The sequence below is a fragment of the Nicotiana tabacum genome, chromosome 16 (assembly GCF_000715075.1).
Source record: "Nicotiana tabacum cultivar K326 chromosome 16, ASM71507v2, whole genome shotgun sequence".
Lineage (NCBI taxonomy): Eukaryota > Viridiplantae > Streptophyta > Magnoliopsida > Solanales > Solanaceae > Nicotiana > Nicotiana tabacum.
In genome coordinates this window covers 141,557,776-141,629,864 of record NC_134095.1, presented here as the reverse complement: position 1 = coordinate 141,629,864, position 72,089 = coordinate 141,557,776, and the positions used below count along the sequence as shown (strand labels likewise).

Genomic DNA, 72,089 nt, shown 5'->3' with positions numbered 1-72,089 from the left:
GTAGGCCTGTTGATGAAGCGCCCTTTACCTGGCAGCAGTTCTCCGTTCTCTTTTTGGAGAAGTATGTGCCACAGCCTCGTAGAAAGGAGCTGCGCAGGCAGTTCGAGTAGTTGCGTCAGGGAGATATCACAGTGACGCAATATCAAATAAGGTTCTTGGAGTTAGCTCGTCGTGTTTTTTGGTAGGTTCCTACAGATAGAGAGAGGATCAGGAGGTTCATTGATGGCCTCACATATCAGCTTCGGATTCTCATGACCAGAGAGAGGGTGTCAGGTGCTACTTTTGAGGAGGTTGTTGACATTGCTTGTGAGATTGAGTCAGTTCATCGCCCGGAACGAGATGAGAGGGAGGCCAAGAGGCCTCGATGATCTTGTAGTTTTGGTGGTGCTCCTTCAAAAGGTGAGCTTCAGCACGGTAGAGGCCGTCCATTTATACATGCTCAGTCAGCTCTCCCAGTTCATCATGGGGCATCATCGGGACATGGTTCTCACAGCTCACATTAGGTCTATTCATCACTCTGTGCCCTACCAGCCCAGAGTTCGTCCTGTGCTCCATCGGTTCAGGGTTCTTCCATGCCAGGTCCTTCTATTGGTCATTCCGGTGGTAGGGGTTCCCGTCAGTCCCTGTTCCCTACACCAGGGAGTTGTTACGAGTGTGGAGAGTTTGGACATATGAGGAGGCAGTGTCCTCGTCTTCTTGAGGGTCCGTCTCAGCAGAGGATTCAGCCCTCGACTTCAGCTCCAGTTACTTTACCACCCGCTCAGGTAGCTAGAGGTGGGGGTCAGTCATCTAGGGGTCGTCCTAGAGGGGGAGGTCGATCAGGTGGTAGTCAGGCCCATTTCTATGCACTCCTAGCCAGACCAAATGCTATTGCTTCAGATGCTGTGATTACAGGTATTGTCTCAGTCTGCCACAGAGATGTCTTTGTGTTATTTGATCCTGGTTCTACTTTTTCATATGTGTAATCATATTTTGCTTGTTATCTAGATATGCACCGTGAGTCTCTTGTTTCATCTATTCGTGTATCCACTCCACTGGGCGATACTATTATTGTGGACCGTGTGTACCGGTCGTGTGTGGTGACTATTGGGGGTCTGAAGACCTGGGTGGACCTTTTGTTGCTTTGTATAGTGGACTTTGATGTGATATTGGGCATGGATTGGCTATCTCCGTGTTGTACTATATTGGACTGTCATTTAAAGACAGTGACGTTGGCTATGCCGGGTGTGCCACGGATTGAGCGGCGAGGTTCGACTGATTTTGTTCCTAGTAGGGTGATTTCGTTCTTGAAGGCCTAGCATATGGTTGGGAAAGGTTGTCTTTCATACTTAGCCTTTGTCAAGGATGTCAGTACAGAGACTCCTAGTATTGATTCTATTCTTGTTGTGAGGGATTTTCTAGATGTGTTTCCTATAGACCTGCCAGGCATGCCACTGGACAGGAATATTGACTTTGGTATTGATTTGGTGCCGGGCACTCAGCCCATTTCTATTTCACTGTATCATATGGCACCGTTGGAGTTGAAAGAGTTGAATGGGCAGCTTTAGGAACTCCTTGATAAGGGGTTTATTCGGCCTAGTGTGTCATTGTGAGGTTGGATATTTTGGAGCCCGGTCGGGTCTTAGCTTGTGTGGTTTCTCGGTCTTCCGTGATTGATTGCATCATAGAGCGCCAGTATAATGATCCTCATCTGCTTGTCCTTAAGGACAGAGTTTAGAACGACGATGCTAGAGATATGACTATTGGTAATGATGGGGTATTGAGGATGCAGGGCCGGATATGTGTGCTACTGTAGATGGGCTTCGGGAGTTGATCTTAAAAGAGGTCCATAGCTCGTGGTATTCCATCCATCCGGGTGTTGCAAAGATATATCAGGATTTGAGATAGCATTATTGGTGGAGAAGAATGAAGAAAGATATTGTGGGATTTGTGGCTTGGTGTCTCAATTGTCAGCAAGTGAAATATGAGCATCAGAGACCGGGTAGCTTGCTTCAGCAGATAGATATTCTAGAGTGAAAGTGGGAGCGGATCATCATGGACTTTGTAGTTAGGCTCCCACAAACTTTGAAGAAGTTCGATGCTATTTGGGTGATTATGGATCGGTTGACCAAGTCTGCGCACTTCATTCCTGTATGTACTACCTATTCGTCAGAGCAGTTGGCAGAGATTTATATCCGAGAGGTTGTTCGCCTACATGCGTTTCCAGTTTCTATCACTTCAAATAGGGGTACTCAGTTTACTTCACAGTTTTGGAGGGTCGTGCAATGAGAATTGGGTACTTAGGTTGAGTTGAGCACAGCTTTTCACCCTCAAACGAACGGGCAGTTCGAGCGCACTATTCAGATATTAGAGGACATGTTGCACGCTTGTGTCATTGATTTTGGAGGGTTATGGGATCCGTTTCTACCGCTCGCAGAGTTTGCTTACAACAATAGTTATCAGTCGAGTATTCACATGGCTTTATATGAGGCTTTATATGGGAGACGGTGTAGATCTCTGGTTGGTTGGTTTGAGCCCGGCGAGGCTAGGATTTTGGGTACAGACTTGGTGTAGGATACTTTAGATAAGGTGAAGATGATTCAGGAGCGGCTTCGTACAATGCAGTCAAGACAAAAGAGTTATGTAGATAGAAAGGCTCGTGAAGTGTCTTACATGGTTGGGGAGAAGGTTCTACTGAAGGTTTTACCCATGAAGGGTGTTATGAGATTTGGGAAGAAGGGTAAATTGAGTCCTCAGTTCATTGGACCTTTTGAGGTGCTTTGGAGGATTGGGGAGGTGGCTTATGAGCTTGCTTTGCCACCCAGCTTATCGAGTGTGCATCAGGTATTTCATGTTTCTATGCTCCGAAAGTATATTGGCAATCCGTCTCATGTTTTGGATATCAGCACGGTTTAGTTAGAGGGAGATTTGACTTATGATGTGGAGCCAATAACTGTTTTGGAGCAACAGGTTCGAAAGTTGAGATCAAAGGATATAGCTTCAGTGAAAGTGTAGTGGAGAGGTTGGCACGTGGAGGAGGCTACCTAGGAGACCGAGCGGGAGATGCGGAGCAAATATCCTCACCTATTTGAGGCTTCAGATATGTTTCTTGACCCGTTCGAGGACGAATGTTTGTTTAAGAGGGGGAAAATGTAATGACCCGGCCGGTCGTTTCATGAATTACCGCTCTGTTTTCCCCATTTCTGGTTCTTTATGTCTTGTTCAATTGTATTATATGGTATCAGATTGGTTGGTTCGGGTTCGGAGTGGTTTTGTAAAGGAATGAGATACTTAGACTCTTAAGTTGGCCATCTAGTTGGAAAAGTCAATCAGAAGTTGACTTATGAGTAAACGATCTCGGAATTTGGTTTTTATGACTCGGATAGCTTCGTGAGGTGATTTAGGACTTGGGAGCATGATCGGAATGTGTTTTGGAGGTTCCAGAGTAGATTTAGGCTTGATATGGCGAAATTGGAATTTTGGCATTTTTCGATTGGTAGTGAAAATTTTGATATAGGGGTCGGAATGGAATTCTAGAAATTGGAGAAGGTCTGTTGTGTCATTTGGGACGTGTGTGCAAAATTTCAAGTCATTCGGACAAGGTTTGATAGACGTTTTGATCGAAAGCGGAATTTGGGAGTTTTGAAATCCTTAAGCTTGAATCCGAGGGTGTTTTGGTGATTCGATGTTGTTTCGAGTGTTCCGAAGGTTGGTATAAGTTTGAATAGTGTTATGTGACTTGTTCATATTGTTGGTTGAGGTCTCGGGGGCCTCGGGATGGATTCGGAAGATTGTTCGGAAAGTTTGGCTTTGGATATGAGCAGTTGAAGTTGCTGCCCCTATCATAACCGCACCTACGGATTGGGGACTGCAGGTGCGAGATCGCAGAAGCGGAAGGGCAGCCATAGATGCGGCCAGGAGCTAGAGGACCAGAAGTCACAGGTGCGAAATCTTGAGCGCACCTGCGAGACCGCAGGTGCGGAAGGTGAGGTGCAGGTGCGGTCCCTAGAACTTAAGTGAAAACTGCAGAAGCGGTTGGTTTGACCGCAGGAGCGGAAAGAGGACCGCATGTGCGAAATCCCTGGTTCAGAAAGTATATAAGGTTTCCTTCGCGAATTTTTGCTAAGTTCTCCATTTTTGAAGACGGGAAGTGAGCTAGGATAGTGATTTTCAAGGGGAAATCGAAGGTTATCAGTTGGGTAAGCCACTTAAGATTTATTACTTATGTTTATGACCATTTTTTCATTGTTTAATCATGGTATTGGTGGAAATTAGGGAAGAAAATTGAGGGATAGGGCTTGTAATTAGAGGGCTTTGGATGGGGATTTGAGGGGTAATTTGAGGTCCGATTTTGATGCTTTTGGTATGAATAAACTCGTGGGAGGATAAGGATTCTATTGGTGTGATTTTTATCGGATTCCGAGACGTGGGCTCGGGGGTCGGGTTTGACCAATTTAGGGATTTTTGATATAATATGATTATTTCGCATGGGCTTCATTCCCTTAGCATATATTGACGTCATGATTTTGATTTTGGATAGATTCGACGCGAGTTGAGGCCGAGTCAAGAGGCAAGGGCGTCGCGGAGTAGTATTTCATCCGGTTTGAGGTAAGTAACCATTGTAAATCTAGACTTGAGGGTATGAAACCCCGGAATTTTATATTGTTTTGATAAATAAGGTGACACACATGCTAGGTGACGGGCGTGTGGGCGTGCACCCGTAGGGATTGCGACTTGGTCCGTCCCGTGGCGATTATATAGTTGCATATTTTGATATATTGTATATGATATCCATGTGTTTAGAAATTTGGTTAGATAACTTGGGCTAAATGCCATGTTTCTGGCCTTTGTGCCGACCTGTTTAGAACCTTAAGGATATTTTTACTACTTTCCTCACTCTATTTGATTTAAAAGCATATCCTCAGTCATGCTTTACCTGCTTATTGTTTAAATCCGGTTTCATCACTCTACTTCTTAATATATGAAAACTGTTTGGGATGAGTTTCCCTGATTTTTACTAATATGCCCGAGTTGCCGTGAGGTTAATCACTAAGAGAGGTTGAGGACCTAGTAGTGAGGATTATGTATATATATGTTATGGATCGGGCTTCACGCTGCAGCAATATTATATATATGGATCGGACTACACGCTGCAGCGATATACATATGGATCGAGCTGCACGCCGCAGCAATATATATTGGATCGGGCTGTGCGCCACAGCGATATGACGCTTGGGCTGTACGAGCCCCTCCGGAGTCTGCACACCCCCAGTGAGCGTAGTCGACTATAAAATATGGATCGGGCTGCATGCCGCAGCGATTACTATTATTATTATTATGATACATCTATTGGGCCGGAGTGCTGAGTGTGAGTACTGGTTGATGAGAGCTGAGTCATGAGTGACTGAGAGGCTTGCCCGAGAGGCTATACTTATGAGTGATACCTTGCCCGAGAGGCTTATTTGTGACATTTTGATGTTTTCACTCTTCTTTTAAACTGAGCCTCTGTTGAGAAATGCTGAATAAATGTTTTCAAAGGTTTTGAATTGAAATTGGAGTTTTAAGAGATAACTGACTATTGAACTGCAGATTTTGACTTGATATTTGTGTTGAGATTTCTTATATGATTTTAAATGCTCGTCACAGCACTCAAACTTTATTTACTTTAGTTACTTACTGAGTTGGCGTACTCACGTTACTCCCCGCACATTGTGTGCAGATCCAGGTGCCCGGTTGGTAAGGGATTGAACACGGTTGTAGAAGAGTTGAGTTATCGGAACTCGAATTTGCATCATGCTTATGATGAGTAAATGTAAGGTCTCCAGTAGATAATGTGTGTACCAAGACGTGTGAGCTTCTAGAAAAGGATGGTAAAAAGCAACGAGAGATTCAGAAGGTAGATAAAAGCTTCAACAAGTAAAAGGAACAAGATGAGAAGGGTACGAGGTACCCAGTTAATGAAGATTATCTGTATTTACAACTAAGACAGAAAAATATAAGCATTGTGAGTTACCTTCAACAGTAATAGAGGTATATATAAGTGGCCACACCTATCTCATTTATGCCCTATGGGGGCTAACAGAAGTAGTATAAGAGAAGGACGGATATTAGGATCCGACTGGGGTTAGAGTTACCCAAAATGGTGGATGGATTGTTTGCGTTAGTTGACTTTTCCGAAGGATATTGCAAATGTGCTAATAAATCTCCTTGTGAGACACCCAAATGGTGCGCTCTAAAATAGTACAACTAGATATGAGCACTACTAATATAGGCACTGAAAGCCTTGAAGGGATAAATATTACCTTAGTGTGGCTCCCGTCCCTAGTAGAGAAAGAATGTTAGGCAACCCGAAGAGCTAATGGATGGAGCAAGGGGCACTAAAAGCAAAAGAATGTCTTGTTCGAGTTTTCAGAATAAAGTGATAAACATAAATGTTAGTGGAAAATAAGAAGAGAGTTAATGAAGCATTATGTGTAAGATATGATACATGGATGACAACGGTAGATCAAAATAAAAAGAGACGGTATTACAGAGTCTATAGTCAAGGGAAGGAAAAGACGAGAGGTGACAGGCCTTAAGACAACAAAAGAGTATAGGTCATACAATCACTCATTTCGAGAAATAAGTTCTCAACTCTAATGCGATTACCAAAAGGAAAAATTAGACCCTAGATTAGTAGAAATCAGTATGGACTGGTGAACAAGATAAACTAAACATGAATTATGGACTGAGTAATAGTCGGCATCATGAAAATTTCAGATTTCATTCTGGTGATAATAGAATGGACGACAGAAGAATAACCTTTTAAGGTCATTCAGGATTACGCTTCCCTAAAGCAAGCAATGTGAGTAAAAAATTAAGCTTAAAGGACTGTATGTGTCAGTTACACTAAGTGTCACCATCGCGAGTAAGGAATTTTGTTATCCTTAGTACAGAAGGATTACTGCAAGGTGAGTAAGGGTCATCGATGATGTGAAAGGACGCCAAAGATGAAGAGGCAAAACATCTATAGGTAGGTCGCCGTAGCTCCAACTCTTAGTACTCCCCTAAAGGGGGGAATATGGAGTGATGTGGAGTTAAGTCAGAATTAAGTGATTCTAGTAATTATGGAATGGTAAAGGAAGAATGCGATAAAAATGAGATTGCACTTATATAAATCCTACAGATATGCTATGATTTCAGAATATTATGCAAGTATTACGTCAAGGAGAGGAAGTAAGGGTTCTGGCCCGGGATATTATTGATTAAAAAAAGAGCCGGTGCGAGAGGTAAATTAAGACAAAGAAAATAACCCAAGAAAGTTTACGTGGAATATTGATATGAGAGTGGGCCAACGAGCAGTTAGCAGTTGATTTAGGAAGAGCCTAGTTATGGCTAGACATGTGGTTACAAACGAATCAGCAAATCGTGCAAGATAAACATAGTAAAACTCAATATAGTGAATTCAGCCTCGTAGTAATGTCATTATAATACTTGAGATATATTCATATAGGAGTTGGGGTAGTTAAAGGTACTGTATGAATGTTACGGGAATAAGAGAGAGTGCCACTAGGAAGACAATCAAAATATCAGTTCAGAAGCAGCCTTATAAGCATTAGGGCATGGAGGTAAGTAACTACGGATAATTATAGGCAATGAAGGACATCAAAAGGTCCGTCGAGTATACGATGTAATAAGCTCGCAGCTTTACAAGAGTCAGAGGGTCCTCCCTAAGCACTAAAACAAAATACTAGATGAGGGAATATGTAAAAAGGCTTCAGCCTAAGCACAGTGACCTAAAGAGGAAATGGTCTTGTAACAATAGTCTTACAACAACATTGTATGCACTCCATAAGAAAGAGGCACCTACCGAGGCTAATGAATGGGAAGTAAAATCAGAAGTGATATTCAAGATCATATGAGTTGTATGGAATTAAATATATGTTGGCAATAAGGTAAGCTAAGTATGCACGCAACAAAGGGGCAAGAAGACTAGGAAAAGTAATTGCTTGCATTTAATGAAAGCTGAGAAGGAATGGAAAGAATCATTCGATTAATAATCCAGAGTTAGTTACGTTATGAACGCACTTACGAATTCGGAGTTTAATACATGCAGCATATAAGTTGACAATCATACAGAGATAGAAGACTCCAGTATACGTTAAAAAGAAAGAATTAAGACCCGGGAATAGACAAAGGATTGAGTCGTTAGAAGATTATATCATGGATATTCCATAACACTCATAAAAGGCTAAAGTAATAACTAATACCAGGAGCCACAGATCGAAAAATAGCTTGAGCCTACATAAAGGTTGATCAGAAGGAAGAGAAACTAAAGAGTTAAATCAATCAAGTAAATTAGGAGTCTGATTATTGGAACCAGAAAATTATAGAAATCGTGATTGAGAACATTGCAGGATTACTCTTAATATCAGAGGTACAAGAGAGAAAGTACAACAACCATATTTTATAACAGCCCTACGATAAAGACAGTTGGAAAAGTACCAGCCTCATAAGAAGTCAGTACGAAGCTCCCACTGGATAGTATATGCACCAGAGGTGCAAGTATTATAATAGAGCTTCAAGTTATGGACGTGAATTATACTTATATGGAAGGGACTTCATGAAAGAGATAGAAGGTACGATGCAAGATTTTAAGGTAGTAAGGTAAAGGTGAACAATGTACGAAATACTCAAATGCAGAAGGTTGTGAATAGTCCATACTTTGGATAAAAGTCTATAAGCGTGGGGATTTAATATCCAGGAATGATAGCGGCATTGTCAGTATCATATCTTCTAGCCTGTGGTTTCTAGGTATCGAGAGGTCTAGTTAAGAGAGTAAAAGAAGCATTTGGGACCATGTGATATCTTGCTTAATGTTCCAGAATAACATAATGAAATCTATGGTACAAGCAAGTTGAAGAAAGGTTGCGAGTAGTATAAATGGATATGTGTAGATCTCAAGCTAAAGCATGGTAGAGCGACAAGGTTTAGGAAGACATGAGTAAGGATAAGAAAAGGCGAGTGAGAAGGTAACGAGAATGGATAAGTCCTCGGGATTAAGCCCATGAAAACAAGAGAGCTAATGGTTTCTCTAAGTTATATAAAGTTCAGTATAGCCTGAATGAAATTAAAGAAGTCTAAGACTAATAACATCTAGAAGAGATGGAATGCTGCACTGGTAGTGGAATGAGGGTGTGATTGTGATAGATAAAGGATGACGTATGGGCCTTCGATTGAGTAATAACTTGAAAAGGATTTCATGAATTGTACGGGATTAAGATACCCACGTAAGGTGAGTCATATTGGGATGCTATGAAATACGGTTATGGAAGTATAATATTTCCCCTAGGTGGATCAATCTAATCACTTCAAATATTCCTCGATGCAACGTAAGCCCTAGTGTCACGGTATTACGTAAGAAGTTTCAAGTTATCAGTGGTAGATTGTAGATCAATATTTAGGTGAATCAACAATGGATGGATAAAAGTTACAAAGTATGAAATGAGATTAGGCCGTCATTCGTAAGATGAACAGTAATGAGGAAGCATTAAAGGACTTAGACTTATACATATAGGATAAGCAATGGGAGTAAGCTAGAATTTGGTAACAGACCTCAATAATAATAAAACCAAGGTAAGAGTTATGGTATGGTATGACCTATCTAGATGCAGTCGAGTCATACGGATGAATAACCAGGTTTATAAAATTAAGTTCGACAAAGTACCGAGCGAAGAACTTCATTATACTTATAGATGCCCAGAGGGACATCTTATTAGGCTCTGTATATGTTTACCAAGTGAGGCCTAGATATTGGCTAAAAGCTGGAGGAAAAAGAAGAGAAGAGTTGCATAGGTGCATTTACAAAGTCAGAGTCGTACTGGCTGCATTATAGAAAGTAGCAATAGTAACAAGATTGGAAGGATTCCGACCACAAGTCATGGTGTAAGAAAGAGGTCTAAAAAGGGGAATGCCCTATCCTTTGGAATTCATTCACAGAACAGGTGCCTAGATGGCAAGAGGAGTACTAAAGTATTCGGAAGAAATAAGTTATGAAAATGATAAGTGCATCAGTCAACATTCGAGTACGAATGTTCCAAAGGGGGGAATGATGTTACACCCCATGTTTTCGTACGTAAAGGTACGCCATAAGGAAATTGATGAAAGCTTGGAAATGAGATAATACATCCCGTATTTTCGTACGTTAAAGTTTCGTCGTAAGTAAATCAACGTAAGTTCGGGAATGAGATTAATTTGGGAGTATAAGTATTACGCTATTTCAAACAAGTGATAAGTAAATTCGTGAAAGTGAGAGGATAAGCAAATCAAAGAAAATAAATTTTGTCGAAGTTTGACATTTTGGGATAAAATACGGCCCGAGCTAAAATAACCGATATTTATGGACTAGAGTCATACAAGGTACCACATGACCATGTTAGTAAGGTGTATAAGGTGTGTTAAAAGTAAGTAGTATTTTAAGTAATTTGAGATAATTCTTAATTACGTGAATTGATTAAGTGGATAAGGATATTTTTGGGGCTGCCACATAGCATTAAGCCAAGCCAAGTGGCACAAATTTGCATGATGAGTCATAAGGCAAGAGATGCCTTGTCTACACGTATAAAACTCACCCTTTCTTAGACTCTTTATTGATAACATAACTTGGAAAATATGAATAAAGTTATGGCATGCTTGCCATTTGAGATATAGACATGCAACATTAAGGCATCTTTAAAATGCCAAGTTGAAGATGGTCATATTCACTAAGTGACAGATGAGCTTCAACAAATTTCATACAAGGTCCGATTATGCGTGAGATGCAATTCTAAGAAAGCACGATACAATTTTTCTCAAGAATATTATGCAGATTTTTTTCCTACTTCGATGTTGTTGTCACGTGTTTTGTCGCGATTGCCATATATTAGAAGGATTGTTAAGAGAATCGACTCAGGTATGTTAAGACTATTTCTTCTTTCTTTTGGCATGATCTATACGGTACAAACGAAATGAGAAAATGTACAATTTGCATATTTGACTCTATTCATAGAAATACTAGAGATGCTTATGTTCTTGATTTCCCATGTGTCATATTATTCTATCATCTGTTCATGGGTCTCAGAAAATACGTAAGTTGATAAAGTTCATTTCATGATATTAATCAAAGGCATAATGGTCTAATAACACTCCAAAAGATTTTATTGACGTACTTCTCATGTATTGCATTCATTTATACATGTATAATGACCAATGACCAGATGACATTATATACACGTATATATATATATATATATATATATATATATATTATATGTATATGGGATATGGAAAAAGGTTACAGCGTTATATACGCACCACTACCTGATCAGCTGGTATATGTTGATGATTTTGCCTACAGTGGCCGAGATGATATGATGGGATGCCCTCAGAGGCTTAATGATGTTATGAACACATGTACCTAGGCACGACATGACATTCATATGCATATGCATGACACTATAAGTATTTCATGATATCACAGAACTATGCAGACTTACATGTCGAGTCTTTTACTCCATGTTTCTCACATGTCTATTATTTACTAATTTTCATTCCTTACATACTCGGTACATTATTTGTACTGACGTCCCTTTTGCCTGGGGATGCTGTATTTCATGCCCGCAGGTCCCGATAGACAGGATGAGAGTCCTCCAAGTAGGCTATCAGCTCAGCGGAAGGTGTTGGTGCATTTCCATTTACTCCGAAGTTGCTTATTTGGTCAGTCTAATTAGTACATGCATTGATTGGTATGGCGGGGCTCTGTCCCGACCTTTATGATATTATGTATTCTTTGAGGCTTGTAGACAAATGTCATATATACGGATTCTTGTATTGCCTTGTCCGCCTATGTTTTGAGTATATAAAGGATCATGCCGGTGTTATAGGCTCATACGTCATATCTATAAGTTTGGATTACATGTTGGATCATCCAATGTCAAGTATTTCCCCATGTTTTATTCTATTTATCTCACGATAGCCTCTCTGGCTCATTTACCTATGATAGTATGATATGAAAGATACGTTACGTAGGTACTCGGTTGAGTAAGGTATCGGGTGCCCGTTGCGGACCATCGGTTTGGGTCGTGACAAAAATCCCCTCTCAAAATCACCTCTCATCGAAGCTAGGGTTCAAAATATATGAAAATGAAGCAAAAACTCAGAATTCTCAGCACTTAACAAGTTACAGATGTCGCATTTGCGACAGGGGGTTCGCATCGCTAATAAGAATAATATATCGCAAATGCGAACTAGAGGCTTCCCTGTTAAGGTCGCATTTGCGACCAAAACTTCGCAAATGCGAAGTCCATAGCCTCGCAAAAGCAGCAGGGTCATCGCAAAAGCGAGCAAGCCCACCTCGCAAACGCGAATGGTTTCTTCGCAAATGCGAATCCACCCAGCAGCCCAATTTTTCGCAAATGTGATGGCTGCTTCGCATTTGCGACCAATACATCGCAAATGCGATGACATGAGCACCAACACTCAAACATTATGAAAAATCATTCCAAAACCAATCTGAAACTCACCCGAGCCCTCGGGGCTCCAAACCAAATATGCACACAAGTCTAAAAACACAACATAAACTTGCGCGCGCGCGCTCAAATCATCAAAATAACTTCTAAAACTACGAATCGGATGCCAAAGCCTATGTAAATCAAACTAAACTTCAAGAACTTCTAGAATCGCAACCGAGCGTCCGAACCATATCAAATCAACTCCGAATGACGCCAAATTTTGCAGACAAGTTCTATATGATAAAACGAACCTACTCAAAGCTTCAAATCACGCATAACAACCTCGAAACGACAAATCACACCTCAAGTCAAAATCAATGAACTTTGAAAGTTCAACTTCTACAACCGATGCCGAAACCTATCAAATCACCTCTGATTGATCTCAAATTTTACACACAAGTCACATTTGCCATTACGGACCTATTCCAACTTCCGAAATCAGAATCCGACCGCGATATCAAAAAGTTCACTCCCGATCAAACTTCCCAAAAATCCAACTTTTGCCATTTCAAGACAAATTCAACTACGGACCTCCAAATTACAATCCGGACGCGCTCCTAAGTCCAAAATCACCCAACGGAGCTAATGGAACTGACGTAACTCCATTCTGAGGTTGAATGCTAAAAAGTCAAACTTAGTCAATTCCTCCAACTTAGAACTTAAGTCTTGAAGTTCATTCTTCCAAATCGATTCCGGATAACTTGAAAACCAATACTGACGATTTTATGCAAGTCATAATACATCATGCGGAGATACTCAAGCCCTCAAAATACCGAGCGAAGTGCAAATACTCAAAACGACCAGTCGAGTCGTTACAGGGTGGGGTTGGGTGGGGGGGAGGAACAAGAATGTCGCTTGGTTTATATCTGAGAGGATTGTTGTTTCATTGCTGACGAAATTCAAAAGGGATAAGTGTTTTTACTCAAACAAAATTAAGACAAATGAAAATTTTCATATTGGGGTAAATACTATCTATCAAAGAGAATTTTATTTAGAGCTTGAACCCCTCGATTAAGAATGAAGAGTTATTTATCACCCGATCATAATTTTTGATAATCATATTATTTCTAGTATTAGCGCACTTTTCAGGGGCATCAAACCCTGCCACTGATGAGAAGACCCAATGGAATAAAAAGAAGCATGTATATTTTCACACTCCCCGCCCTCCAAGGATGCCTAAAGGACGGGTTAGACGCAGTAGAGCAACGACCCGGGAGCGGGTGATGAAAATGTTGTATGTTGTAACTTGTAACCCAACTTTAATTTTAAAAGAAGTTTTAACGCATTAAGAGTCAAATATTTGCTTCTGAAGGGATCACCAAATTATTTAACTTTTACATTTAAACTTTCAAAGTTTCAGTCTGTTCGAACATGTTTAGTCTTGATTATTCACATGATTTAATTAAAAAATGTAATTGTTTAATTAAAATCCGCTTGATGATTGTACCAGCATATTCTGTAAAGCAAATACATCAGTGCGACGAAATGATTATTTGATCGAATTGATAATAATAATAATAATAATTTATTGAAATGGAAATAAGTATTAAATATTAGAAATCAAACTAGTCCTTGCAACGAGAGCCAACAAAAATTGGTCAAGAGTTTTATGATTGACAATTTGAAAGTGCGATCATATTGATCTTTGAAAATTCGATCTTGTGGTCACAATTATTTTGTTTGGTTTGCCAGAGATGTAATTTATGAAAAAAATATTACACTTGTAGGGGTCGTTTGGTATGGTGTATAAGAAAAGTGGGGAATAAGGTGTATTAGTACGGCTTAGATCAGTAATGCAAGCATTAGTTATGCAGATATTATTTTGTATCTAGTGTTTGGTGTGGTGTATTAAAATTATAATGCATTGCATAATTTTTAAGAACAATAGTCGTTTACAAAAATGTTCTCCATATTCTCTAGCTTTAAGGGACTTTAAAGATAATTTTATCTTTAACCTTACAAAAACATGCATTAATAGCCTTGGTATTACTAATGCCATAATTTTCTATGCATTACTTATACATAGGAATTAGGATAATATTAACTAATACAAGTATTAGTTACATACAGGTTGAAAAAATATACTAAAGAAGGTATTAATAATGCATAGAGCTAATGCTCGCATTATTTTTTTTAATACCTCCTACCAAACAATCCCGTACAGTTTTTTTTGGAGGGGGGAGAGGGGGTTGGCATTTAAACTTATAGAGGGCAAGGAAAGGATAGTACCTTTTTTAAAAAAGAATATTTTTTCTCCATTCAAAAATTGAATATGGTGCAATCTGTTAAAGGCCAATGTGGGACTAAACAAATACGTTTTATATTTACACATAATCATGGAATTATAATCTACATCTTATATATGAGATAGATAATTTTAATTAATATTAAGTTCAAATTTTATACCGAAATTAGAATACTAGTGTCAGTAACCAAACGAGCCCTGCAAAGTAAAATAAAGACTCTTTTTACCCCCACAAAACAAAGAATAGATAAAAGAAGGGCTAGAAGGCTAAAAGTAAAATAAAAAGGGAAAAGGAAAGAGCTATAAGGATTTCGAGAAGTTTTATTTTGTGTTTCATGCAACTGACACTAGTTATATGAAATTCTTTTTTGTCTCACAAATTTGTGGACCCCAATCTTATACCTTTGGGTCTATAGAAATCTGGATCCACAAAATTGTGAGACAAAAAAGTTATCTCATACAACTAGTGTCAGTTGTATAAGATAAAAAATAGGAGTAAAATTTTCCAAGGATTTGGGTTATTTTATAATGCAATTTAGGTCAAGAGAACTTGACATTGACGTGATTTAAACAGGAATAAGATCTGCCCCTTGTCGCCAGGTCATTTTCTCAAAGATTTCTGAAAGCGATTTCTACTTTCTTTTCTTTAATTTATGTACTTTATTACTTCTATATTTTTTCCTAAATCTTTTCTCCAAAGGAATTGATAAGTAAATGAACTTGGTTATATTTTCACCCCAAAAATTAGATTAAGAGATAAGGATTAATTAAAATAGAAATAGACCAAATTGCCCTTAACTCACTAATGTGGGAACTCAACAAGAATAGTAAAACAAAAAAGCCTTTTTTAATCATCAATATCCAAACTAACAGCTTGTTGAGATGGTTGTTACTTATTGTATTGTACTATATCGTATCGTATTGTTATTTTAAATATAATATTTATTTTGATTGTTACTTAAATTTATTTGTATTATATCATTAAATTCGTGTTACATAATGACGAAAAGTGTCACTTTATATAACGACTGATTTGGTGTGATTGTATCGTTACCTTATTTTTTTCTCTCATCTTACCCTTCCTTATTATTAAATAATCATATTTTATCCTTTATCCTATCTTTTTTATATAATAATTCTACCTCGTACCTTACTTTTTCTTGTAATACTACAAGTTTATTCTTCGTATTGCTGGTATGTGACATTATGAAACAACGACAAATAATACCAAACATTATATACATCAAAACGATATAATAAAAATATGATACATTATGAAATAATACATGACAACAATCCAAACAAGTTATAACTTATCCAGCTAATTTGAATTTGTGCAAAAAAAAATATTGAAAAAGCGAAATGCTTTCTCCCTCATAGTCGATATTTACACAAGTTAATGAACGCAAAGTATGTGTGTTTCATATACTCATTTATCACTTTAAAAACATTCTCATGTTAATTTTTAATTATTAAAATTAGATTACATGAATTTGTGTTAACAATCAGTGCCAAGTTGTGACAGGATAAATAAAAAAAATTCCTTTATAAAAGGTATCGGGTTCAACTCCTATAGATAAAAAATATCATGAGGAGCACTTCATCTTTAATAACTTTACGCAACATGATTATATACGAATACCAAGTGGGCGTTTGAACATAAGAATTGTAAAATTTTAAAAAAGGATGAAAAAAATTTAGGTTAAAATGGTATTTGAAATTTTGAGTTATATTTGGACATGAATATAATTTGGGTTATTTTTGAAGTTTTTGAGTGATTTGAGTGAAAATTTTGAAAAACAGACTTTTGAAATTTATCAAATTTTCGAAAATTTTAAAATGCATCTTCAAGTAAAATTAAAAATTTTATGAACAAATATTAATTTCGTAAAAACATAAAAAAAAAAATTGAAAAAAAGTAAAAATTTCTTATGTCCAGACGAGCTCCAAATTGTATAGAATTGGAAACAATTACCCAACATCCGTTGGATAAAGGTTTTACTCATCATCCCCTGCTGCAGTTCAACTCTGCACTGAAATCTGATGCCCGACTCATTGAGTGCCCCTACATCTTTAGAAAATTACGGAAAACCCATGTGGAGATGCAAAAAGATTGGATCCTTTTCTAATTATTAATTAAAGAGATATTGGATGGGACCTATATATATATATATATATATCCTCTATTTTGATCAAGTGGGGCTTAAAAGTTAGGGAAACAACATATACCTTTCAATATTTAAGGAAGAAATGAATGGCAGCAAGAGGAAGGGAAGTAGGAAAACTTACTTTTGTTCACACAAGATACTTCCAAATCAACATTTAACAAAATGTGCGAGAAGTGGTTTGGTACGCTAACTAAATTATTTCAAAATTATAGTCTTGAAATTATAATTCTTAAACTAATTTATTCCATATGAAAAGTGGGATAAATTAATTTCAAATTTGATGATATTTAGGATTAAGTCCGAGATTAAATTTATAAGTACCATGTTTGGTTGATCGTATAAATTTATACCGTCAACCAAATAGAATATAAATTTAATCACGCACTTTATCCCGCGTACCAAACGACACCTAAGAACTTAAGTGCATGTATTTTCCAAATTTATTTGGGGTTGTAATTTTATATCATAATATTATAATTTTTTTTGTATTATCACATCATTCAAATAATAATTAGATAAAAATTCAACTTATTACCATGGTTGAGTTCGGAGCCATACTTGGGGGGGGGGGGAATATTTTTGTACAAACTTTTTGGAATCTAGTCCTTTCAATATTGGTGGTGCTCCGGGATTTGGTCGACCCTGGAGTTATAGGTTTCTACCTTCTTATCGTTTTCCTCGATCTTCTTTTCCCCTATCTCAATTCGTTTTGTCGATTCTTCAAGCATTTTTATGAAAGCAGGATTGCTCTCCGATTCCTTCTCATTCGATTTCCTAGAAGCCGATTCGACCCTATGTACAACTTCCTAGGATGGCTCGAGTTCGACCCTGCTAGGTGTTTGGTTCTGATTTTGGAGTTGGGCTATTGCTGCTTGTTGGGCCTGCAACATTTTGAAGATCACCTGCAGGCTGATCCCACCTTCTTCGCCGCTATGTGCATTCTGAGTAGTTGATGGGGTACCCCCACGAATGTTGATTTCGCGATCGATGGCCAAATTTCCATTGATGGCTACATGCGAACTGACGTCAATTGGATTTATAGCCGGAATTCCATCGAGACCAGCAGGGGGTACAATATTTCCTGGTGCAATGTTCTCAATTTCGCTATGCTGGCTAAGATCATTATCAATGTATTGAAGTGCTGACTGAGAGTTTGACATTTTTTAATTCTGTAATCAAAGATACTTCAAAGAACAAGTGTGAAATAGTATGTGTTACGAAAACTTGTACCAGGTAATCACTATTATTCTTAGCCCCACGGTGGGCGCCACCACTGCATCAGCATTGGCCTTGGTTGCTTCGACCTCCGATGTGGCCGCTTCGAGCTCTGTGACCAGCTTCTCTCGATCGAAAATTGCTGAACCCAACTGAGACTAGAGCTCCTCGATTTTCTTAGCTAGTACCAAGGTTTTCTCTTTCATGCTTCAGAGTTAGATTTCAGCCGAGGCCAATTGGGCCCGGGCAGTCTCCTTTTCCGAGGCAAGGTGATCTATATCCTTTTCTGAGGCAAGGCGATCTATATTCTTCTTCCATTCTTCGGCCTCAGTCTTTACAGTTTCTACCTCTTCACGGAGCTGCCCGATTATATCAATCTTTTGTTGGACCTACGTGTTCAGATCGTTAGTCACTGTGCCCGATTCGTTTCAGTAACTTCAAAGATTCTGTTTACCTACTCGAACAGATCGACATGCTCTTTTTGGGCCATCTCTAAATTAGCTCGAAGGCTCTTAACTTCCACTTCTCTTTGCTCACTGAGAAGTTTGAAGGCATCCTTCTTCTCGGTGAGTCCCCGGATCTAAGCCTCATACCGGTTCAACTCCTCTCGGGATCGGATGAAGGCCTCATAGTGAAGTACTGAAGCCTGCAAAACACAGAAAAAGAAATTATATAAAAAGAATAAGTGAAGAACTTGAAATTGTCAAAGAAATTTAAGGGTACCAAATTCAACACCTGTTGAGCTTCATTGAACAGGCAGGGCATCTCCACTTCGTCCGTCTTAGCCTGGTCCTCTTCAGTTACCAAACATCGAAGGTAACTAGCCACCCCTATAGGGGTAGAAAGGACTCAAGTATCCTCCGGGACCGTTATGACAATTGATCGCTTGCGCCCGGGATCAACACTTAGAGCTGGAAACTGATTGATCAGTTTAAGGCACGAGGAAGCCTCGCTCGAGCTCTTCCTCGGTACTTCCAAATCACCAAGGCCAGTGACATCCTCTAGTCCGACAAAGTAACTACGGAAAGGGTCCTCTGCTTCATGGGCCCCTTCACTGTGGTTAGTCTCCACCGCCTGAGCTTCCTTGATCATTGACTCAGTAAACGAAGGGAATCTCCGATATCTATCACTCCAAGTAAATCTTCTGGGAAATTGCCTTCATCTCATGGAGCCTCGAGCATGGTTTCTACATTAGTATCAAACCGCCTCCTCGATAACTTTCTCACCTCGAGTTGAAGCGTCTTCAGCTCTTTCTGGCTCGGGGACTCCGACTGAGGTTTCCCCCTAGACCTTGTCAAGTCGAGGCAGAGCAGTTTCAGCTCCCACCAGCTTAGTAGTTCCTTGAATCTTGGTGCTAGCTCGCACACGGGCCACCATTCCGGAGTCTTCTTCTTCTTCTTCAGCCTCATCCCTTAGCTGTTGGACTGACTCTAAAGATAGAGGGATGATGTTCCCCTTTGGTTTACAGTGTGTTTTCTTTTTAGGTTTCTGCCCCTCGTGGAATTCGAAGCCTTTTTCCTCTTCTTCTCCCTCATCGGCTTCGAGACAGATGGTAGGAGAAAGATTTCTTCATCACCAGACGGGGGCCTCATCGCAACATCCTTCCCGAGACCTACAAAAGAAAGGAAATGAGTAAGCTCGGGAAAATATTCGAACAATGGTCAAATCATTAAGTCAGGAAGAAAAATTTACCATGACTACTAGCCTCCCATCAACCCTTCAACAAATCGCGCCATGAGAGCTCAGCATGTGTCGACTGCGATATTAGGCTCCTAACCCAGTTATCGAGTTGGGGAACCGCACCCGGCATCCAAGCAGCGGTTGTATCAGGTAAACCACTGATAAGAAAGGGTGAAAAATAAAGATAATAAACAGAAATTAAGGAAAGAATTATACTTATGATTCATATTCCATTTCTCAGGAAATAACATACTCTTGGCCGGGATCAAGTCCGAGGTCCTCACTCGAACAAATCGGCTCATCCAGCCCCAGTCTTTGTCATCATCTATGCTAAAACAAAGTGCCCTTTGTGGCCCGACGTTGAAACTTTATTAGTCCTTATCGATAGAGTCGGGGACTATACAAGCATATGAGGTGGTCGAAGGTAAAGAGAAGCCCGTCGACTTTGCTTACGAAGAAACGAAGTAATATCACTATCCTCCAGAAAGAGGGATGAATCTGACCAAGGGTCACCACGTACTTCTTGCAGAAATCTATGATAATCGGATCCAAAGGACTCAACGTGAAGGGATAAGTGTAAACACTTAAAAAACCTTCCACGTGAGTGGTGATTGACTCTTTTGGAGCAGGCACCGCCACATGTTTCTTACCCCAGATATAATATTTTTTAACCTGGAAGAGGAGGTTATCGGGTATCGAACAAATATATCTCCATACGGGTTCATATCGGCCCGGTACGGAGGAAGTTTTTCCAATTTTGAAATCAAAATCGACGACACACCCTTTGGGAAAAAACTCTTCAGGGCGTGGCTCCGCCACAGGTTCCTTACCGGCCGGCTGTGACAATGAAACAGTCTCCTTTTATGGAACAGTTTTTGAAGTCTTAGTCATTTTACTTTTATGAATGAAGAAGAATGGAAACCGAGAAGAAGCACTTGATATTTTTAGATGAAACAGGCGAAGAATCACCAGAAATCTCAAACTACAAAGCTTTGAGGAAGAAAGAGGATTTTGAAGATTAGCGCAAAGAAGATTCGAAAGTAAAGTTTGAACAATAAAGAAGGAGGATAATTATAATTTCTCAATGACGGTTCAAAACCAGTAATTGCCGACTGTCGATTGACGCGCATTAAATGCCTGAGAAATTGTACCGACAAGACATTTCGGTTATCTCTGCTGCTTACGTTGTGATATATCAAGGTGGAGATCGAGGGCTCAAATCATTTCTTTTCATTACTCTCCAAAAAACAAGGGGACTATCTGTATACGGTCAAAATTGGGCTTGCTTTTTTTGTATGATTAATCGAGACCGAGGCGTGGTAGGCCAAGGTTCGACCTCATGTCATACCGGACCGTGACACGAACTTAGATTGCTAAGCTCGTGACTCAGGGATCAATCGAGATCGAGACAAGCCAAGATCGAGACCGAACCAAATAACGGAAAGCCAAGATATCCGTGATCGGGTGAGGGTCACGTCAGAAATCTCAGTACGTATCAAAAAGGGGCCAATTAATCAACTAATCATGGGATTTCTTACTGTATTTAGGATTGTATTAAGGGTAGGACTTTCCTACTATATAAAGGGGCTCTGATCAATTGTAAAGGGATCACATTCATGTTAAAAAACAATATACTGTCTTTCTCTTAAGCTCTCAATACTCTGTTATTCTGTTCATATTTTTCAGTGAAATACTTGTTCGATTCGAAGGTGATCTAGCTCGAGGATCAAAGATATACATTTCCTTTGGGTTGCTTTATCTAATTGTAGTTAATTTCGATATCACTTTGCGTTTTTTCTCAGTTTATGCCAAGTAAAATCAAGTGTCCTTAAAACCACAATATAAATTCAATTGTTATCCGTTTTTAGGGTAAACAAGAATATAATGAAAACTAGTCCAAAGTATATCTAATAACTTCAATTAGTTTAGATCTAAGACACATTTCTTTTGTCCCATTTTATATGATTTTTTTGTATACTTAAAAGATATGCCACCTTTCTATATTTGAAAATAAGTTATACTTCTTTTATTTTATTATTAATTACATATTGGATTCGTTTCAATTTAGATGTTATATTTCGCTTATCAAAACTCAAACTATGTGAAATTTAACCATTATTTTAAAATAATTTTTTTAATCATATTGACATAGAAAAATACAACTTATAGTACTTTTCATAAAGCTTTTGAATATTTGAATTTTAATTTTAAAATAATGAGTTGAATTAATTCAAATTTTACTTCAAAGTTTAGTCAAAGTGACTCTCGCTAAGCAAAATGAGTCATCTAATTTGAAATAGAGGAGTATTTTTTGTAAATATTTTAATGACATATTTTATAATTATAAAAATGTCAAGACACAATTAATACCACAAAATTCAAAACCGTAGATACATTTTTTCTTAAATTTGTGCTACATAAAATTAATGAATTAGTAGTTGTTATTGTTATATATCAGTTACTTAAATCCATTCACTTGTTATAGTATTTCAGTTGTCTGTTTTAATATTGAAAATGAAGGTCTTCTATACTCTTCCCTTTTCTCTTTTTGGTTAATTTCTTTTGTTTGTTTGTGCTTAGTTGGTCTTGCTACTGCCTACTGCTATTCTCTTGTTTCTTTGAGTTCAGTTGGACTGTAATATTTTATATTTTATGTTGTATATTAAATAGAACAGCAAAACATTGAGAACATGTTCTTCATTTTCTAGATTCTTCAACTTAACACCACGCTTGCATTGAACCAAGGTAGACAAAAAAAGCACATGGTTAGATTGGAATGCTATCATCATTTTTTATTCCATATATCCAAATCCCCATTGAAGTAAAAAAAGAAAAAAAAAAGACAGACATAGTAGTAGTGTTGAGTTCTTGGAATTTGGGATTTTTGTTCATCTTTTTAGGACTGCAGTCAAACCATGCTTTGTTTCTTCCATGAGGTGGGAATTATTATGAGAAAATAGAAAAAAATTCTATCTTTTTCTTGGGTTTCTCTTCTTTCCATTCTCATGAAAGTGTATGTGTCAGGAGAGAGAAAGAGGAGTGAGGGGGTGTGGTGTGGTGTGGTGGGGGTTGGGGGAAATGATTTGTTTGTTCATTTTTCTTGGTGGGTTTTTTGCCTTTTTACAGTATCTGATAATTTGATCACACAAATCAATGATCTTTAACACATTTGTTATGAAAAAAATTGCTTTTTCCTATGATTCAAAAAGTTAGAGCTTCAAAAAACTGCTTGTCCTTTTGCAGAAAGCAATGATTTTTAGCTCATTTCTTTAAATGGGGTTGTTCTCTTGTATCTTTTCTGGTTTCTAACTGATAGATAAATTGGTAAAGTTTTGAAAGTACAAGAAGATTTTTTGTAGTGTTTGTGGTGATGGGTGATAAAATGCAAAACCACCACATGTTATCTGTGAAGGAGAATGAGCAATTTGACTCAAAGAGAAAGCACAGATTTGTGCCTTCTCAGTGTTTGCTTCCAAAACTTTTTGCTTTTTGGATTATTTGTTGTATGGTTTTTAGCATTTTTGTATACTTTTCTATGGATGCTAATCAGAAGGAGAAGAGAAAAGAAGGGTTAGTGAGTATGTGTGATCAAAGGGCAAGAATGTTACAAGATCAATTCAGTGTTAGTGTTAACCATGTTCATGCCCTTGCTATTCTTGTCTCAACTTTCCATTATGAGAAGAATCCATCTGCAATTGATCAGGTTTGTGCTCCTCAGCGGTCTTAGTTTTTCTCATTCTTGGAGTGAAAAAAGTTCTGAAATTTATTGATTTAATGAGAATAATTTGATTCTTGTTTGAAATAGACATTACCCTCCGTACCCTCCACAGACCCAACTTGTTGTTGTTTGGTCTTGGTGTATTGCTTCATATGAATATTTTTTTTGGTTTGGTTCAATCTTTTAACAGCCTTGGCGTAACCGTTAAAGTTGTTGCCGTGTGACCAAGAGGTCACAGGTTCGAGCCATGGAAATAGCTTACGTTCATTTCTGCAAGGTAAGGCGGCATACAATAGACCTTTGTGGTCCGGCCGCGCATAGCGAGAGCTTAGTGCACCGGTTCAATCTTTTAACAGTGACAAGAACAAGTACCTCTTAATCCTAAACTAATTAGTGTAAGCTATATGAATTCTTAATATTTGTTTTGCTCCATTTTGGACTCTGATTCTCTTTACTAATAATGCAGAAAACCTTTGCTGAGTACACTGCTAGAACAGCATTTGAGAGGCCACTATTAAGTGGGGTGGCATATGCAGAGAGAGTTTTACATTCAGAGAGGGAAGAATTTGAGAGACAACATGGATGGACTATTAAAACAATGGAAAGAGAGGCTTCACCTATCAGAGATGAGTATTCTCCAGTTATATTTTCTCAAGAAACTGTGTCCTACATAGAATCACTTGACATGATGTCAGGAGAGGTAATTGAATTAGTTTCAAAACTTATATGGAATTTTAACTTCTTGTTGGTTCTTCTAGCTTATATTGTTGGACTTGTTCTTTTGTTGGTTTATTCAGGAGGACCGTGAAAATATCATGAGAGCTAGGGCCAGCGGGAAGGCAGTTCTTACGAGTCCCTTCCGGCTTCTGGGTTCTCATCACCTTGGTGTTGTTTTGACATTCCCTGTTTACAAATCCAAGCTTCCGCAAAACCCGACTGAGCATGAACGTGTTGAAGCCACTGCAGGGTAAGCTTGTGCCAATGACGTTTTCTGTTTGGATGTGTTCTCGCGTGCTCGGTAGTTTCAAGATATTTGGTTGTCATCTTTTTGCTTTAAAAGCTTTTCGTGGTCAAATAGGGCCTAATTCCAGTCATCATTTTTAGTCTTAAACTTAGCATTTTTTGTTTCTTCTGCTTCTCGCTCCCACAAACCGGTTAATGGAAATATATGTAGCTTAGTTTAAATTCTTAAGGATCTATAGGCGCAGGCCTATTCGCCGTGCTAGCCACATAAAAGGGACTATTCATTTTATTCCTTGGGGGTGTATGTGGAGCATACTGTGGAAGTGTACGAACTTGGTATTGGGACTTGAATATGTCAAAGTTGGAAAAGAAAGCAAGGAAGAAGCTCCAGGTGCCCTTCGTGGCTGGCTCGTGTCGCAAGAAGGCCTAGCATGGGCACCGGGCTGGCCTCGCGTCGCGAGGGCCCTTGTTCTGGATAAAGAATTCCCCAGTCCCTTTACAGAAAACTCTCTATATCGCAAGCGCCAACCCTTCTCGCGATGTTCTCACGATGGCCAAGCGTCGCGAGGGCCACTGGGTTTGGTCCATCGTGAGGGCCACTGGATCTGGTCTAATAAGAGGAGCTCGCTTCTTCTCAAGTGGATCTTTCTGTGCCTATATTATCTACTTATTCTCATTTTATATTAATCTTCACAATCAAAGGAGGAGCTAATGTTTGTTGAATAGATTGTTGATTAAGATACAGGCTTAGTTATATCTAATGTTTTAGCACATCTCATGATAATGAATACTTGTTACCAAACTCCTGCTTGTCTTCTAAATTTTTGTTTTCCACGTCTCTGAAATTGAAGCTATCATATGCTTAACTGAAAGCAGGTATCTTGGTGGAGCCTTTGATGTTGAATCTCTCGTTGAGTGTCTACTTGGGCAACTTGCTGCAAATCATCCGATTATTGTAAATGTCTATGATGTTACAAACTCTTCTGATCCTCTAATCATGTACGGACACCAGAACCCAAATGGTGATCCCACACTTAAGCATGTTAGCAAGCTTGATTTCGGTGATCCGTTTCGTAAGCATGAGATGATTTGTAGGTAAGTGCTCATCCTTCCTTGACTTGGTAGCAATTGCGCCATGTAAGAAAACTTAAACTTTGACGACGTGGATCCTTAATATGTTTGTGCATTTGCAGGTATCTTCATGAGGCTCCTATATCTCGGGGAGCAGTGACCACTGCAGTATTTATTTTTATCATCTTCCTCTTAATTGGCTACACGGGTTACAAATCCGCAAGCCACATTAATAAAGTAGAGGATGATTTCCATAAAATGCAGGAACTAAAGGTTCAAGCTGAAGCAGCTGATGTTGCTAAATCCCAGGTTCTTTTAATATATTTTCCACGTTTTGAGATTCTTTATTACGTTGCGTTGATCTTTGGGAGGTTGACATGCATTTTTTTGGTTGCAAAACACAGTTCTTGGCTACTGTTTCACATGAAATAAGAACTCCAATGAATGGGATCCTAGGTATGGTATGGTGCTATTTCTAATACTGATATGCAAACTTATCTCAAGATTCTCAACAGCAATTTAATTAATTACACTACTTACCTCTTAAACTCCATCTGTTTCATTGTGACTTCAGGAATGCTTGCTCTGCTCCTAGATACAAATCTGAATTCAACTCAAAGAGATTATGCTCAAACTGCTCAGGCTTGTGGAAAATCACTGATAACATTGATAAATGAAGTGCTTGATCGGGCCAAAATTGAAGCTGGCAAGTTAGAACTTGAGGCAGTTCCATTTGACCTTCGCTCGATACTAGATGATGTTCTTTCTTTATTCTCTGATGAGTCCAGGCGCAAAGGAGTTGAGGTAGGTAATTGAAGATTTAAAATATCCTTTCTTCTCATAACGAAGTAATTTTATTGCTGTTGTCCATTAGTTTATGCATATAAATATTCATGTTCTAATTTCTTGCGCTTGTTCTGTTTTCTCTGCTTCCACAATCTGTTGCCTCTGGATTTCAATTGCCCACGGTGCTTCTTCCTTACACTGCACGATTTCTTGGGAACTGAAGTTGGCCGTCTTTGTTTCTGATAAAGTTCCTGAAATTGTTATGGGGGATCCAGGAAGATTCAGACAAGTGATAACAAATCTGGTTGGCAATTCGGTCAAAGTAAGTAAAACAGCCAATCTTCTCTCATCCCTGGACCATAAGCACTAGTGCCTCCTTGAACTTTCTCAGAAGCTGAGAAGTAGAAAGAAAGGAAGGGTAAATAGAAACGAGGCAAAATAGAGAAATGGAGAAATAAATTAAAATATTTGCCTTTAATTGGTGGAATGAGAAAGTGATAAGAAAATAAGATTTACCTTCTTTGTACAGAAAAGCAGGCTGAAGAGAGATAGATATTCTTCTGTTTTATGAGCAATTTGTGTTTGCTTCAATTGTTATGATAACGGATATTTTTTTTGCTTTGACAGTTCACTGAACAAGGGCATATATTTGTTCAAGTTCATCTGGCTGAACAAACAAAAGATGGTGCGAAAAAAGATACCTGCTTGGATGGAGTATCTGAAAATGTAATTTCTCCTAGTGGTTATCATTATGAAACCTTAAGTGGTTATGAAGTTGCTGACAGTCAGAATACTTGGGACACCTACAAGCATATAGTTGCTAGCAATGGTTCGTATTATGAATCTGCAAGTAAGGTGGCGAATGATGATCACTCTCAGAATGTCACTCTAATGTTTTGTGTTGAGGATACGGGGATTGGGATCCCTTTCAAAGCACAAGATCGAGTTTTCACTCCATTTATGCAGGCAGACAGTTCAACCTCTAGAAACTATGGAGGAACAGGTATTGGATTAAGCATTAGCAAATGTCTTGTTGAGCTGATGGGTGGTCAAATAAGTTTCATTAGCCGTCCCCAGATTGGAAGCACATTTTCTTTCACCGTTAACTTCCTAAGATGTGAGAAATATTCTGTTGGCGATCTGAAAAAACCTCATTATGATGATTTGCCTACTTCATTTAAAGGACTGAATGCTATTATTGTTGATGGAAAGCCTGTAAGAGCCGCTGTAACAGGATACCATCTGAAAAGACTTGGTATTCGGGCGGAAGTTGTCAGTAGCATCAAGAAAGTAGCTGCTACTTTTGGGAGAAATGGTTCTTTTGTTTCCAAGTAAGTTTTTCATCCTTTGTCGAACAAGCGATTCAGAACTGCAAGCAACTATTAGACTATTACTTAGATTAATCGTACCTCGACGCCGTCAAGGACATATTACTATTATTGTTGATATCTTAGACCGAGTCTACGCTAATGCTTTTGACCATTGTAGGCCCTCTATGATCTTGTTTAGTGAAAATGGAATTTTATTTACTGGGTTTATATTGATCAACAAGAAAAGGAGAAAAAGGAGGTCCAATTTCCACATAATTAATAACAAAAGACATTTGTTTCAGGAACGATAAATACTGGGGTTTGATTTTCTTTCTGTTTCACCAATTAAAGTAAATGTGTTCGCTTATCGAAGTTTTCAGAAACGTATTTACTATTATTATTTCATTCTTGTTATTCTGCATACTTTCCCTGCCAACTATTTTAACCTAAAGTATGTTGTTGAATAAGGCAACATAGAGGAAGATATCTGAATGTGGAAATATATTCAAATCTGTCATTTCTCAAATGATGATCTTTGTAATGCCAATAGAATACCAGAGTTTTCTTATTCAGTTCCCTGCATGAGGATTTGAGGAGCGCTTAGCTAGATGTTTAAATTTATTGGAGAATAGCCTAAACAAAGATGAAGCTATTCCCTCAAAGGAAAAAACAACGAACTGAATAGTCCAGAAATGTTACATGGGATATGTGATTTTGACTGAATGCATTAATTAAATAAACATTTGTATCTTGCCTCAGTGACAGGAAGCTGGACATGATTTTGGTCGAGAAGGACTTGTGGATATCTGAAGATGTTGACTTAAATTCACACTTGCCATGCATCAAACCAAATGGACACGTGTACAAGTCACCAAAGATGATCCTCCTGGCAACTAATATCACCAACACTGAAGATGAAATGGCTAAAGCCGTAGGTTTTGCGGTGATAATGAAACCTCTTAGAGCAAGTATGATGGCTGCATGCCTTAAGCAGCTAATTGGAATGGGCAACAAGAGCCAGGGAAAAGATATGTTCAATGGATCTTCCCTTCGTGGCCTATTGTGTGGTAAGAAAATTTTGGTGGTAGATGATAATAGAGTAAATCGCAGGGTTGCTGCTGGTGCGCTCAAAAAATTTGGGGCTGACGTAGAGTGTGCTGAAAGTGGGAAAGCTGCTCTTTCATTGCTTCAGTTACCACACAATTTTGATGCTTGCTTTATGGATATTCAGATGCCAGAAATGGATGGGTATGTGCTACACTTATGGTTTGTCCTTATCTAGCGATGTTCTTCATAGTGGTTCCACTTAAATTCAGTTTGTTTGCTATTTTTATTACTTTGCACTCTGTGTCTCACAGTAAAATCTCTTCTGAACTGACAAAAGAGAAGCTCTTGATAGTCAGTAATGCCTCAAGGAAAAGGTTTGGCCTATTATTTTGTGATGCTTACGTCAAGAGTTTGGGCATAATAATCCGGGAGACAATTGTTTGATTGAGTCCAAGTTGGAAACTCAGATTATTTCCATGGGCTTAAAACTAAAATCAGCATAATAGGTTTTTACCCTACCTCGGATGGTTGCTATCATTTGAGAGTTCCAAAATCTAGGAATACCCCCGCAAAACACGCTCTCGGTCTTTGCCTGGGAACCTTCACGGTGTAGTATGTTATTTAACCAGAAATTTGGTGCTCTTTGTTGTGCACATAGCAACAGAGATGATCAATATGTGTACATAGTCCACGCCTAGCGTCTACATCTGCTTAGCTACTTTATCTGTCACAGCTCTATAAACTTCTTAGAAACTTGTGCTAGTGTATGGCTCATTCTGCCTCCTTGCCGAGACAGTGATGTCGATTACTTTTAACTTGAAAGGGAAATGCTATTTCATTCATTTGTATACCTCTTTGTTCAAAACTACAATTTGGGTGTTGAAATTCAGTGAAATTCAAACTGCATTTCCAGTAGGAAAACAGGTTTTACTAAATGAAAAGATTGTTCTAGGACAATGTGCTTTTGTACCAAGGGTAAAAGAAGAGTAACTGAACGCTGAACTTTCAGAGAAATAAAAGAACAAAGGTCTAAGTACATAATTCTTTTGAAATTGCAGGTTTGAGGCTACACGTCTAATTCGGGATCTAGAGGGCGTCACAAATGAACAACTAAATGGAGGATTGAACTGTGATGGAGCTACAAAAATGCGCAGGTGGCACATGCCAATATTGGCCATGACCGCGGATGTAATTCATGCCACATTAGAGAAATGCCTCAAGTGTGGGATGGATGGTTACGTCTCAAAACCATTCGAAGAAGAGAATCTTTATCAAGCTGTATCCAAGTTCTTTGAATCCAAGCCTAACTCGGACCAGTAGCTAAATTCCGATTCTACCAATTCTAGCACCTCTCGATCGGCTGAAATGAACCACCAGCAAATTTTCAGCATTCTGCTGGTGCATTCTTGTTGACTTCTTATATACGGATGCAGGGGGGGCTTACCACAGCTCCTGAAGGTCCTTATTAGCCCGATCACACGTTTAGCAAGTGACTAGCTTCTAACCTATATTAGATCTTGACATGATTAGCTTCTTAAGTATATGTTTTTGTATATTGCAATAGATCTTCCATCCTCTCCTTGTATGTACATTTAGAAGGGAAGAATAGGTCAAAGTTGTATAATCTTGATAGCTTTCTATGGTTTCCTTTTGATATTTTCCGACTGAGAAGCACCAATTCATCAATTTATATATAACTATTTTCACTTGAAGCCTTAGTATTTTTCATCTACACTTTAGTTACAGCTTTTGTAGCCTCAAGGGCCAGTGCATGCTGCACCAAAACACAGGGATTTCCTACAGTTTTAGTTCATCTGTGTTCAATTCTGAGATTTATGACAGTATATATATACCAAAATTTGTGCTCTTTTTATTGTACATTCGTCAGGACATGAAAAAGATTGTCTCAGATAGGCTCAATTACTACTAGTTGGGAGCAGTGACGGAGCCAAAATTTTTACAAAAGCTATTCAAATTGTAAAGAGGTAAACACACGAAGAAACGAAGGGGATTCAACCTTTACTATATATACATAAAATTATTTTAACCTTGTATATATAATGTATTTTTCCGGCGAAAAGGGCTCGGCTGATTCCCTTCCGCCCCCGGTTGGGAGAAGCTAATAAATATAAAAATTAATAAATATAAATGTAGTTCCATCGAGTTCAACGGCGCCCAATATTTTTACATGGAGGATAAATATTTTTACATGGAGGATAAATATATATGTAAAAAATTACAAAATTTTGACAAATATAAGTTTGAACCAATGGCTGCAAATGTGCAATAGACTTAGTGGTGAGAGTGTAAATACTGAACATATCAAATTCAAATTCGGAAGATTACAAAAATTTGACAAATATAAGTTCTTAACCAATATCTGCAAATGTGCAACGGATTTAGTGGCTAGAACATAAATATTGTACTTATTCAAATTCAGAATCTGCCTTAGGACATTGACTCCACAACAACAACAACAACATTCCATGTATTTTCACAAGTGAGATTTGAGAAGGGTAGGATGTACGCAGCCTTACCCCTACCCTTGAAGGACAGAGAAGCTATTTTCAAGAGACCCTCGGCTAAAGAGAAGATGTAAGAAACACTGATAGCAAGTAATAACAATACAAGATACTTAAAAAACTAAATCCAAGATAACAAAGGGGAAGATGAAAGAAGTACTTATCACAAGTGATAACAGTGCAAGATATATAATGATATCAAACTAAAGGGATACTGATGGCAAGTACTAACAATACAAAATATTTGGAAGAAAACTAAGGGTAAAAGGGATGACATACTAACACTAATAATTTTGAAGTAAGGAAGACAAAAGGGAAACACTCAACTATATACTAACCTTCTACCCTAATTCTCAACCTTCATACCTTCCTATCAAGGGTCATGTCCTCAGTAAGCTCAAGTTGCGCCATGTCCCTCTTGATCACCTCTCCCCAAAACTTCTTCGGCCTATCTCTACTCTTCCTCTTACCCCCCCAAGGCCATCGTCTCACACCTCCTGACCAGGGCATCTATGTTTCTCCTCTTAACATGCCCGAACAATCTCTGCTTCGCCTCTCGCATCTTTTCCTCCACAGGAGCCACTCCAACCTTGTCCCTAATGACTTCACTCCTAACTCTATCTAACCTCGTGTGCCCATACATCCATCTTCAACATCTTCATCTCCGCTACTTTCATCTACTGGATATGGTAGTTCTTAACTGGAGAGTACTCTACCCCATACAATATAGTCGGTCTAACTACTACCTTGTAGAACTTCCCTTTTAAGTCGCAACGGTACATTCTTATCGCATAAAACATCGGAAACGAGCCTCCAATTCATCCACTCTGCTCCGCTACGATGTGTGACATCCTCATCAATCTTCCCATCACTCTCACATACCTAAGGTACTTAAAACTCTTTCTCCTGGGAATGACTTGCGTATCATGCTTCACATCCTCGTCCGCTTCCTAGGCAGCACTGCTGAATTTGTACTCCAAGTATTCAGTTAGCTTGAAACCTTTAGACTCAAGGGTATGTCTCCTGACTTCCAGCCTCTCGTTAACACCACCATGTTCTCATCAATCAGAACTATGTCATCTGCAAATAACATGCACCAAGGCACCTTCCCTTGAATGTGTCGCGTCAATGCATCCATTGCTAAGAAAAACAAAAATGGGCTAAGTGCAGATCCCTGATGCAACCCCATCTCAACCGAGAAGTATTCAGAGTCCCCTCCTATTGTTCTTACCTGTGTCTTAGCTCTATCATACATGTCCTGGATCACTTGAATATATGCTACTGGCACTCCCTTAGCCTCCAAACATCTCCATAGAACTTCTCTCAGGACTTTGTCATAAGCTTTCTAGGTCAATGAACACCATATGCAAGTCCTTCTTCATCGCCCTATACTGCTCCACCAGTCTTCTCACAAGGAGAATGGCTTCAGTAGTCAATCGACCCGGCATGAAACCAAACAAGTTCTCAAAAATGGACACACTCCTCCTCATCATCCCTTCTATCACCCCATCCCAGATTTTCATCGTATGGCTCAACAACTTGATATTCCTATAGTTAGGGGTGTACAAAGGAAACCGACAAACCGCACAAACCCGATAATCCGAGTCAAACCGAGAAAAAAAACCCGACTATGGTTTGGTTTGGTGTTAGGAAAAAATCGACCATAGTTGGTTTGGTTTGGTTTTAACTAAAGAAAGTCAAATCGATACCAAACCAACCCGTCATTACATATATAGAAATTTTAGATATATTTAATATATAAATATACTTATTGTGCCGTAATTTTAATATCTTTTAAGGTATTATTTCAAGATTGGACTTAGAATTTTTGAGTGTTCCAATAAGTTTTATAGCCATTAATATTAGTAACTTAAATAATGCTAACAAAAGCCCACACCAAAATCAAATCAATATTAATGCTAACAAAAAATATTCAATTCAATACTACAAACGACAATGTATTGAATATCAATTTTTTGTTTTGCAATAATTTCGATAAAAATGCATAACCTATTTTTTTTTTTAGCGTTTAGTCATGTAATTAATACTCCCTTATTAGTCTATTTATTTTAGCATGACTTAGTACTTTTAGATTATGTTTATTTTTATTATGGCTTTTTAATTAGCAATATTTATATTACATAATTTTATTGTCTTTATTGTTGAATATTTTAGGATAATGCCATGACACATCTCATATTTTGTATTATTTTCTTGGAAAATACTTTATATAGTTGTATCTTACTAGGATTAAAGAAATATAGTTGTATCTTATGCCATAACCGAATAACCCGAAAATTCGAGAAAAACCGAGATTGAAAAACTCCAGTTTTATTGGTTTGGTTTGGTCTTTAGACTTAATAACCCGACACATTTGGGTTGGTTTGGTAATTGCAAAATCCGAACCAACCAGACCTATGTACACCCCTACCTATAGTTATTACAGTTTTGAATATTCTTTTGTTCTTGTACAACGAACCATCCTACTCCACCTCCACTCTTCATGCATCTTCTTTGACTCTCTAGGACCAAATTTCATGGATAAAGAGAGATGACAAATTAACTAAGAGAACAAGCAAATATTTTTAAAGATGTATGGAAAAGTGAAAACACTGTTATAAATATAACTGTCTTCTGCATGAATTTGAAAATAAAAATAGAAAGAGAAACATGTTCCCAAATTATGCAATAAGGCAATAAACCTAGGTAATAAAATTCTTGCCATTATTAAGTTATCATGTTGGTCTGAGAAAAAAGGGAAAAGCATATCCACATTTCCTTTACTCGTTACTCGTTAAGCCGTTCCTCGCGCTGTTACAGGTAAACTGATGAATTTCTGTAAATTCGTTAGTACTGTTGGGACCTTTCACTGAAAATAATGTATAATCTACCGGTCCCAATTATTTCGAGAGCCAAACTTCTTAATTTTGATTGTGAATTCAGATATAGAACCTTTAAATTTTTTGAAACAAAATATATACAATATATATATATATATATATATATATATATATTTGCAAATTACGTAAAAAGTATTATAAGCCATCAATAACTAATAATTCAAAATATTTATAAGCATGAAAAAAATTATAGTAAAAAAAAACTCGTTTGACTCTCAAAATCCGAACTTCCTCATATAAATTGGGATGGAGAGTATTTAACAATATATAACGGATACTTGGTGAGATGAATAGTATTTCCCATTTTAATAGGTCCTACAAGATACGAAACTGAATTAATTAGCGTCTAATACGGATACTGTATGGGTCTGAATTTGACCGATCATGACCTACAGTGAGCACGACAAACGATCGAGCACCCGCGAGTCGACGCCCAGAGGGATACGACCTTGTGGTAAAAGAAGGAACAATACGACCTCGACAGTAGAGTAAGCCCATTAGGAGATATGGAGAATATTCCTTAAAAGATTCTTTGCATGTCGTTTCTACGATTGGAAGGAATTCCTCAGGAGGGATGAGAGCCTTGTAACAAGGGAGGAACACTTTGTAAAACTCACCAACCTTGAATGAAAAGAAAGTTTACAACTCTATTCTCTCTATTGTTATCATCCTAGAGCTTATTATCTTCAGTTACGATTTACCCCTTCATCTTTGATTGATTTGTTCAAAAAAGATATTAATATCTTTTGAGTGAAATAATTTGGCGCCGTCTGTGGGGATTTTCATAGCTGAAATCATAGTTCTCATCTAGGTTCTTGAAAATGACGATTACTGTTCTTCAAACCTCATAAAAACTAACAATGGCGGAAAAGGAAGCGAGGCTGAAGGCGATAGCAGATGTCTCAAATAATCTCTTGAACTCCCTCAACGAAGCCGGTAGAGAAGACACTGAAAATACAACACCAAGAGTTACACCGGAGGGGGAGATCTCACCTCTTCCACACGGGGATCTAACGATCTTGCGCGAAAGGGGAGCCTCAATGTCCACGGTAGGGGAAGCACCACCAACAGTCAAAAAGCTGCTAGAAGAATGGTTGACAAGTGCTCTGAACAACATGCTCGAAAAACCTCTTCAAAGAGATGTCGAAGACTTGCCACCTATAGAAATCACAGCTACCACCAATGAGCCAAGCGCTACGCAAACGGGTAACACCCGCACTGTTACTGATGCAGGTGACGATGCACTCATGGCCATCTTAAAGAAAATGGAAGAGATGGAAAACGAGAACAAAACACTCCGTGATCAGACGAAGGAGCATCAAGAGAGGGTTGACAAAATAACAGGCGCCCCTAAGCTATTACCAAAACGCTATATGGGCCGATTCATCGAACAACCATACAACGACGGGGCTGCTCCTCATCCTATTCCAAAAACCTTCAAGATGCCGCCATACTTGAAAATATACGACAGGACCACGGACCCGGAGGATCATCTAATCCATTATGTTACTGCGGTAAAGGGCCACGATCTGTCAAAGGAACATGTACCATCTGTGCTGCTAAAAAAGTTTGGTGAGACCTTAATAGGGGGAGCATTAACATGGTACTCCTAGTTACTAGCGCGATTGATATCAACGTTTGAAGAGATGGCAGATAAATTCGCCACCGCTCATGCAGGGGCAAAGAAGGCTGAAGCTAAGATCAATGATATCTTTTCCGTCAGGCAAACGATGGACGAAAGACTTCAGGATTTCCTGGCCCGATTCAACAGAGTAAGGATGAGCCTGCCAAACGTGTCAAAAGGGTTGACAGTAGCAGCCTTTCAAAATGGGTTAAACAGGAACATATCAAAGGCAACCAAAAAACTGTTCAGTAGACTCATGAAGTATCCCCCCACCATATGGGAAGAGATTCACAACGCCTATTGCGCTGAGGTAAGGGCAGATAAGGACGACCCGAACGACCCGATTCAGCGATTAATGTCGGTTCAGACAAGGCAAGGAGAGATCGACGTAACGATGGGCGAAGAGATCAACCACCATATTTCAATCGAGAAAGGCATCAGCCCTATGTCCGAACATCTAACCCGCCCGCCCCAAGACATACGGATGCCGTGTTACGACATGTTGCACCCTTTCGAAGCGAAAGAGGTATGCCTCCACTATTATCTGCTCATAACTTTTGTGTTTCCCCTTCAGAGATAGTGTACGCACTGGAGAAGCTGGGCACAAAGGTGCAGTAGCCGCAAAAAATGAAATCGGACCCAAGCACCAGGAGGTCAAACGCCCTCTGTGAATTCCACCAAGAAAGAGGACACAAGACCAAAGATTGCATAGGTCTGCGGCAGGAAGTAGTTAGGATACCTGAAAGAACTGCTCACCGATAAAGGAAGGGCCAACTTCGCTCGAGGGCGCGATCCATCTCAAGGACCTCCAAAGCCACCATCACCGGCGCGCACCATACAAATGATCATTGGTGGCGTCGATGACACGGTGATCAACCATGTGAAGTTCACCACCACACACAAACTCAAACGGACGGTCGCCCACGAACGATATGATGACCTCAAAGACAGTATCATCTTCGATAAGTCGGATGTCGACGATTTGTCTTTCCCTCACTATGATGCTTTGGTTATAACTTTATGCATCGCTGATACAGATGTAAAAAGAATCATGGTAGATGACGAAAGCGGTGCGTGCATTGTTCACCCGCGAGTTCTCATGCAAATGAGGCTTGAGGATGAATTAATACCGCGTTGCATAACACTAACGGGTTTAAATAATGCAGTAGAGCGGACATCCGGAGAAATAGTGCTACCTATCCTAGCAGGAGGGGTCACCCTGGAGACAACATTCCACGTCATGAACCAGGAAACAACCTACAACGTCATCATAGGGTGACTATGGATATACACTATGCGAGCCATCCCTTCATGCTTCTATCAAGTGATTAAATTTCCCACCCCGTGGGGGATATTCAGCATTCGATACGAGCCACGCACTGCCCAAGAATACTATCGGATCGCCCAAGATTGCACGCATACCAAAAAACTGAAAGGAGCAAGTGTGGAGGCATAGCAATCAGCCATGTCGGGAACTAAACCCGACCTACAAATAGAGGCCATCAAAGACCCGTATATCGTAGAATCTTGCAAGGCAACTATAGAGGATCTTGACCCCATATAATTGGACGATGCCGACAACACAAAAAGGCTTACATAGGGCACAACCTCTCGGAGCCAGGTAAGTATCGTGAATTTTTAACTAACAACGCTGATTTATTTGCCTTCTCCCACTCAGATATGCCAGGAATCCCAAAGGACATCTCCACTCATAGACTGAATGTCGACCCACTCTATCCGCCGATACGAAAAATAAGGAGAAAGTTCAATGCCACAAACAATGAGGCAGTCAGCGAAGAGGTGGATAAATTACTCACCAACGGTTCCATCAGAGAATCGAAATACCCTAATGGGTCGCCAACGTGGTCATGGTAAAAAAGAAGAACGGGAAATGGCGAATATGTGTTGACTTTACCGATCTAAACAAAACATGCACAAATGATTCCTTCCCGTTACCTCATATCGACCAACTGATCGATGCGACAGTGGGGCACGAATTGCTGAGCTTCTTAGACGCCTACTCCGGCTACAACCAAATTCTAATGGCTGAAGAAGATCAAGAAAAGACAACCTTCATCACTCACCAAGGAACATATTGCTATAAAGTGATGCCGTTCGGACTCAAGAATGCAGGGGCCACGTACCAGAGGCTAGTCACCAAAATGTTCAAAGAGCAGCTTGGCAAGACCATGGAGGTCTATATCAACGACATGTTGGTAAAGTCGACAAAGAAGGAGGATCATATTGGCCATCTGAAAGAAGCCTTCGAAATATTAACAGGGCGAATAGTCGCCTTATCGAGGTTCATTTCACGATCCTCGGACAGATGCCACAAATTCTTCAATGTGCTGAGAAAAGACCACGGGTGCAATGGAACGAGGAGTGTGTCGACGTCCTGAGAAAGCTAAAAGCGTATCTGTCTCTGCCGCTACTACTCGTCAAAGCGGATTCAGATGAGTGTCTGCTTGTGTATTTGGCAGTTTCCGAAGTCGCAGTAAGTGCAGTCTTGGTCCGTGAAAATAAAGGTAAGCAATCTCCAATTTATTATATAAGCAAAACTTTAATCGATGCCGTGACAAGGTACCCTCACCTTGAAAAGCTAGCTCTGGCATTGGTCATGGCTTCACGCAAGCTTAGACCATATTTTCAATGTCACCCCATAAAGGTGGTAACAACCTTCCCCCTAAGGGGTATCCTGCACAAACCCGAACTATCGGGTAGACTTGCCAAATGGGCCATATAATTAAGCGATCACGACATAACATACCAACCGTGAACCGCCGTTAAGTTGCAGGTGCTCGCCGACTTTGTCGCTGATTTCAGTGCGAAGATATTGCCCGAGATAGAACAAGAAGCATTTCGCGCTTCCATACATACCGACCTCTGGGTCCTCTACACAGATGGCACCTTTAATGCCTCGGGATCGGGACTCGTCCTCTATGTCCTTACAGGCGAAGTAATTTGCCAGTCTATACGATGCCCCGAGATGACTAACAACGAGGCCGAGTATGAGGCTGTGATTGCAGGTTTGAAGTTAGCCCTCAAATACGGCGCCCGACTCCTCATCCTCTACTGTGACTCTCAACTCATTGTAAATCAAGTCACCGGGACTTTCCAAATCAAAGAGCAGAGACTACAAAGATACCAGTCGGAAATCCACAAACTGCTACCATAGTTTGATGAATGCCACCTCGATCAGATACCCAGGGCGCATAATATTGAAGTAGATGGCCTCGCCAAACTAGCTGCGGCCACCAGGAATATCAACAAAGCAAACGTGGTCACCCTCCTTCACTCCGCGATAGACCACGTCGAGGTACATTATATAAACCTAACTTGGGACTAGCGTAACTGCTTCGTATGGAACGTTCCCGCAAGATAAAAAAGAAGCCAAAAAAGTTCGGGTACATGCATTCGATACAGCCTAATAAACCATGATCTCTACAAAAGAACGTTCGGAGACCCCCTAGCCAAATGTATTGGATCACATCAAACAAGACGAGTACTGGAAGAACTACACGAAGGGCACTGCGGCGCCCACACGGGAAATCATGCCCTCGTTCGATGCCTCATCCCCGCCGGTTACTACTGGCCTAGCATGAAAAAAGAAGCCGCAGACTATGTCCGAAGGTGAGAGCAGTGTCAAAATTACGCCCCTATGATACAGCAAGTAGGAGAATTCCTCCATTCCGTCACTTCGCCATGGCCATTCATAAAATGGGGAATGGACATAGTCGACCCCCTCCTAGCAGGGCGAGGTAAGGTACGCTTCCTTTTAGTTTTAACTAACTACTTCTCTAAATGGGTAAAAGCAGGTGCATACACTCAGATACGTGAGCAAGAGGTCATCGCCTTTATATGGAAAAATATTATATGTCGTTTTGGCATCCCCAAGGAAATCAGCTGCAACAACGGACCTCAATTCGTCGGAAAAAGAACGACTGAGTTTTTCGAAAAGTGGCACATCAAACGAATACTCTCCACGCCATATCACCTCGCCGCCAATGGCCAAGCCGAATCCTCCAATAAAGTAATACTAAACATATTGAAAAAGAAGCTTGAGAAAGCTAAAGGGCTATGACCTGAACTACTACCTGAAGTATTATGGGCATACCGCACTGCTCCAAAATCCAGCACGAGAGAAGCGCCATACGCACTGGTCTATGGGACCGACGCGGTTATATCTGTCGAGGTCGGGGAGCCCAGCTTGAGATACTCCAATGAGAGCGGAACAGACAACGACGAAAGTAGGCTACAAGATCTGGATAAAGTTGAAGAACGAAGAGACATGGCCCACATAAGAATGGTAGCTCAGAAGCAACAAGTAGAAAGATACTACAACAAAAGAGCCAAGATGCGATCACTCAAAGTTGGCGACTACGTCCTCAAGGCCAAAACACCGGCATCAAAGGACCCTAGTGAAGGAAAATTGGGAACAAGCTGGGACGGACCATATAAAATCGTAGCAGTAACAAATAAAGGAGCATTCAAGCTAGAAACAATGGAGGGAAAACTGCTCTAAAACAACTGGAACATCGCCCACCTCAAGTATTTCCACTTCTAAAAGGTGTCACCTAAGTCGTACTCTTTTTCCCTCACCCAGGTTTTGTCCCAATCGGGTTTTCCTGGGGAGGTTTTTAACAAGGCAGCAAAGGAGACGCCCTAAGGGTCGACACGTTGTTCATTACCTCAACCCATCAATATGATCTCGGGATCGAAGTAATGAATGTACTACATACAGATAATCTAATCTCCATTGTATGAACAGAATTTAATCTCCATTGTATGAACGAAATCTTATTTCCATTGTATGAACGAAATCTAATATCCATTTCACGAAAGGATCAAATCTCTATAGCATGTGCAGAACCAGATCTCCACTAATTGACAGGTGACGTCTTCCTACGGGAACACAGTCAAATCTCCAAAAATATCAGTTCGACCTCGTTCTAACCACGACGGGATCATACTTCGATGACAGTTTGAAGAAACATCCCAATGGCCAAGGCCATCGATGAAAATACCAGTTCGGCCTCGTTCAAACCACTACGGGATCCTATTTCGATGATAGTTCGAAGCAACATCCCAATGGCCAAGGCCATCGACGAAAATACCAGTTCAACCTCGTTCAAACCATGACGGGATCCTACTTCGACGATAGTTTGAAGCAACATCCCAATGGACAAGGCCATCGATGAAAATACCAGTTCGACCTCGTTCGAACCACGACGGGATCCTACTTCGACGACAGTTCGAAGGAACATCCCAATGGCCAAGGCCATCAACGAAAATAATAGTTCGACCTTGTTCGAACCACAATGGGATCCTACTTCGACGATAGTTTGAAGCAACATCCCAATGGCCAAGGCCATCGACGAAAATACTAGTTCGACCTCGTTCGAACCACGACGAGATCCTACTTCAATGACAGTTCGAAGCAACATCCCAATGGCCAAGGCTATCGACGAAAATACCAGTTCGACCTCGTTCGAACCATGACGGGATTCTACTTTGACAACAGTCGAAGCAACATCCCAATAGCCAAGGGCGTCAATATCATATGCAATAAATAAAAGAAAAAATGACAAACAAACAAACCGATGAAAGTAAAGTTTACATTGCAGCAAAATATCATTTACATTTGCCCCTACAAATAGGCCCAAGGCTACACATCATCCCCAGCAGGGTAAGCGTCTTCATACCACGAATCTGAAGCAAGATGATTCGCGTCATCGAAATTGATGCCTTTCCCGTCAGGAGTGAGGGGGTCGTACCCGCATGACTTACAAGCTTCACGACGGCATGCACAACCTGAACCTCTGCCTCTGTAGCCCTGACCTAAGCGTGAAAAGCCTTATACACATCAAGCTAAGCCTCTACATGGACCCACAACTTGTACAAACAATGGGGCACACCCGGATCAGCTGAGGCACGAGACGTAGAAGGCTGAGAGCGTCGACTTGCCTCCTCCGCCCTCAGTGAAGCCATTTGTCCCTGTAATGCAGTCAACTCCGCCTCTAGCTCCTAGACATGCCCTTCGAGCCCTGCGACTTGATGACTAGAGGCTTCCCTCTCCCTAGTAAGTTCCTACCTGGAAATACGGAGAGCATCTTCCAAAGATACCGACTCAGAAATAGCTGCCGCCAGCTTATCGACACTGACGTTCAGCTCTCCCTTGAGCCCATCAATCTCTGCTACCTTAGCATTCAACTCAGCGGTCAAGTCGGCCACATTCAGCTGTAAGTCTGCATTCTTAGCCGTCACTCCCTTGCTCAATTCGAGCGCGTCCTTCTTTGCCTTAAGGGAGGCCTCCAGTTCAGTATTATGGGCAACAACCCTCACAAGCTCCCCATCCCTTTCCCTCAACTCCTCTATCCTACGCTCCAATTGGTCCTCCCATTGCTTAAGCCCCTCGCGAAACACCTAGAACTCGGGATCCTGATGATAAATGTCAGACATCGCTTGATGCTTAGCACGATACTGCTGATACTTGGACGACATCTTCTTATAAAGGCCTATCTTTTTTCTTTCATGAAGCTCCCTCTCCACCTCCAGGACGAGGGTCTAACAAAAGAGAAGGGCAGAAGTTAGAAAACAAAATGCAAAATGACGGTTGTCGCACCAACCTAACAATAAAAAGAGAAGGAAAGGAACCTACCTGCAGGGCCATACCAGTGACCTTCTAAGATAACTCCACGTCGCTCATTGCTCCAAGCATCTCCCTTTCAGGAGCGGCACATAGAGGAGCGAGGGCCGACGCCACCTGCTCGCTGTTCAACAGCAAGTTGTAGTTCCCCGGGACTACCACATAACGGTCGAACCCGTCCATCCTAACCTCCACATGGGTATGGCGACCCACAAATTCATTGACATCCTCCGGGTCTATATCCGAACTCGAGTCGTCACCCTCGATACAAGGTTCTCCAACATTAGACGATGCACTACCCTTAACGGAGCGCACTGAACCAGCTCCCGGGCCAATTCCATCCACTTGGGGAGACCTCCCGACAAAATGGCATCGGCCATAAATACGGGCACCGGGGCTGCCCAGGACACCCTGCTGACGTCAGCGTCCATAGCTACGCCCTTCCCCAGTTCCAACCTCCTCCTTTTCCTCTCTAGCGGCTCATCACCGTTAGAATATTAATCCAATAGATGTGAGGCCGGTACCGACGAAACCTCTTCCCTCGTGGACACAGTTCGAGACAATCTCCCAGTTGAATAGGTTGAGGATGACTCTCCCGAACAGACTCACACAAGATAAATCGCGTGTCCGCAGTAGCGACGGCTCGTCTAAAGGCGAGAACTGGCGCCCTCTATGTAGAAGCTCCCCGACCTGTCATCACAAAGGGTCGTACTATTAAGCGAGGTCGCATGGCCAATGAGGCATTAAGTCAAATATTTACTTGAGGAAACCGTAGGGCCATAACGCTGCACGAAGGCGGGCCAAGTCCGAGTTTCTGCCGCATGAGGCAACAGGCGGGCTACCCAATCCTTGATACCCACAATAGGGCGAGGTAGACGGCCCAGAGCTGCAAAATGGCGAGTAAGTAAAAGTTACAATATTTATATAAGAGAGGGGAACATAACGAACGACGACACTTACGAGTTTCGTTTCATGGCACCGGAAATCTGGCAAAGTCAGAAACGACGTGTTCGGTCATGATAAAGAAATACTTGTGCCAAAACTTACGGCTCGCCCGGTCGTTCGTCCCGACCACCAACCCTTTCGTACCACAAGTCTCAAATGCATCATGGTACCCCTGAGGAAGCCAGGTGTGAATAGGTGCAAAAGATGATGGACAGAGACGCTACACTCCGCCAACTCTGCATACTTAGTCAATAGTAGAAGTACCTTAAGCGTGTACAGCGAAAGCTGTGCTGGGAAAACCTGGTAAAATCTACAGAATTCCTCCGCTAAAGGGAAGAGAGGAAGGGTGTAGCCGATCATGAAAGTATACTCGTAGAAAGCACAGTACCCAGGTCTGTAGACGTCAGCGTAATCTTTCGCCGCCGGAATCATCTCTACATGGGCAGGAATACCATACTTTATATGAAGGGCATCAAGATGAACCTGCTCCATCTAAAAAAATATGGGGTTTGGAGTAGGAGGTGGATCTTTGAGGAAATCACTCTGGGACAAGGGATGCCTCGGTAGTAGCTCCTCCACCGTAAGAGGGCTGTCACCCTCTTCTACCACACTTCTCCGCTGCCGGAAAGAGGCACTGTGGATGACGGGGTGGCTTCAGGAACCTCTTCACTAGCACGAGGAGACCTCGGCATAGTATCGTTTAAAGGAGTAGCAACACAAAGGGAGTAAAAAAGAAGAAAACTTTCGGTGAAGAACGGAAACGGAAGCAGGAGGATATAAGAACAAATGAAGAAGACTGAGAGGCTATCAAGAGAGAAATGGCTAAAAAATTTCAAAAAATCAAACCCCTCATCTATTTATAGGGTTGGGTGGCGTCAGAACCGAGGCGGTAGACCTCAAATTAGCGCAAGAATTAAAGAGCCAAGCCGTCAGTCCTTGCCTCGAAAATCCGCGTAATGAGGGCGTACGTAAAGCTGACATCACCCCCGGTAGCGTGTACTCTTCAGTGCTTCGGTATGGGTCTGAATTTGACCGACCACGACCTACAGTGAACACGACAAACGATCGAGCACCTGCGAGTTGACGCCCAGAGGGATACAACCTTGTGGTAAAAGAAGGAACAATACGACCTCGACAGTAGAGTAAGCCCATTAGGAGATATGGAGAATATTCCTTAAAAGATTCTTTGCATGTCGTTTCTACGATTGGAAGGAATTCCTCAGGAGGGATGAGAGCCTTGTAACAAGGGAGGAACACTTTGTAAAACTCACCAACCTTGAATGAAAAGAAAGTTTACAACTCTCTTCTCTCTATTGTTATTATCCTAGAGTTTATTATCTTCATCTACCATTTACCTCTTCATCTTTGATTGATTTGTTCAAAAAAAATTTTAATATCTTTTGAATCAAACAGATACCGAATATAGAACAAGAAATAAAAAATACTATAGAGTCACAACAAAAAAAAAAAGAAAGAATCATATAATCATTAGTCATTATTAGTATTTGACCTTACATTTTTATATCCTGCGCGTTAGGTTCGTTAAAAACCGTGTAACAACTTTACCTGTAAAACGAGTCCGTGTAAACAAAAGGAAGCGTATACATGTTCACTTCCTTTAAATTCTAATCTTCTCATATAACATTTGCCCCCCTCACACGTGAAATTTTATTTTTATTCTAACGACATTCTTCTATAGCCACGTAAACATTATGATATGTTTGAAATTTAAAAGTATTCTTTTCTTTTTTAAGCTCCGAATGCTTAGTGAAACACTGCCAAATAAAATGAAAGTGAAGAATTGATAATTTTTTTTATATATGGTGATCCACTTCAACTTGTGGATTAATTATCGAGTAACTAAAATTTATTACAACTAATTATTTGGATGTAAATGACATTATACTTTCAACTAAATACAACTATCATTTTATTAGACTTTGGGATATCCTTTCTCTGAATGAGATTTTCATTTCCCCAATGTTTAAATTAACCAAAGGAAAAAGTAAGAAAATATAGTCCTTACTTTTCATGTGTAAGTCGAAAACTAAAGACAACTAGTTATGCCACACATAAAACTCTTATGAAAGTTATATTTTTTTTTGGTTCAAATTGTAATCGATCATAAAAGATTCTTTTACAAAAATAATAAAAATAATTGCCATTATATATTCATTTTCTCTTCAAATGAGTCAGGTTAGTACACCAACCAGTCTTTTGTTGCAGGCCTTCTCTCTGTTCTCCAAGTCAAATTTAAACCAACCTTTTGATTCTTTCGATTTTTTTTTCTTCAATATTCATTCTTACATTTGACATTTCTAGTCTAACCAAATGTCCTAAGCATCCCTTCTTTGCCCCATACCCTATTCAACACTTCCATTTTCTTAGTCAATATTCAATCTCGCTGTTCCCAGCTTCTCTCCCTCACACGTTCTTGAATAATTTTGTTATTAGAATTTTTTTATATTAATACTCCTTTAATTATATTAAATGCAGAAAGTTCAACCGCGTGGCATCTCACACGTACACATGCACTTATATATACACATTAAATCCTACATAAACTTTACCTACCAAACTCCCATACAAGAAAATTAAATCACAAAGCACAACCCATTGTTCTCAAAGATTTTTGGATCAAATTAATTTTTGTGTTTTAACAAACAATGATGTCAACATGGAGAAAGAGAAGAGCAGCAAAGAGAAGCACATCAAAGAAAGAATTAATAGAGGAAAAAACTATGGAGTTGTTAATGATTCCTAGCCATTTCAAATGTCCAATTTCTTTAGATTTAATGAAGGATCCAGTGACTTTATCCACAGGGATAACATACGATCGAGAGAGTATTGAAACATGGATTGAGGGTGGAAATCAAACATGTCCAATCACCAAACAAGGATTGAAATCTCTTGAGCCAATTCCCAATCACACCATGAGAAAAATGATCCAACAATGGTGTGTTGAGAATAAAGATCACGGAGTTGAGAGAATCCCAACTCCAAGAATTCCCGTTACCTCATCAGAGGTAACGGAGATTCTTAGGAAGATTGAGTCTTGCTGCTTAAAAGAGCAGCACGACTCAAAGAACTCTTGTCGAGCACTGGTCTTGAAAATGAAGATAATGATAAAAGAAAGCGCGAGGAATAGACGTTGTTTTATCACCAATGGAGCTGCAAAGATCTTATCATCTACACTTGTTGGATTTTCGGAGAAATTATCGGTCCATGATGTTGAAACAATGGAAGAAATCTTATCAACTTTGACTATTTTATTGCCTCTAGATGGTGAGTCAAAGTCAACTCTTGGATCAAAATCATCGTTAAATTGCTTGGTTTGGTTCTTGAAATGTGGGAGTTTATCAAGCAGGAGAAATTCAGTTTTATTGCTAAAAGAAATTATGAAAATAGAGGAAAAATGGAGAGTAGAAGAGTTATTAAAAATTGATGGAGCTTTAGAAGCTTTAGTGAAGCTGGTGAAAGAGCCAATTTGCCCTACTACTACAAAAGCTTCATTATTAACTATTTACCATATGGTTAATTCATCTCAAATTATAAACCAAAAGGCTAGAGTGAAATTTGCTGATTTGGGGTTAGTGGAATTGCTTATAGAGATACTTGTGGATTGTGAAAAAAGCATATGTGAAAAAGCATTAGGTATTTTGGTTGGAATTTGCAGCTCAGAAGAAGGAAAAAGAAGGGCTTATGGTTATGCTTTAACCATTCCTGTTTTGATCAAGAAATTATTGAGAGTTTCAGATTTGGCAACTGAATTTTCAGTTTCAATTTTATGGAAACTAATTGGGAAGAGGGAGCAAAGGGAAAATGGTAATGTTGTGCTAATTGAAGCACTTCAAGTTGGTGCTTTTCAGAAATTATTGTTGCTAATACAAGTTGGTTGTAGTGAAAGAACTAAGGAGAAGGCAAGTGAGTTGTTGAAATTGTTGAATTTGCATAGAGGTAGGATAGAGTGTATTGATTCTTTGGACTTGAAGAACCTAAAAAGGCCATTTTGAATTACCTTAGTTTAGTCCATGTGTATACATAAAAAATTTCATTTGTCAGTGTAAAAAATTGAACAAGAACAAAGTGTTCTGGACTTCTTTGGATATAACTTTGTATTAATTTTACGTTATCAATGAATAAAGAATTATTTTAAAGTTGTAAGAAAAGGTGTACTGTGTAAAGTAATTCGAAAATGGTACGTGTAGAAATCAAAATTTTAACGGATCAAGCCCATATGAAATTTGGGTTGAATCCTAAATTCAAGACGCTACAAGACGACTCTTGAAATTCTAGGAGTCTATTAGGATTGCTTGGAAACTACTTTTCTAATACCCTAACTTGGAGGCCACTCTACCCTAACCCGAGGTCACTCTTATAAAAAGGGTTACATATTCCCTTAAATAAAGATCCCGAAAATTGAGGTCATCTAAAAAAATCCCATAAATTTTCGAATATTTGCGAAGAGATCAAGACAATGTCGCGATCAATAGGTGTTCTTCTTTATAATCAAATACTTCAAGAAGAAGACTCACACAATGCTCGACCTTCAGAGTGATCAAATACATCCTGGGAGGTTTGCTTGCATCATCCAACGTTCGAGGATGATCCAGCCCTCGAATTACGGAGAACAATCTGGTGGCAAAATCAAGGGAACAAACAGAATTCTATCCATGAAGATTCATCATTAAAATTACATTTCTCCATATTTATATTGTGATTGCAGTTTATTTTTTGTATTGCAAAAGTATGTTGAAACTAAATAGGCACGCCTTTTGGGACTAGTTCTGTCCTTCATCTCTTCTTCCTTCAAATCAAAAATTACAAGGTTCAAAATCAACTGTTGAGATGGCTGAATACTTAAAGTCTCGTATTCAAGTTTCGGCAAGCCTACACTCCGACTGTAATGACTCGACAAGTCGTTTTGAGCTCTAATACATTGTTCGGCGATTTGAGGCCTTGAGTAGCTTCACTTCATATTTCATGACTTGTACGTGTGGTCGGAATTAAATTTCGGAAAGTTTGGAGTTGATTCAGATGGAAAATTTTCAATTCGGAAGCTTTAAGTTGGAAGAGGTGATCAAGGTTTGACTTTCGAGTAAACGATTTCGGAATCGAGATTTAAAGGTTACAATAGGTTCATACGATGATTTCATACTTGAGCGTATGTTGGGGTTGAGTATCGAGTGGTCCGGGAGCATTTCAGCGTTTAATATGAAAAGTTAGCATTTTGAAAGTTTAAGAATTTCTTAAGTTTGCTTTGAAGTGGACTTTGGTGTTATCGATGTCCGTTTGAGGTTCCGAGCCTTGGAATAGGTTCATATCGTGATTTGTACATAAATTTTGGCGTCATCTGGGATATTTAAGTATGAATCAGACGCATTCGTCGAAGTTTTAATGTTTGAAAGTTAAAAGAAGAATTTTGATCGTCGAATCGTAGTTTGGATGTTGTTTGGTGTTATTTGAGCCCTCGAGCAGGTTCGTGCCATGTTTTGGGACTGGTTGGTGTATTTGGACGGGGTCCCGGGGGCCTCGGGTGTGATTCAGGGTGGTTTCGGTTTCGGACCAAGTTTTGGTGATTTGATGCTGCTGGTTGTTGGTGCTACTGGTGTCATGCTTCGCAATCGCGAGTGGACTTACACGATTGCGAAGAAAGAAATTGGTGGTTGTGTTTTTGTACTTCGCGAATGTGAATGAGAATTAGGGGTCAGTGGGACTTTACTTTACGCGAACGCGACAAGGTAGTCGTGAACGCAGTAAGTTGCTGGGTGTGCAGTTTTCCCATTGCGAACACAGAAGGACAACCATGAACAAGAAGGAGGAGTTCCAAGCTAGGGGCAAGTTGTCCATTGCGAACGGCTTGGACATGAACGCGATGATGTGGATTGTTAGGTCTTCGCGAACGCGATGAAGGGTGGGCCTGAGCAGAATTGTTTTAAAGCGGGATTTGTCTCTATTTTTCTCATTTTCTTCCATCAGAGCCGACTTTGGTGCGATTTTGGAGTGCCATATTCATCATCAATCATGAGGTAAGTGATTTCTACGCGTTGTGAGTTAAATATACGAATTTAGGCTTGTAAATTCAAGAATTTAAGTGAAAAATGTGGGATTTTTTACAGGAGCCTTAGAATTTATAATTTCGAGTTTTGACCACGGAATTGGGTATGGAATTAGGAATAAATTATATATTCGAGTTCGGGGTGGTATGAATAATGTTTATCTTCGATTTGTTTTTGAAATTCGGGCACGTGGGCCCAATGGTTGACTTTGTTGACTTTTCGAGCGGAGTTGAAAATTGTTATAAATAAATTATTAAGAGTATTGGAGTATCTTCTTATTGGTTTTCATGATTGTTTGACTAGTTTTGGATCGTTGGGCGTTGGTTTGAGGTGCCAGAGAGGCGTTGGAGCTGGTTATGAAACTTCAGATCGAGGTAAGTCTCCTCTCTAACCTTGTGAGGGGGAATTTACCCCGTAGGTTTTATACTTATTACATGCTACATGTTATGGGAGATACACACGTATGAAGTGATGAGTGTTCGTGCTTATGCTAGAGTTTCTGATTATGTTCGGGTAGACTTAGATTCACGCCATGCTTTAATAGTATTAATTGAGTTATTCTTGCCTGTTTAATTACTTTATTTCGTGTTACGACCTGAGACTAGACTCACGTAGAGTAATAGACTTACAATTTTAGATATTTGACGAGCTAATTGATAAATCGTGGAAAATTGTGCTTCCCTTACAAATTTCTTCCGCGTTGTGCATATTTATCGAAAATTTTCCTTAGATTTTATAACTCACACATATATTCGTGAGTGGGTTCAAGGACCCCTTAAAGCTTCTTATGCTAATGGGATCTGGTCGTTCGCCTCAGTAGGATATTGTAACACACTCTTAGTAAGTGTCAATTTCGACCCCTCGTTACTACTTCTTTAGAGTTAGGCTACTTACTTACTTGGTACGTGTTTATTTACGTACTCATGCTGCACTTCTGCAGTAAATGTGCAGGATCTGACATGTTCATTTGGTGGTCACTTGGGCGTGTAGGCGCAACTGCCAAGGGGACTTTATGGTGAGCTGCATTCTATGTTACGATTCATAGTACATAGAGTCTCCATCATAATTATTTGCTTTATCCCATTTATCTTGTATTACAGACAAATGTTGTATTGTTATTGCACTTTTTAGTAGATGCTCATGCACTTGTAACACCAGACTTTGGGGATTCCTAGTGGATGATCATAATTGTTATTATTATTATTATTATTATTATTATTATTATCATTTCACTTTATGATTTATTTATATTCGGAATTTATTAAAGAAAGGCATAAGTTTCTATGAGTGCCAAATTTTATTCTATTTATTTAATGAAATTCCTATTTTTTAAAAAATTAAAATGGATAATTATTAGATGGTTCGCCATTGGCTTTCCTAACGGTGGCGTTAGGTGCCATCACAACCTGTTATGAATTTTGGGTTGTGACAGCTTAGTACCAGAGCACTAGGTTCACTTAGGTCTTATGAGTCATGAGCAAGTCTAGTAGACTAATCGGTACGGAGATGTCTGTTCTTATCTTCGAGAGGCTACATGGCTATTAGGAGAACTTCCCTTCCTTGATTCCTCACCGTACAACTTGATTTCGTTAATGCTTGTGCTTTCAGTTCCTTCCTACTCATTCGTACGTGACGTCAGGCATTTGTTGTTGTGGAGCACCGACGAGTTGTGAAGATGATACAGATGCGGTGCAAGATGTTTCTCCCTGCGTATTTGAGTGGGCTATTATCATCGCCTTGTGGAGGGGTGTTTTGTCATTTCAGCCCAGTGTTGGTGTTGCCTACGGTGTAGATTTAATATATTTCGAATTAGGTGGAATTTTTGTTAACATTGTGGTGTCTCCGCCCTTGATTGAATGCATTGAGGCCCATCGGTACGTTGGTCTTCATTTGTTTGCCTCTGGGTACGATGTGGTGAGATGAAACACAAGAGGAAGATATCATAGATGGTTATGTGTTGAGACTTCAGGATTGAACCAGTGTTCCCAATGTTGATAGTTCGAGGGAGATGATATCTGAGATAGTTTCTGTGCTTAGGAATTTTGAATGTGATGAGAAGGTCTCAAATGGAATGTGGGAAAATGAGTATTCAATCATTATTTTTGATGCAATACGACTTCGAGTTTCAAACATATTGTTGTTCCCTTGGGTGATGTTAATGAATGAAAGGACTCTTAGGGCTGGCAGATCAGTGGGGACCTTGGGAGATCAATTGATCTCATGATGGATGTAACTATAGCAATGACATTAGAGGAGGTCAATATGAGTTTGATGAGGTTCCTACAAAGAGTTCTACTTTCTGCCTAACATGGGATGCATGTATTGCGATGTGAGCTTAGGTCGCTTGAAGAAGATGGTATGACCCCTAGGAGGTTGAGCGTGTGATGGTGGATGATAATTTGGGATGTGTATGATTGGTGCAACAAGAGCTCGCGAGAAGTTGGCCGAGTAATGGTGTGTGTTCATGGTAACTGGGAAGAAGAAGAAGTCGTTGTGAGGTCTAGATCTATGTGATTGTAGCATAAAGCTAAGTGGTGGATCCCACTGATCGGGTCCAACCCTACACCACTATAGAGTGGCAAGAGCGGTCGATGCAGCTTTTACCCGAAAAGGTCGGGATCTAATCCACAGGGAGCTAAGATATGTTTGGAGGTGGATTCCTATCTAATCTAGCTGTGTGCAATGCTCTTGATTGCACTTACAATCATTCTTTTGTTTGTTTGCTATTTCTAATTTTATACTCATGATGCACGAAATTAAGCTAAGTAGATATTTTGTAGGGTTTTCTAAATTGGTAAAAAGGCACTAGGGAAGTGACTTACTCCTAGGTGAGTATTTAGCGAGATCTAAAACTTAGGGTAATAATGTTATAGTTGGGATCGTGATATAGCTAATGCAAAAATCTACTCACTCTATACCTCTCGGTAGTTTGAGTGACTCTGCCTAAATTGTCTTTCTCAAGCCCAATTGGGTGTTCAATTTGTGCAAGCAATGTTGGCTCAAGCCGGGTACTACTATCTCTAGGTTAAACCCTTTAATTGGGGCTATCAATCTCTTGAATACACCCCAATTCCTTGTAGGCCTGAATTTTCTAGACTTAAGCTTTCTTTCTCAAGAAGAGCCTAAGTCAAAAGAGCACAAATTAGTGTTTGCAACCACCAATTCAACATGAAAAGCATAAATCAGGCCAAATATCAATCACCCATAAACATCTAAGCCCTAAAATAGGAGATCCATTAAATACCCATATTAGAGTTAAGCCACAACCCTAGCTAATGGGTTTAACTACTCATAATTGAAGAAGAAATCATAAATTGAGATGAAATAGAAGTCATAAATTGTAATTACACGTTAAGAATCTAAGACTAATTGCTAAACAAGCTATAAAATTACTCAAAAAGGAAAAAGCGACGGTTTCACGTGCTCACTAAAGATTGTCACACCTCCTTTTTTACTACACCCTCGGAAGGATGTATAAATAAGGGAGTTTTTTTCAATTAAAGGACAATCGAAACGGGATTTATTTATTTAAAGATTCAGAGTCGCCACTTGGGATATTTATAGTGTCCCGAGTTGGTCAGGGTATGGGGTCGGGTTGTGGGGAAGGTTTGGGACCGTCCGATCAGGCTGATTCAACGGTCCAAATCGAAACAACAGAAACGACGTCATTTGGTCTAAGCTGTGACGGACCGGACCGAGCTTGTGTTGCGCTGGGTTAATTGTTTGGGCTTCTTAAATTAAATTGAATTTGTCCCAATTCCAATTTCCTTCTCTTTTATTAATTCTTTTTTTTTTCAAAATTAAAACTAAGATCCTAAATTAAATTACAAAACTAAATTAACTTATTACAAATTTCAGCTAATCCTAAATAATTACCACAATTTAATTAAATATCAATTTAAAAAGAAATCACAAAATTTAACATTAATCATTAAAACACAAGATACGTTATTATTATTATTATTATTTTTTTGATTTTTCATTTTTGTAAAATAATAATTTACTTAATTACTATAAAATGTAAAATTATATTTTAAATGCAAATGCTATATTTTGTATTTTTAATGCATTAGTAAAATTAGATATGTACACAAACATAGGCAAACAATCAGGAAAATCACACAATAGTTCCTAAAAATAACACATAATTAAAGAAAAGACCTAATTTTGGGAATTCTTTTGGAGTAATTCGTATGAGGTAAAATCCACGTGCTCACAAAGATAAGATGACCTAAAAATTTGAAAAAGAAGTATTTATACACAGCTAAATTTTTCGGACAAAAAGGCCCCTGATAGAGGTACCGCTGATAGCGAAAAATGGACCGCTGCAGCGGTGAGGCTACCACGGCTGTATAAAATCAAGCGCGGACCGCAGTCTTCAACTTTTAGCTCAAGTTCAGGCTCTCTGAATCTCTTCTTCGCTGATCGCGGTAAAAGGACCGCTGTCACGGTGGAGGCACCGGTGCTGCATAAAAGAACCATGATCAGCGGTGACTGGAAAATCCCCAAATGAAAACTCTCTGATCTTTGCCATAACGGACCGCGAGATCAAGACCGCCTCAACGGTGGATCCTCCGCGTCCGCTGTTGATTTTCCGCTGCAGTGCTTAGTTGACTCAGCTTTGACTTGTGGAGGTTTCACTCTTTTTTGAGCTGGTTTTGACTTTCTTGTCTCTTTTTGACCAAACAATGCAAGCAAGCACAATAAGTGAGCTTTTGGGAATACTTGTACACACTTTTAATATAAAACTCAAGCAAAAAGGAGCATAAAATATACTAGAATCCCTAGTTATCAACTCCCCCAAACTTAAGTTTTTGCTTGTCCTCAAGCAAACAAAGTAATTCTCACCTCCTCAAGATAAAAGAAAAGAAAATTTAGCTGCCCTAAAGTAACCTCATCAAGGAATCAATTGGGACTAACAATTACCCTCAACTCAAATGCATTATCAACAATACACAACTTTTTAGCACTATGGCTATAGTGCGACACAAAAGCATCAAGAGTTGACTCAAATCATAAAGGAAACTCTTTCTATTACATTGGTCATTGTGGAACCCAAACTCATACTCCTCAACTCTCCACAAGCAACCCTCACTTTTAGATTGTAGCACTCAAACGAGAATTGTGGAAGACACACTCATCTCTCTCAAAGGAAGGTCACAAGTCCGGCTCTAAGTACCATAAGCTTGCCCCTTATGTGAGTCACTACTAATGTAAGCTCACCCAACTCAAGATCATATAAGGCTTTTGTGGGAATGTAATAAAGGCTTTTGGTTCAGGGTATGATATATATTGGTCTAAGAAGGTTTCATCTTCCCTTAAACACTTCATTTGCTTCATTTTGGCATACATTTTCTTAACTCTTTGTGTCATTTACTTCTTATTTAGGGGCTAGAGAGACACACTGTCACTCTTTCTTGTTCATTTCAATCCTTTTTATCCTTTCTAATCTTTTCATGCCTTTCATCTTTTGCTTTTATTGACTCCCTTCATTTCTTCTACATTGTTCACTTTCTTTTTGAATTTTTGGCTTTTCTTTCTTTTTCTTTTTGCCTTTCCTTTTTTTTATTTTGTACCTTTTATAACTTTTGCATTCCTCATCTCTCCCCCCAAATTTATGCTTTTGCCTTGTGCTAAGGAAATATAGGGTGCCAAAAGAGGACCATTTTAGAATGGATAAAGGCTTGTATCATGGTTATTGAAAGAATAATGGCTATGGCTCAACGAGGTTGACTAGGGATATCATCATTGGTAGGCTATGGATGTTTTCAAATCTCAATTAGGATCAAGGAGAGCATATAATCACTTCCCAAGTCGAGCTTCACTTAGGATTTCGCCTAGATAAATATTTAGGGCAAGTTCTAGACTTATTGGTTGTCACGACCCAAACCGATGGGCCGCGACGGGCATCCGGTACCTTACTCAACAGAGTACCAACATAATGTATCTTTCATATCATTCTATCATAGGTAAACGTACGGAAGTAAATCATGTGGAAATACAAACTTATACATATGAAGAACGAGCCTATAAGGCCGGCATGATTCTTTATATACTCGAAACATAGGTCGACAAGGCCATACAAGCATTCATATACAAGATATCTCTCTACAAGCCTTAAGAGTACATACTTATCACAAAGGTCGGGGCAGAGCCCTGCCATACCAAATAATACACGTCTAAATCATACTGACCAAACAAGCAACTCCGGAGCAAATGGAGCGCACCAACATCTTCCACTTATCTGATGACCTACTTGGAGGACTCTTGACATGTCTATCAGAACCTGCAGGCTTGAAATACAACATCCCTATGCAAAAGGGATGTCAGTACGAATAATGTACCGAGTATGTAAGAAACATAAATAAGTACAAAACAAACATGGAAGAAATATAGAGTAAATGACTCAACCTGTAAGTCTGGATAACTCTGTAAATCATGAAATACTTATAGTGTTATGCATATGCATATGAATGTCATGTCGTACATAGGTACATGTGTTCATACCATCATCAAGCCACCGAGGGCATCCCATCATATCATCTTGGCCACTGTGGGCAAAATCATCAATGTATACCAGCTGATCAGGTGGTGGTGTGTATATAACGACGTAACCTTTTTCCATATCCCATATACATATAATATACATATATACACGTATATAACGTCATCTGGTCATGGGTCAATATACATGTATAAATGAATGCAATGCATGAGAAGTACGTCAATAAAATTTCTCGAAATGTCATAAGACCATTATGCCTTTGAATAATATCATGAAGTAAACTTTTTCAACTTAGGTATTTTCTGAGACCCATGAACAAAAGATATAATAATAAGACACATAGGAATTCAAAAACATAGGCACCTCTAATATTTCTATGATTAGAGTCATTTATGTAAGTTGTGCATTTGCTCGTTTCATTTGTGTTGTATGGATCATGCCAAAAAGAAAGAAATGATAACCTTAACATACCTGGGCCGATTCTATTGACAATCCCTCTAACACACATCAATTGCGACAACACATAATGGCGGATTGAAGTATGGAAAAATCCGTATGATATTCTTAAGAAAGATTATACCGTGCTCTTTTAGAATTGCAAAAGATCATGTTGCTAAGGTGCTAAGAAATCTCGTTGGATTCACGTTGCCAAAATTGGAATCCTTATATGACTTGATTGAAGGCTTTTAGAAAAATCCTCACGTTTGGAGAAGTTTTATAAGACTTCTCAAAATTATGAGCTTATCCAGCCATTACCTTGTTTTGATCCAAGTATCCTTTAATATTATATACACAAAATGAGCTTTTATCTTCACGACTTGTGGGCCCCACTTTTGGGATTTATTTAATCCAAAATTTTCCTACACATGCCACCTATTTATGGACTTAATGAGTCATTATTGGTGGCTTTCATGGATGCCATGTTTTGGCTTAAAGATTATCCAAGATCTTGATTTATTTAACCACTAATTCATTAATTCTCCCACTAAAATTAATAATTAACTAATTACCCACATATTTAAGAATTATCTCAAATTACTTAAAATACTACTCACTTTTTATACACCTTATACACCTTACTATCATGGCCATGTGGTACCTTATATGGTACTATTTCATAATTACCGGATATTTTAGCTCGGGCCATATTTTATCCCAAAATGCCAAACTTCGACGAAACTCATTTTATATTTTTTTTGATTTGCTTACCCTCTCACCTTCACGAATTTACTTATCCCTTGTTTGAAATAGCATAATACTTATAATCCCAAAATAATCTAATTCCTGTATTTACGTCGATTAACTTACGACAAAACTTTAACGTACAAAAAATGTAGGATGTAACACCTCAATTCCGAGCTTTCATAAATTTATTCATGGTGTAATTTCATGTACGAAAACATGGGGTGTAACATTATTCCCCTTGGAACATTCATCCTCGAATGTTGACTGGTGCACTTATCATTTTCATAACCTACGTCTTCCGAATACTTTAGTACTTTCCTTGCCATCTAGCAACTGTTCTATGAATAAATCCAAAGTCCAAGACATTCCTCCCTTAGGACTTCTTCACACACCACGACTTGTAGTCAGAATCCTTTCAATATCGTAATTATTGCTACCTTTTATCATGTAGTCTGTACGACTCTGGCCTTGTATGTACGCCTATGCGACTCTTCTTTCCTTTTTCCCCAGCCTTTAGCCAATCTCTAGGCGTCACTTTATAAGCATATACAGAGCTTGATAAGATGTCTATTTGGCATTTATATGTATACCGAAGTTCTTCATTCGGTACTTTGTTGAACTCACGAATATTACTATACCTTATTTTGTTTATCCATTTATATGACTTTACTGCACCTAGGTAGGTCATACTATACCATAACTCTTACCTTGATTTATCCTTACTGAGGTCTACTACCAAACTCCCGGATACTTTCATTGCTTATCTCATATGCATATATCCAAGTCGTTTAATGTTCCCTAATTACTGTTCATCTTAAGAATAACAGCCTAATCTCATCTCATACTTTGTGACTTTTGTCCGTCCATTGTTTATTACCTTACGTGGGTGAATTAATGACGTACAATTCATGAATCCCTTTCTTTAAATCATTACTCAATCAAAGGCCCAAACGTCATCCTTCATCTATCACAATTACACCCTTATTCTACCACCAGGGCAGTATTCCAACTCTTTTAAATGCTATTAGTCTTAGAGTGCTTTGAGGACTTATCCATTCTCGTCACCTTCTCACTCGCCCTTTTTTATCCTTCCTCTTATCTTTCGAAAACTTTGTCGCTTTACCATACTTTAGCTTGTGACCTACTCATATCTATTTATATAATTTGCAACCTTCCTTCAACTTGCTTGCAACATATATTTCCTTATGCTATTTTGGAACATCAAGCGAGACATCACATCGTCTATGACTCTTCTTTATTCTTTTGACTAGGCCACTCGATACCTAGAAACCATAGGCTGGAACGTATGCCACTGACGCTGCCGCTATCATTCCTGGATACTAAATCCCAACACTTCTAACCTTCTATCCGAAGTATGGACTATTCATGATCTTCTGCATTTGAGTATCTCATACATTATCCACCTTTACCCTACTTATCTTAAAGTCTCACATCATATCTTCTATCTCTTTCATGACCTCCCTTCCATATAGGTATAATTCACATCCACAACTTGAAACTTTCTTGTAATACTTGCACCTATGGTGCATACATAATCTGGTGGTAGATCCATACTGGTACTCTTCTAACTAGCTCTATCGTAGAGCCGTTATAGAATATTGTGGTTTTATTGCACTATCTCTCTTATGCATATGATTTTAAGGTTGATCCTGCAATATTCTCAATCACAATTTCTATAATTGTCTCGGGCCAATTATCAGACTTCTGATTTACTTGGTTGATGTAACTCTTTGGTTTCCTCTTCCTTCTGATCAGCCTTTATGTAGACTTAATCTATCTTCTAATCTGCGGCTCATGGCATTTAGTTATTACTTTAGCCTTTCATGAACACTATGGAAAACCACGAATCAATCTTCTAATAATTCAATCCTTTGTTTATGATCTGGACCTAATTCCCTCTTTTAGATTATACCGGATTCTTCTACGGCTGATCTTTAATCGAATAATTCCTTTCGTTCAATCTTAGTTTTCTTCAAACGTAAGCAATTGCTTTTCCTGGTCTTTTTGCCCCTTGTTAGGTGTATACTTAGCTTATCTGAGTTCTTACGCATGCCAAATTTTTTGTGCAACTCATATGGTCTCGAATATTACTTTTGGTTTTACTCCCTGGTCATTAGCCATGGCAGGTGCAACTTTCTTTTGGAGTGCATACAATTTTGTAGTTAAGATATTGTTACACAACCCTTTCCTCTTTAGGTCACTGTGCTTTGGTTAAATCCCACTTCCTTATTTCCTCAACTATTCTTTCATTGTGGTACTTAGGAAAGATCCTATGACTCTTGTAAAGATTTGAGCTTATTACATTGTCTACTCAATGGACCTCCTAATGTCCTTCCTTGCCTATACTTATCCGTAGTTACTTACCTCCATGACCTTGTGCTCGTGGGGTTGCTTCTAAACTGATATTTTGGTTGTTTTCCCTGTGGCACTCCCTTTTATCTCCGTAACCCTCATACGATACCTTTACTACCCCAACTTCTATCTTAATATTTCTTAAGGTCATGACGTCAAATTTGTGATACTGAATTCCCCATGTTGGTGTTCATTCTGTTTATCTTGCACGGTCTATTAATTTGTCTGTATCCTCTTGTTTAGCCATAACTAGGCCCTTCATGAATCAACTACTAACTACTCGCTGGCTCATTTTCATATCAATATTCCGCGTAATCTTTCTTGGTTTATTTCCCTTATCTTAACTTACCTTTCGCACTGGCTCCTTATTTATCAATAATATCTCGGGCAGGAACCCTTACTTCCTTTCCTTGACATCGTGTTTGCATAATGTTCTGGAATCGTAGCATATCTGTAGGCTTTGAATAACTGCAATCTCATCCCTCATTCATTTTTATCGCATTCTTCTTTTACCATTTCATAATTACTAGAACCACTTAACTCTGACTTAATGCCATTATCACTCCATATTCCTCCCTTTAGGGGAGTACTAAGAGTTGGAGCTACAACAACCTACCTATATATATTTTTCCTCTTCATCTTTGGCATCCTTTCATATCATTGATGACCCTTACTCTCCTTGTGGTAATCCTTCTGTACTAAGGATAACAAAATTTCTTTACTCGTGAGGGTGACACTTAGTGTAACTGGTACATACAGTCCCTTAAGCTTAACTTTGTACACATTGCTTACTTAGGGAAGCGTCTTCCTAAATGACCATTCTCTGAATTTCTTATGAATCTTCTTCTGTTGTCCATTCTATTATTGACGGAACACAATTTTCAAATCACTGAGTCCCTGATTCATGATTAGTTTATCTTGTTCACCATCCGTACTGATTTCTATTACTCTAGGTCTAACTTTTCCTTTTGGTGATCATGTTAGCATCACGAACTTATTTCTCGAAATAGGGATACGACTTTATGGCCTATACTCTCTTTCGTTGTCTCAAAGGCATGTCACCTCTCATATTTTCCTTCATTTGACTATAGACTCTGTAATATTGTCATTTTTATTTTATTTTTCTACCGTTGTCATCCATGCATCACATCTCAATCATAATGCTTCATTAACTCTCTTCTCATTTTACGCTAACATTTATGTCTATCACTTTATTCTGAAAACACGAACAAGATATTCCTTTGCTCTTAGCTCCCCTGGCTCCATCCATTGGCTCTTAGAGTTGCCAAACATTCTCTCTCTACTATGTACGGGAGCCATACTAAGATAATATTTATTCCTTTCAAGGCATCCAGTGCCTATCTTTGTAGTACCCATATCTAGCCGTACTCTTTTAGAGTGCACCATCTGGGTGCCTCACAAGAAGATCTATTAGCATATTTGCACTATCCTTCGGAAATGTTAACTAACGCAAACATTCCATCCCCTATTTTGGGTCACTCTAACCCCAGCCAGATCCTGATATCAGCCCTTCTGTTATACTACTTTTGTTAACTTCTATAGGGCATAACTAAGATCGGTGTGGCCGATTATACGTACATCTGTCATTGTTGAAGGTAACTCAAAATTCTTATATCTCCCTTCCTGATTGGTAACTAATGATTTAACTGGGTACCTCGTACCCTTCTTCATCTTGCTTCTTTTACTTACTGAAATTTGTGCCTACCTTCCGATTCTGTTATTCCTTTTTACCGTAAGAGTGGATAAGTATTCATGCCTTAAAACTCCTTGTTAAGAACCTTACACCTTTTAGTACATGCATGGTCTGCTGAAGATCTCATATTTACTCATCATAAACATAATACAAAATCGAGTTTCTCTGACTCAACACTTCCACAACTATATCTCCTACCGACCATCTTTCTGAATGTAGGCAACCTTTGTATTACGAATAAGATAGAGTTTAGGAAATTGAGTTCTTAAAACTGAGCTCTACCACACGATCTAGAGTAAGAAGAAAGAGTGACAGTCTTAAATGCCATGTAACCTCCCGCTTATAAGTGTGGTGCACGATACACCCATAAACAAGACTCTACTAGACACGACTTGTAGACTCCCTAAGACAGAACTTGCTCTGATACCACTTTTGTCACGACACAAACCGATGGGTCGCGACAGACACCCGGTACCTTACTCAACAGAGTACCAACATAACGTATCTTTCATATCATTCTATCATAGGTAAACGTACCGGAGTAAATCATGAGGGAATACAAACTTATACATATGAAGAACGGGCCTACAAAGCCGTCATGATTCTTTATATACTCAAAAAATAGCCGATGAAGGCCATACAAGAATTCGTGTACAAGATATATGTCTACAAGCATCTAAGAGTACATACTTAACACAAAGGTTGGGGCAGGGCCCCGCCATACCAAACAATACACATCTAAATCATACTGGCCAAATAAGCAACTCCGGAGCAAATGGAGTGCACCAACATCTTCCGCTGATCTGATGACCTACTTGGAGGACTCTCGACCTGTCTATCAAAACCTGCAGGCATGAAACGCAGCGTACCTAGGCAAAAGGGATGTCAGTACGAATAATGTACCGAGTATGTAAGGAACATAAATAAGTACATAACAAACACGGAAGAAATATAGAGTAAATGACTCAACCTGTAAGTCTGGATAACTCTGTAAATCATGAAATACTTATAGTGTTATGCATATTCATATGAATGTCATGTCGTTCATAGGTACATGTGTTCATAACATCATCAAGCCACTGAGGGCATCCCATCATATCATCTCGGCCACTGTGGGCAAAATCATCAACGTATACTAGCTGATCATGTAGTGGTGCGTATAAAACCTTTTCCCATATCCCATATACATATAATATATGCGTATATAATGCCATCTGGTCATGGGTCAATGTACATGTATAAATGAATGCAATGCATGAGAAGTACTTCAATAAAATTTCTCGGAATGTCATAAGACCATTATGCCTTTGAATAATATCATGAAGTAAACTTTTTCAACTTACGTATTTTCTGAGACCCATGAAGAAAATATGTAATAATAAGACACATAGGAATTCAAGAATATAGGCACCTCTAATACTTCTATGAATAGAGTCATTTATGGAAGTTGTGCATTTTCTCGTTTCGTTTGTATCGTATGGATCATGCCAAAAAGAAAGAAGTGATAGCCTTAACATACCTGAGCTGATTCTCTTGACAATCCCTCTAACACATGTCAATTGCGACAACACGTAACGACGGATTGAAGTAGGAAAAAATTCGTATGATATTCTTGAGAAAATTATACCGTGCGCTTTTAGAATTGCAAAAGATCATGTTACTAAGGTGCTAAGAAATCTCGTTGGATTCATGTTGCCAACGTTGGAATCCGTGTATGACTTGATTGGAGGCTTTTAGAAAAATCCTCACATTTGGAGAAGTCTTATAAGACTTCTCAAAATTATGAGCTTATCCGGCCATTACCTTATTTTGATCCAAGAATCCTTTAATATTATATACAAAAAATGAGCTTTTATCTTCAAGACTTGTGTGCCCCACTTTTGGGATTTATTCAATCCAAACTTTCCCTACACATGCCACCTATTTATAGACTTAATGAGTCATTATTGGTTGCTTTCATGGCTGCCAAGTTTTGGCTTAAACATTATCCAAGATCTTGATTTATTTAACCACTAATTCATTAATTAATTGTTAATCTCCTACTAAAATTAATAATTAACTAATTACCCACATATTTAAGAATTATCTCAAATTACTTAAAATACTACTCACTTTTAACACACCTTATACACCTTACTATCTTGGCCATGTGGTACCTTGTATGGTACTATTTCATAATTACCGGGTATTTTAGCTCGGGCCATATTTTATCCCAAAATGACAAACTTCGACGAAACTCATTTTATTTATTTTTCGATTTGCTGACCCTCTCACCTTCACGAATTTACTTATCCCTTGTTTGAAATAACATAATACTTATAATACCAAAATAATCTCATTCCCGAGTTTACGTTGATTAACTTACGATAAAACTTTAACGTACAAAAATGCAGGATGTAACACCTCCTTTCCGGGCTTTCATCAATTGATTCATGGTGTACTTTCATGTACGAAAACATGGGGTGTAACATTGGCACGAGACTTAGACTTGCAAATCAATGCCTCACCACACAAGCTATAGGATTGCTAAAGAAACAGAGTCGGGGGCCCACAACAACCTTAGCCAAGATTTGAGCAACACAAATGGTTTCGAGAAATCACTCGATGATTGTTTAGTCAACAAAAGAGTCTCAAGGTCACAACTATCACCATCCTATACACACCAATTTGTTTTTAACCATAAGGTCAAAGGTAAATGTGTTAGGCCCAAGTGAAGCTTTGCCTGAGGTACCATTGCTCACTAACTACTATTTACACAAAAACAAAAAGAAAAACATACTCAAACCCTTAAGAAGGTTGTCATGCCATCCATCATCGGGAAGAGCCGCCCAGTTCATACAAACTCCACCTTTGGAAAGAACCATGGCTTTAAGAAAATCAAAGGCTTATTGATCACACAAAATTGTAAAATAAGAAGCTACGAACTAAAAAAGAAGCTACTAAATGAAATAAAAAGCTATACTATTAAGGAAAATTGCAAATGAAACTATGAAGAAAAATGCGAAAAGTAAACTAAATATGTACAATAGGGGGTTTAGATGAATATACATTAGAGGGAATGAATATATACATGAGAGAGTAACTTTATATACATACAAATATCGAAAAATAATGAAATAAATAAAAGGTAAAGTTATATACATACCAAAAGTGAAAAAAAATAAACATAAAGAAATGAAATAGTATCATAATTAAAAACCAACTACCAAATCATCAAAGTAGGGTCACCCCCTCAAATGAAAACTAGATTGTCCTCAATGCTAACTAACTAAAAATAAGCTAAAAAGAAGGGTAGAGAGTAAAGAAAACTCCCTATGGGTCCTCCGTCTGCATGGGGTCCTGTGGCTAGGTCCCTGGATCCTCTGTCTGCTTTGGGGCCTGTGGCTGGCTAGAGGCACATCCCTCCGTCTCCGCCAGCTCGATCTCTACATTATCAATACTGGGCACTATTCTCCTCCTCTTGGGCTCTCTCTCAATCTCCTGCTCATGGACCTACTTTGTGTGAGCTGCTGGAGACTGGTCCTATAATAGCAGATCCAATGGCAAGTGGTTTGCTGCCTTCACCCCCCTCAATTCCTTCACAGACTCCTTCGAGGCCCGAGTCTTTTTCAGCTTCCTTGTTTGCTTGCTCAGCTCCTGAAGTGATTTTCCTTGAACTGCTAGAGCATCCATTATAAGATTTTGGTTCTCCAAGAGCTTCTTCTCGTTGTCCAGAAGATCCTTGAGAGACTCCTCTACCAAATCTGGCACTAGTGGTTGTAGGGGAACTGATTGGGCTGCCACCAAACTGGATAGCACAGACAGCTTAGAAGTTGTTGTCTGCATCCAGTTGTTGATACTGGAGAGTGTTTGACTCAATCTGTGGGCAGTCAATGAGTATGCTGAGATGGATGGAATTTCTGAAGGCATAGAAGTAGATGGTCCGGATGCAGGATCTGGTATGGCAGAGGGAGGCTGAGAAGTAGTGACTACCACTATTGGCTCTTCAGACTTGCCAGTAGAAATAGTGGCTTTGCCCTTGGATCCCTTGGCTTTGGGATTATCTGGACCCTTGAGGTTGTACCATGAAAAAGGCATCTTGGGTTTTACCTTCACATCAAAGTTTCTTTTCTCCACCTCCTGATCTTCTAAGTACATTGTAAGGAAGTTTGGGAAGGGGTACGATCTATCACCCTCATTGACCACTCTGGTGATCACCCTAGACATGATGTTCCCAACATTGATCGAGAACCCCACCATAATAGCCGCCACTATAACCGCCCGGGAGACTGACAAGGTGTTTTCATGAGTAGTGGGGTCTAGCTTGTTGCATACAAAAGTCTCTCAACCCTTCGCCTCAAAGTTTAGGGTGTTCCTCAAGATAGGAACCCCTGTTGTCAACCATGTTGGGGTGGTATCCGGGAGAGACAGGTATGATTCCAACCATAGGCGGGATGACTCATCCAGCGCCACCTTCTCCAAGTATAATGTCTCATATTCCTCATTGAAGCCCAGGTATTCATTGATTGTCTTCCCATCAAACTTAACTTTCAAGTTCCGCACCTTAGTCACTTTTGTATTCTTCTTGATGTGGGAGGCATTGGCGTAGAATTCTTTAGCTAGGTGTTCATTAGCCTCCTACACCCTACTAGTAAAGTAATCCCATCTCACTCATTCATTGAAGTGCTGCTTCACGTTGGGGTTGTGAGGGAGAAGATCCTCCTCTATGAACTGGCGCTCATGAATAAGTGACTTTAGGGTCCACCACTCCCGGAACTTGTGATATGTCAGCTCACTAACAAACCTCTTTTGCCATACTTCAAGGTTTCTAGTCCTTTCCACACCCCCGGTTTGGGTCACATTCCCTCCCTCTTCATCTGGTACCCCAACATCTACATCATGTCGAGGTGACGAAGGTGTAAGTGAGGTTGAAGCTGAACTATCACTGCTCTCTACAGAGCCATCAGATAACTCAGAAGAAATATGAACAGAAGCACGAGCAGTGGGAGAGGCTGGAGGTGTGGGCTCATCTCTCAATCTAAGTCTCCCCGGAAAATCTGGAATATGAGTGGGCACTGAGTTAGTCTCTGATGCCTCCCAGGAGGGCAAATATTCACTCCCCTCAGAATGGGAAGCAACTCTATCTGTAACTCTGATGTTCTTCCTCATTTCCCCAACTGATTTCCGAACTGCTGGGGTCAATTTAATTTGTCCTCGTCCCCTACCCCTGGAGGACTCTTCTCTACCCTTTTGTTTCTCACCGCCGCCTCTAGATTTAACCATTGTCAGATGTGAGATGAGTGGTGAAAAATGCAGTCTAATTCTGGTGTTTGTGCAACTTAGGGCGTGGATGTGTGGATGAGTAGTAGAGAGTTTAGTGTGAGAGTAAAATGGGTGAAAAGGGTAAAACGCCTTTTGACTGCCTATTTATAGACAAAACCCAGGGGCCCACACGATTTTACCTACCGCGGTCGACGCTGGTGCAGAACTGAAGGGCTGCAATTATGAGACCACCGCTGAGAGCGAAAAATGCTCCACGACAGCAGTAAGACACCGCTAACCGCAAAAAATGCACCGCAGCAGCGGTTAAAACTTCAGAGAACCCCATTTGGGATTGTTTAGCACACATCGCAACCACGAAAAATGGAGCGCAATAGCGGTCCAATCTTCAGAGAGAGAGTCAAATTTTTCTAGCTTAGTTCTGCACTGCGTCAAACATCCCTACACACATCTCACAACCCATTAGTCCAAAAATAAATCCTACATTAAGAAGAAAATAAAAAAAAAAAAAAGAAGAAAAACACATGGGTTGCCTCCCAAGAAGCGCCTGATTTAACGTCGCAGCACAACGCAGGTTACCATCAATCACTAGAGATAGATCATTGCCACCACGTGGCTATCATTAAATTTGCCAAGATAGTGCTTCACTCTGTGCCCATTAACTCTAAAGATTTCACCATTTTTGTTTTTCAAATCAAGAGCACCAAATGTAGTCACAAGCACCACCTCAAAAGGTCCACTCCATTTTGACTTAAGCTTTCCTGGAAACAGTCGTAACCGGAAGTTAAATCACCCACTTTGAACTCCTTGACATAAGCATACTTGTCATGTAAGTACTTTATCTTGTCCTTATACAAGGATAAGCTAGAGTAGGCATAGAACTGGAACTCATCAAGCTCATTAAGCTACTCCACCCGAAGATTTGCTGCAATATCCCATTCAAGATTTAACTTCCTCAAAGCCCACATGGCCTTGTTCTCTAACTCAACCGGTAGATGGCAAGCTTTCCCAAACACCAACCGGTACAGAGACATTCCAATCGGAGTCTTGTATGCAGTCTTGTATGCCCACAAATAAACATCCAGTTTCTTTGGCCAGTTAGTCCTATTTGCATTAACCGTCTTTGACAATATGCTCTTGATCTCCCTGTTGGAGACCTCAACCTGCCCACTAGCTTGAGGATGGTAAGGGGTAGAAACCTTGTGATTGACACCATACTTTGAAAGCAAAGTTTCAAATGCCTTATTGCAGAAATGAGACCCTCCATCACTGATGATTGCTTTGGGAGTACCAAATTGAGTAAAGATACTCTTCTTGAGAAAAGCCACAACACTCCGGGCCTCATTTTTGGGTAAAACCATGACCTCAACCCACTTAGAAACATAATCAACAGCCACCAGAATGTACGTGTTGCCATAAGAACTTACAAACGGGCCTATGAAATCAATACCCCACACATCAAATATGTCAACCTCAAGAATAGTGGTGAGAGACATCTTATCCTTGTTTGAAATTCCACCAGCTCTTTGACACTCATAACAAGCTCACCTACATCCTTGTACAATGTAGGCCAATAAAAACCACAACTAAGCACCCTTGAAGCTATCCTCGCCCCACCATGATGACCACTGTAGGGAGAGGAATGACAAGTATCTAGAATACTCATTTTCTCCTCTTCTGGAACACATCTCCGAATCACACCATCATTACAGATTTTGAACAAGTAGGGCTCTCCCAGTAGTATTCCAAGATATCTCGTTTAAGCTTCTTCTTTTGGTTAGAAAAGAGTTCACACGGAATAATACCAGTCACAAGAAAGTTGGCAACATCCGCGAACCAAGGCATGCTATTCACAGATACGGAGAGGAGTTGCTCATCAGGGAATGAATCATTAATTTTGAGGCCATGATAAGGCTTCCTTCCTCCTCCAAGCGGGACAAGTGGTCCGCCACTTGGTTTTCAAACCCTTTCCGATCCACAATCTCGAGGTCAAACTCTTGAAGCAATAAAACCCATCTCATCAACCTAGCTTTGGAATCCTTCTTTGTCATCAAGTAGCGGAGTGTTGCATGGTCGGTATAAACTATCACCTTGGCACCCATGAGATAAGGCCTAAACTTCTCCATTGCGAACACAATTGCTAACAACTCTTTTTCCATCACCGTGTAATTCACTTGAGCATCATTCATTATTTTGCCTGCATAATACACTGGGTGAAACATCTTGTTTACTCTTTGACCCAAGACTGCTCCTACTGCAATATCGCTTGCATCACACATGAGCTCAAAAGGTAAGCTTCAATTGGGTGCGGTAATAATGGGAGTGGTTGTCAATTTTTACTTGAGAAGCTCAAAAGCTTTCATATATTCCTCACTAAACAAGAACTTGGCATCCTTTTCCAATAACTTGCACAAAGGATTCATTACCATAGAAAAATCTTTGATGAATCTTCGGTAGAACCCCGCATGCCCAAGAAAACTCTTCACCCCCTTGACTGAAGTAGGAGGAGGAAGCTTTGAGATCACTTCAATTTTAGCCTTGTCCACCTCTATACCGTGCTTTGAGATCTTTGGCCGAGGACAATTCCCTCCTCGCCCATAAAGTGACATTTTTTCCAGTTAAGCACAAGATTGGTCTCTTCACACCAGGCCAACACCTTATCAAGATTCTTCAAACATTCATCAAAAGAGTCACTGACAACACTGAAGTAGTCCATGAGCACTTCCAAGAAGTCCTCCACCATGTTAGTAAATATGGCCATCATACACCACTAGAATATAGCCGGTGCATTACACAAACCAAATGGCATCCTAGAAAAGGCAAATGTGCCATACAGACACGTGAAGGTGGTTTTCTCCTGATCTTTCGGAGCAATCAAAATCTGGTTGTAACCTGAGTACCCATCCAGAAATAGTAGAATACACGCCCAGCAAGTCTATCTAGCATCTGGTCAAGAAAGGGCAATGGAAAGTGATCCGTGCAGGTCACTTTATTCAGCTTGTGGTAGTCCATGCACACCCTCCATCCGGTGACAGTCCTGGTGGGAATCAACTCATTTTGCTCATTGGTAACCATATTTATACCACCCTTCTTCGGCACACATTGCACCGGCTAAGTCCAAGAACTATCCTAGATGGGGTACACAACCACTTGATCACCTCCTTTTTGATAACCTCTTGCATAGCCTCGTTCAACCTCCTTTGATGTTCCACAGAGGGCTTGGCATCATCTTCAAGTATAATCTTGTGCATGCAAAAGGCGGGGCTTATTCCCCTAATATCAGCTAGAGTCCATCCAATTGCCTTCTTTCTTCTTTGGAGCACCTCTTGTGTTGCATCTACCTGCACGTTAGTAAGATAAGACAAAAGAATAACAGGTAAAGTTGAACTAGGGCCTAAGAATTCATACCTGAGATGTGAGGGCAAATGCTTCAACTCTAAAATGGGAGGTTCCTCAATTGAGGGCTTTGTTGGTAGAGTCTTTCTATTCTCAAGATCCAAAGAGAGCTTTCGAGGCTCATAAGAGTAAGAGCCTCTTCCATGCAAAACATTGACACACTCCACCCGACCTTCATCCTCATTCATATCAAGGACCAACAATACCGCTTCTAGAGGATGCTCCACATTGATCATTGCACTAGTATCATCAACTATCACTTCCGTGACACGGTGACAAGATCCACAAAATATCACACTTCGGTATTATTCGGCTACTTCATTGATTTGCACACATAAAGACCACTTTTTCATCACCCACCCGGAAGGTGAGCTCCTCTGCTTGCACATCAACCAAAGCCTTCCCAGTTGCAAGGAAAGGTCTACCCAATATGATCGAAACCTCATAATCGACCTCGCAATCCAGGATCACAAAGTCAGCATGCAAAATAAACTTGTCCACCCGATCAAGAACATCATCGATAATACCAAGCGGCCTCTTCATTGTTCTATCCGCCATTTGCAACCTCATTGAAGTAGCTCTCGGTTGACCAATACCCAAAGTTTTGAACATAGAGTAAGGCATCAAATTGATACTTGCTCCCAAATTGCACAATGCATTTGTAAAATCTGCACTTCCAATAGTACATGGAGTGGTGAAAGCGCCGGGATCTTCAAGCTTTGGAGCCATCGAGTGCACAATTGCACTTACTTGATGAGTCATTTTGATGGTCTCATCTCTTTTTAGCCACCAAGTCTCTCATGATCTTGGCATAACCCGACATTTTTTCAAGAGCTTCCATCAAAGGAACATTGATTGATAAGCTTTTCATCATGTCAATAAATTTCTTAAATTGGTTCTCATTATTTTGCTTCGCAAGCCTTTGAGGGTAAGGTGGAGGAGGACTTGGTAAGGAGCCTTAGCCTTGGGCACTACCATTTCTGGTATGTTTATTACGTGTTCCCTAGATGGGTTCACGTCATCTTGAGTCTTCACCTCATTATCATTAATATTAATTCTCACTTCCGCATTCAAATTCTCTTCAGTCACTTGCTCATCAACTATAAGAACATCGTCGTCTTGTACTTTAACCTCATCACTCACAATTTTCTTTTGCTTGGAGGTATTCACATCACCACCTCGACCACTTCTAGTATCACTGCCATTGCATGCCCGGTGTTTTTCCCACCCTTCGAGTTTACTACTGTATCACTAGGTAGAGCCCCCTTAGGGCGAGTATTCAAAGATTGCAAAATTTGGCCAAGTTCAACCTCCAAATTTTAGATTGAAGTATTGTGGGATGCCAACTGGGCATCAGAGTCGGTGTTCTTCTTCTTCATTTGTTCGAATATCATCTCGATCCTTCCCATCTCATTGTTCGACGAGCTAGGACCTTGAGAAGGAAATGGGGTGGGTTGTTTGGTTGTTGAAACATCGAAGGTCTTTGAACGTCTTGCCCCCGATTCCATTCATTGCCATTATTCCAACTCCCTTGGTTGTTGTTTCCTCCCCAATTATTGTTGTTGCTACTTCAGTTTCCCTGGTTGTTCCCAATTCTGTTTGTTGTTCCCCCAATTGCTATTGCCTTGTTGGTTTTGATTCCCCCAATTTCCTTGGGATCTCCACTGTTGTTGTTGGTTAGGAGCATTGCTCCTTTGTCCTTGGTAATTGTTCACGTATTGCACTTCTTCACTTTGCTCATCATAGCCCTTATCTTGATTGAAACCACCACTACCTTGCTCATATTGATCCGGACTACCTTGACCTTGTTGACCTATTTGTCGCCTTTTTTTTACCAACATGTTGACACCTTCCATAGCATTTACTTGTCTAGGAGCTTGAACTTGTTGCATTTGAGCTTTTGCCAACTGGTTCATTGTTGTAGTTAACTCTGTTATTGCCTGGCCATGATCATGGAGCTGTTTGTGCAAGTGGATGACAGTGGGGTCACCCTGTGGCACATTAGCTCGACTTTGCCAAGATGAGGAAGTATCTGCCATCTCATCCAATATCTCACACGCCTCAGCATAAGATGTGTTCATAAAATTTCCCCCTGCTAGCTGGTTCACTACACACTATTTTGTCGTGTTAATGCCACAATAGAATATCTACTAAACCATTGCTTCAGTCATGTCATTGTCCGGACATTCTTTTATCATTGTCCGATATCTCTCCCAGATCTCATGAAATGGTTTATTAGGTTCCTGTTTGAA

General features: G+C 39.6%; 2 protein-coding genes across 4 annotated transcripts; both read left to right on the top strand.

Annotated features, from left to right (window-relative positions):
• Positions 1–22,498: 22,498 nt before the first annotated feature.
• Positions 22,499–30,421, top strand: LOC107832200 (histidine kinase CRE1). 3 transcript variants are annotated; one of them, XM_016660014.2, is made up of 12 exons: positions 22,507–23,517; positions 23,999–24,232; positions 24,330–24,499; positions 25,372–25,590; positions 25,689–25,875; positions 25,971–26,022; positions 26,141–26,370; positions 26,576–26,674; positions 26,980–27,355; positions 27,536–27,683; positions 28,422–28,910; positions 29,768–30,129. In XM_016660014.2, exons 1-12 carry the CDS (start codon positions 23,185–23,187, stop codon positions 30,027–30,029), a joined length of 2,799 nt encoding a protein of 932 aa, XP_016515500.2. In that variant the 5' UTR covers positions 22,507–23,184; the 3' UTR covers positions 30,030–30,129. The 3 variants fall into 3 exon arrangements, with proteins under 3 accessions (XP_016515499.2, XP_016515500.2, XP_016515501.2); XM_016660015.2 differs by adding an exon at positions 23,723–23,809 and having other exon boundaries at positions 23,377–23,517; positions 26,980–27,683; positions 29,768–30,421; XM_016660013.2 differs by having other exon boundaries at positions 22,499–23,517; positions 26,980–27,683; positions 29,768–30,421.
• A 15,482-nt stretch (positions 30,422–45,903) lies between these two features.
• On the top strand, positions 45,904–47,515 carry LOC107832201 (U-box domain-containing protein 21-like). Its single transcript, XM_016660017.2, has one exon. It carries the CDS (start codon positions 46,013–46,015, stop codon positions 47,357–47,359), a length of 1,347 nt encoding a protein of 448 aa, XP_016515503.1. The 5' UTR covers positions 45,904–46,012; the 3' UTR covers positions 47,360–47,515.
• The last annotated feature ends 24,574 nt before the right edge of the window (positions 47,516–72,089 follow it).

Coding starts and splice junctions, on each gene's coding strand:
- LOC107832200 (XM_016660013.2), top strand. CDS start 23,185: ATGGGTGATAAAATGCAAAACCACCACATGTTATCTGTGAAGGAGAAT. Junction 23,518..23,998: donor ATCCATCTGCAATTGATCAG/GTTTGTGCTCCT, acceptor CTAATAATGCAG/AAAACCTTTGCTGAGTACAC. Junction 27,684..28,421: donor AATGGTTCTTTTGTTTCCAA/GTAAGTTTTTCA, acceptor ATCTTGCCTCAG/TGACAGGAAGCTGGACATGA.
- LOC107832201 (XM_016660017.2), top strand. CDS start 46,013: ATGATGTCAACATGGAGAAAGAGAAGAGCAGCAAAGAGAAGCACATCA.